This window comes from Centruroides vittatus, unplaced genomic scaffold, assembly GCF_030686945.1.
Source record: "Centruroides vittatus isolate TY-2023 unplaced genomic scaffold, ASM3068694v2 contig_958, whole genome shotgun sequence".
NCBI classification, from domain to species: domain Eukaryota; kingdom Metazoa; phylum Arthropoda; class Arachnida; order Scorpiones; family Buthidae; genus Centruroides; species Centruroides vittatus.
In genome coordinates this window covers 936,642-995,224 of record NW_027122637.1, presented here as the reverse complement: position 1 = coordinate 995,224, position 58,583 = coordinate 936,642, and the positions used below count along the sequence as shown (strand labels likewise).

At 30.8% G+C, this 58,583-nt stretch overlaps 3 protein-coding genes across 6 annotated transcripts; all 3 read right to left on the bottom strand.

The window, feature by feature from the left end:
- Positions 1–269: 269 nt before the first annotated feature.
- Positions 270–695, bottom strand: Rpp20 (ribonuclease P protein subunit p20). The gene has a single exon (XM_067282559.1). The coding sequence runs from the start codon at positions 693–695 to the stop codon at positions 270–272; it is 426 nt and encodes a 141-aa protein (XP_067138660.1).
- Positions 696–4,042: 3,347 nt separating this feature from the next.
- On the bottom strand, positions 4,043–43,702 carry TTLL15 (tubulin tyrosine ligase-like 15). Of its 3 annotated transcripts, none has more exons than XM_067282578.1 (14): positions 43,575–43,702; positions 29,105–29,347; positions 28,592–28,747; positions 27,915–28,034; positions 24,702–24,847; positions 24,539–24,622; positions 23,744–23,828; positions 23,533–23,611; positions 15,778–15,886; positions 14,720–14,786; positions 9,687–9,817; positions 9,456–9,555; positions 9,220–9,333; positions 4,043–4,383 (listed from the first exon to the last, which is right to left on the bottom strand). In XM_067282578.1, exons 2-14 carry the CDS (start codon positions 29,312–29,314, stop codon positions 4,270–4,272), a joined length of 1,515 nt encoding a protein of 504 aa, XP_067138679.1. In that variant the 5' UTR covers positions 29,315–29,347; positions 43,575–43,702; the 3' UTR covers positions 4,043–4,269. The 3 variants fall into 3 exon arrangements, with proteins under 3 accessions (XP_067138679.1, XP_067138677.1, XP_067138678.1); XM_067282576.1 differs by lacking the exon at positions 43,575–43,702 and adding an exon at positions 32,727–33,012; XM_067282577.1 differs by lacking the exon at positions 43,575–43,702 and adding an exon at positions 32,727–33,012 and having other exon boundaries at positions 24,702–24,829.
- Positions 43,703–54,479: 10,777 nt separating this feature from the next.
- LOC136985281 (zinc finger MYM-type protein 1-like) lies at positions 54,480–57,935 on the bottom strand. 2 transcript variants are annotated; one of them, XM_067282527.1, is made up of 2 exons: positions 57,521–57,935; positions 54,480–57,132 (listed from the first exon to the last, which is right to left on the bottom strand). In XM_067282527.1, exon 2 carries the CDS (start codon positions 56,410–56,412, stop codon positions 54,592–54,594), a length of 1,821 nt encoding a protein of 606 aa, XP_067138628.1. In that variant the 5' UTR covers positions 56,413–57,132; positions 57,521–57,935; the 3' UTR covers positions 54,480–54,591. The 2 variants fall into 2 exon arrangements, with proteins under 2 accessions (XP_067138628.1, XP_067138627.1); XM_067282526.1 differs by lacking the exon at positions 57,521–57,935 and adding an exon at positions 57,248–57,359.
- Positions 57,936–58,583: the final 648 nt, after the last annotated feature.

The window sequence follows — 58,583 nt, the reverse complement described above, 5'->3', positions numbered from 1 at the left end:
ATGTTTAAATTATGATTACAAAGTCCTTTATAAGTAGTAATAGAATTATTTTTTTTTCTAAAAGAGAATCTTTAATAATAGAAATGTAAATTTCTATTGAATTTATTAACCATATCATTTCCATTTTATGTAAATCATGTCTCATAGTCCATAATTTACATAAATTGTAATAACTATGAATCTATTTCTGAATGATGGAAAACAATGTATTGTACTATTCAAATACTTAAGCAAGATATTCGAAATTCAGTTGCAAACTTAATCAATTATCACAGATTTATTGGATTTAATCGATACACTTTTATATGTACAGCTGAATTATTTCTAATTTGTGTATGAGATTCCAAATGATCATATTCCGGTTCCCAATCGTCAACTAATTCAACAGTAGACGTGTTGACACTCACTTCGATAATTTCCACGTGGTTACTTTTTAACTGCAAAGCTAGATTAATAGCACGATTGCAAGCATTTCCGAGTCCGTGAATGTACAGTTCATTTTCTCCATTATTTATAAGTTTCTCACAACGATTAAGCTGCGCTTTAAAGTTGGTTTTCATGTTTACATACACATCATTTTTTCGTTTCGGCAATTTCCTCGGAAGCCTCTTCCTCAATGTATATTCTTCCGGATCGAACCATACCTTTTCCTTTTGTCTCTCTTCTGTACCTTCTTTTCCTAGCGATTGTGCCATCTAATAATCAAATTTTACCTTAGAAAAAGTTAAATTTAAACAACATTAAAACATTTAAAAATAGCTATAAAACATCTAATTACAGCACAACACGTTTAAAATCCCATACTTGGCAATATCGTTGACACGCGACTTACACAACTGCTACGCGACGGATTAGTTTTGTAAAATCGCCTTTCTATAGCCCAATTTCCTGCGTTATGTGATTGTTTTATTTCTAAAATTATATAAATTATTTCATTGTATGTTAATATAAAAAAAATAATAATAATAGAAATATAATACAGTCAAACCCCGATTTACAAACTTAAACGGTATTTCACATGTTCTGTCATATCAAAATTTTTATGCTTTAGTCCAGGAGTCACCAAACTACGGCCCGCCGCCGCACTCTGCCACAAATGAGCTAAAATATAATTTATTATTTATCATAGATTGTAGATGAACTTACTATGTAGAAAAAATTAAAATAAGTAAGTAAAAATGCCAAAATTGGTCCAATCTGATTTTTACATCTAACAGTAATATAATTTTTAAGAAAATCAGTGAAATGAAATTTTCGGCTTTTTGCGACTTTGGATATCAGAGCACTTTTTGTGTAAGTACAGTACCTGTAATGAAGTTTCTAAGAAAAGCGATTACGAGCTTGTTGCAGCGATCGTGTTTGTGTATTGGTATATAAATATGTTGGTTGTCTTTACTTTTTGTGTATTCAGTGTGCTGTATTGAACAAAATGGTTATGAGGGCTGCGCTCGTCATTCTCAGTTATCTGGCCCGATGTGAAAAAAGTTTGATAACCCTTGCTTTAGTCTACTGAAAAAATATAATGTGAAAAATATGTCATCCCAAAAAACTGTCCAAAATTTCTGTCAGTCAATAAAAATTCCCAATTTAGAAACGCTGGGCGACATTGCATAAAAACTGCCTTCGGTTCTCAACGTCACTTCCTGTTTTCCAGCCTGAACTTGCTACGTAACGTCGCGACGTCGCTAGGTGTGTTGTGCACAGGAGCTTGACATTCTGCTTTATCCTGAAATGTGCTTTGTAATTTAATTTCACGCTGAACGTCGAAATAAGGAGCTGTTCATAAATTATGTTCGCATTTTTCTTGAAATGTTCACCCTCCTCTCTTAGGACATCTAACAAAACTATCCCCCTTAAAACCTTTTATCACTTTATACCGTAAGTAGAAACGAAACATATAATTTTGAAATAAAAGTGCATAAAATTTAATGAAATAAACGGACAATTCACTGAAGTTCAACCCACCTCCTCCCTCTTTTCCAGCATGGACGTCATTTATGGACAGCCCCTAATAGGACTAGGGTTTTCATCGCCACTTTAATACAAATACTGTCAAGTGACGATTTTGGCTCTATGCAGTACGACCTCTGCTACCAGGTTCTATACGTACAGGTGGGTAGTTGCAAACTGGGAACTACAGTACTAATGCGTTATTCGTTTTATATTTTTACGAATGTGGCTTTTGAACTAAATGAAAATGTTCCAAGAGTTCTAGGAATGATGAAATTAGCTTTGAGTATTTTAAATTCAGAAAGATATAATTTTAAAATTTTTTTTTTTAAATTTTTAAAATGAGTTCTTAATTATTTATTTTTATTAGTAACTAGCATATATGTCTGACATTGCCTGGCCAAAAAGTAAGACGACCAAATGTTAAAATGAAAACCATATTATGAGTTTGGTTATTTTAGTCTATCATTGTTATGTTCATCAGGAAGTGCCAAGGAAATCAAATTGGAAGAAGAGTGGGGAGGCCAGATTTCATGGAAGTCTATACTTTTCTCTGGGTCCCAGAGAATAAATACAAAGAATTTGGTGCAGATTAACAAAAACATCAAGAACAAAGAGAGAAAAATATTCTATATATATCTGACAACAATTCTGACAATAGTTTTGAGGATCCATCTAGTCCAACAGACTAGATGAGGGAAGAACTTGAGAATGCACGCTTTCTTGAATTCTGCTTGACAGATGCTTTTATACCCCGCAAGCTGACATTATGGCAAGCTTTGGCTAAAATGATGATGCCTCATCCACAAATGTGTACAGATTTTCTATTGATGGTGTTAGCTCACCTGCTATCCATTGTTCAAACACTATATCTCTGTTTTTTCATTTTACACAATCCTGAAAAAGTTTCAACAGATTCCTCTCTTTCCACATTCCCAACATCACTGTTAATTCATCAAGCTATTTTATGACCACCCTGCATGTTGATTTTTTAAATTTTGTATTAAAATAAAATAAATTATCATAATGCATACAATTTAAAACATTAATGTAATGCAATAAATTAAAATTGATTACAAAGTTTTTAAAAACTTTTTATTTTGCAATTAAATATAAAAATATTAGTCTTTTCAATATATAACTTTTAACAATTATAACCAAAAATGTTAAATACAGTATGTAAAAATGCAATGAATATATTGTTAACTTAATAACAAACAATTAACAATTAGAGATACACAGTTTGATTATTTATAAAAATACAATTATTAAATTGTCTCTTTTTAATAAAAATTAATTAAAAATACAATATAAAAATAAAATTATTATATAAATATTTCTTATAAAAATATATTTGTATTATATTTACATTTTAAAAGTTCAGCACTTAATTTTAATATAACAAATAAACCAATATTTTCACACCACTGATACTAAATGTTATGCATAATTATTGTATATATTACAATTAGTTCACAGTATCATTTTACATTATTGTACTAATGCATTAGTTTCTGATCACATTCAAATAGTAAATATAAATAAAAAACTGTACATTAATTAGTCATTACTGATAATGACTATATTTTAACAGAAATCCTCAAAAAACTAATTTTCCAAAAATACATTAATAAATATGTCAATATTGACACCATCTCTATAAAACAAAATAATAATTCATTCAAATTCTTCTATCTTTATATATATAAATGGCAAACAATTATAATGAATTTAATATTAACTGAATACATGATAAATTTTTGAATAATTCTTTATATTTATACTTTAAACATGGATCAATAAATAACATCATTTCTTAAAAATAACCACCACAAAATTTTCATTAAATACTTTTTAACCACTTTTTTAATGATGATGAAAATATTAAACTCTAATCATCAAAGAAAAGAAATCAATATCCAAAAGTTTATAATCAGATGAATTAGGTAAAGTATTTCATTGTCCCTATATCAATATAAATAAAAGATGTATGAAATGAATTTTATTTACTCTAAAAGAATAAAAATATGCTTGTAATATAATTATTAAGATAAACTAATTATTTGCAAATTTCAATGTTATTACATTTATATTTATTCTTTATTTTTTTTTTTAAATTTTATATTCTATGAACATTTGCATTTAATTTTAATAACAGAATTAGTAACTCTACTAAAAATCTTAAGGCTTATTTTGTACTGATACTTTTGTGCTTCTTTATTGTACATCTCCATTTATTATTTCAAAAATTTTAAAATTTGAGCTTATTCAATGAATTTTCCTATAATTATAATTATTTATAATTAATTATATATAAACTTAACTGCACCATGTTATATCATTTAAACATTTTCCTTTAAACCAATAAGCCATTAGCTGATTTCTTTCATTCAGATGCTCAAATTCTTTATTCACATTCAATATATTTTGTGTCTGCAATTAAAAATTCAGTGTGTAGTATCTTATTTTATATTAGAATTAAAACACAATAAATTTCAAATAAAAATAGTTTTAAGAACTATGTTTGCTTAATATAAATTTTATTTTAATACCAGATAATTGTAATTGAAATAACTATTCAATGCTGTATAGAGAGGTATTTATCAGTCTAAATGCAACCAAATATGATATGATGTGATGTGATGTGATGAGATTTCATGACATGCAGAAAATAACTTCCATTAAAAATATATACAGCAATGAGTTGCTTAACTTTCGGTACCATTTAAAACTGCGTGTGTGGTGGCGATCTGTTATAATATTTTATTAAAAATTTTATATTTTTAATTATTATAAAATGGCAAAAAGCTTAATTTTGAGAGTAGGGATGAGTTTTACGAAAAGTCGTGTGTATCTGTCTTCGATTGTATTTTTAGTCCATGGTGTGTCACTACTGTGTATTATTATTATGGGTTTAGTGGGTTATACTCAGTTGATACCGGTTGCTGTGTATTATGCCGGACCAAAGTCAAGGCATAGTAACCAAAACAAAATTAAAGAAGTGTATCAGTGTGTATGTGTCTGTATTCAGGAATTTCCTCACAATATGACATGTATTCAATATAGTGGCCTTCTGTAGTGTGATGTATGTGTTTCTATTCAAATGTAATGTTCCCAGGCTTTTGTGTAGTGTGTGTGGTATGACACCTGTAGAGGAGAGAACAACAGGTACAATAAGCACCCTATCCATCCTCCACAGATGCCTTATTTCCTGGGCGATTTCTGTGTACTTGCTGATTATTCAGTGCATGCTTTTCATACATTATGAGTGTTTGGAATGGATATGTCTATAATGTATGTGATTTTATTGTGTTTTGTCAATGAGTGTGATGTCTGGTCTGTTGTGGTAAATTGTTTTATCTGTGATTATGGCTCTGTCGTAGTACATTTTGTGCGATGTTGTTTTCCAATACTGTCTGTGGAATGTATTTGTAGTATGGTTCGTAGATGTCTACTAATTTGTGTTTCCTTGCAAGCTCTTGGTGTATTATATTTGCTACTTGATTATGTCTGTGTAAATAATCTGTCTGTGCCAAGAGCTTGCAACCAGATGATGTGTTGTATAGTTTCTGGCATGATGTGACATTTTCTGCATGTGTCATTTGTGAGTGTTGTATCTTTGAGTATGTGTTTTCTGTAGTTTTTAGTATTTATGACCTGATCCTGTATGGCAATCATGAATCCTTCCGTCTCCCCAAAGAGGCATCTCCGTGCTAACCAGCTGTTTGACGCAGTTTTGTCAACAAAATCCTGGGCCAGATCATAAGGATGCCTGCCATGGAGTGCCTTTCGAGCCCACGATTGCTTAATGGTGTCTGTGCTTTTTATATGTTGCGTTGTGTCCATATGATGTGAATGTAAGTTTACTGGTGTGTTATTTGAGTCTGCTAGAGTTACTGCTTTATGTAATTGTGATGTTTCTTGTTTTTTGTAGAAAAACTCTCGCAGTGACTGTATTTGTTTGTAGTGAAGGTTAACTATGTCAATCAGGCCACGTCCGCCATCTTTACGTGGAAGGGTTAGTCTTTCTGTGGCGGATTTAGGATGATGTTGTTTATGCTTAGTAAGTGTAGTTCTTGTTTTCCTTTGAAGTTGCTCGAGATCTGTGTGAGTCCAATGTATAACTCCAAAAGAATATGTAAGTACTGGAATGACATATGTGTTTATTGCTTTGACTGTGTGTTTTGCATTTAACTGTGTTCTGAGAATAGCATTTAACCTACTTTGGTATTCTTTAATTAATCTTTGCTTTATTTGTGTATGTTCTGTTAGTTTGGCCTGTTGGAATCCTAAATACTTGTAGAACTCGCCCTCTTCCATGGATTCAATAACGTCTCCATTTCCAAGTGCAAAATCTTCTTTCTTCAGGATTCCTTTTTCTATGTGAAGTGTTTTGCATTTATCTAGGCCAAATTCCATTTGTATGTCCTTGGTGTATGAATGTGTGATTTGTAGGAGTTGATGAAGTTGTTTTTGTGTGGATGCATAAAGTTTTATGTCATCCATGTACATGAGATGTGACAGTGTAAACTGTGTTGTTTTTTCATGTCTGATATTGTAACCATATTGCGTGTTGTTTAACATGTTGGATAATGGGTTCAGGGCTAAGCAGAACCAGAGAGGACTCAAGGAATCTCCTTGAAAAATTCCTCGCCTAATAAAAATTTGGTTTGTTTGTATGGAAGTGTTACTGAACCCTGAGATGTAGTGTTGTTCTCCAGTGCTGCATAGTGTTTTGAAAGAATGCAATGAGTGATGGATGTATTTTGTACATATGTAGAATATGTAGCAGCCAACTGTGTGGAACACTGTCGAATGCTTTTCTGTAGTCTATATAAGCCATGTGTATGTTTCTGTGTTGTTTGTGTGCTTGCCGTAGAATGACTGAATCTATGAGTAACTGTTCTTTGCATCCCCTGTGATTTCTACGGCAACCTTTTTGTTGTTCTGTTAGAATGTCGTGTTCTTCAACATGTTTGTATATTTTGTTTGCGATACAGGATGTCAATAATTTGTAGAGTGTTGGAAGACATGTAATTGGTCTGTATTGTGTGGGGTCTGTGGTATTGTTGTTTTTAGGTTTCATGTAGGTGATGCCCTGAGTAAGAAAATTTGGCATGTCCTGTGGATTGATGATAATGTGTGTTAGGTGTTTAGCTAGTTCCTGGTGCAGTGATGTAAACTTTTTGTACCAGAAATTGTGAATGTTGTCTACACCAGGTGTCTTCCAGTTGTGTGTTCTGTTAACAGTGTATTGGAAATCATGTATGTTTATTTCAGCACAGGGCATAGTTGGTATGTTGTGCAAGTTTCTGTTCTCCTCCTCGATCCAGCCTGCATCAGCATTATGCGTGACAGCACTGGACCAAAGAGAAGACCAATATGTTGTGAGTTCTTCTTCTGTTGGTGTGCCACTGTGCTGTGTATCAGTGTTTGCTTTGTTATTAATTTGTCTGTAAAAGAGTTTTTCATTGTTTGTAAATAATTTATTTTGTTGTTTTCGTAGTGTACATGTTTTGTATCGTTTGAGTCTACGTGCTTTGGCAGCAAGTTTTTGTTTTAGTGTATCAATGTATTCTGTAATGCGTGTGTTGTGATGTTCATGTTTTGTGTGTGTTTTTATTTTCTTGAAAATGTTTTTGAGCTGTTTCCTTAATTTGGGTGTTATGTTGCTTTTAGTGTATTGTGTCAGCCTGCCTAATTGCTGTCTAATGTCATTTATTTGTGTTTCTATTCTTCTCTGCCAGGCAGGCTTGTGATAGTATTGTGTTTTCTGTGTATTTGTCTGTGACTGTACTTTCAGTCCATGGTGTGTCACTACTGTGACTGCCCCAGCATAAACTAATGTATGAATGTCTGCGAGTGTAGAAATTGAATGAATGTAGTGTGGTATTAAGTGAGTGTTTACATAATTTAGTGTTTTTCCTACTTCCTTTGACGTGTTGATTTTTGGTATTCGTGGTCGTTGTGTGGGATCTGTGCCTGTATATTTAGTGAGTGTTTCCTGAAATATAAGTGAGAGCGTATTAACTAAATTCATGTCTATGTTATCAGTGATGGACGAGGAAGTGTCTGTAGTATCATTAGTGGTAATTGTTGTATGTGTGTTATTATCAATGCTTGTTGCTGGATTATCCTGACAGGTACATGATCTTCATTAATGTTAGATGTTTCTGTCTGTTGATGTATTTGATCAGCAACCTGTTGTTTGATAAGTTCAAGTGTTGTTTGTGGAATAAGGTTGTTGTGTATAATTGTTCTTTTTTGATCAACAACCCTTTGTTCAGTGACAGTGAGGTGAGGATATTGTTGTGTGAATTTATGGTGTAGTTGTTGTCTGTATGCTGTCATGTTTGTTTCAAGTTTTGTGATTGTGTAATAAGTACGGATGATAAACTCGTTCATTTCTACTGTCCATTTCATCCGTTGGCGTGGTTTTCCAGCCTTTGTGGTCTGCAGATGCATTGCCACAGAAACACCAAGGCTGGGTTGGTTCCGCACATGTGTTGAGGGCATTGCAGTAGCCATGCTTGGGCCGGTGCTGCTTTCGCCACCGGTAACCAGGGGAGACTGTGGCCTATTTTTCGAACGTGAGCCTCTGCCTAACCCACGAACGCGGACCTTGTTAACCCGGGTGACATCCGAGCCGGTATCACACTTTGATCTAGTTATCACCATAATAAATATCTCCACAGAATGTGGGTGTGGTCACTCTTAGCTTCATTTCTCCCCATAGACCTTACTGGCATGGGTGTCCCTACCAGGAGCTTGTGCTCCAGCCTGCATTGCCCTATGGATCAGTAAAATTACTGGGCTCTCCCACCACGACCAGGTGGTGACCAGGGGAGAGTTATTATTATTATTATTATTATACATGATTATATAAATATCATACTAGGTAGTATTTAACAAGATTTTTTTTTAAATTTAATAATATACTATTGTAGAATAAAGAATTTATTTTAGTTTAAAGTAAAAAAGTTACTTTCTAAATATTTTTCTACTTTGAAAATATTTAAAAGGAGGATTGATTTATGTAAAGTGTAATTAACAAGCAATATGTTTGTTTTTATCAATGTTTTTATTAATGTGTGATGTTTAAAACTACAAATATACTGTAATCTAATGAAATTGATTTACTAAATTAACAGTTTTAAATTAACAAGTTTCATCATAAAACAAACATTTCAAAAAGTTATATGTAAACTTAATATTGAGAAATATTATTTATTAAAAAGTAATTATATTGTTTTTATAAATTATACCTACTGTTTGAGGTGGCAGAATTCTAAGACAACTTTTTCTATTAACATGTTCTAGATACGCATCTTTAAAGATTTGTTCTTCTTCAATGCTGAGACAACGTTTACAAAGACGACAAATCTAAAAATTATCCAAATATTTTATAAGAAGAAATGTTTTAAAATTTAAGCAAATTTTGTTTCGGTAAAATAAATTTTTAAAATTGATAATTTATAAATTAAAATAAATTTTCAAAAACTAACATAAGACGAACAAGTTTCTTGGCAAGACTTTGATGCACATAAATCAGAAAATACATAAATATCAGCTGAAGACACTTGCATATCCTTTTCATTTTCAGATCTATAAATATATTGGCAATAAAATATTTTAACAATTAATTTATTCTGAAATTTTTCCATTAATATTAAATGCATTTAATATAACAAACTTTGGCATTAAAATATCCATTCTGATTTTATAGTATTTCTCACCTTGATTTTATATAGCTAGGATTAATAATTCTTGTTAAACCCACCACACTTAATAAATTATAAATCACTTGTTCATATAATAATCTGTTCTGTGAAAAATGAGCAGATGAAAGATTTGGAGACATATTAGCCTATAAAAGAAATTTTTTAAAAAAAGGATTATTTAAATGAATTTCAGTTCTTCAATGCTTTATGTTATAAATTGTTTTAAAAATTATAATCAATTAATTTTAGTTTATATTTATAAATTCATTTATGGAGTTTAAAATACATTTAATATGAACAAAAAGATAAAATTTTTAATAATTATAATATATTAGAAAATAAATATGTATACATTATATTAAAGTTTGAATTATTTCCAGTTTAATTAATTGGATATGTCATTAATATGTAAGTAAAAGCAAATTAAAACAAAAATATAAACAGAATATAATTTATAAGGTCCCAAGTCAAAAACATTTAAAATAATATACATAATAATACATTTGAAATTTCCCTAAATTTTTCTATCATTTTAGAATCATATGTATATATATATGATTCTGAAATGATAGAAAAATTTAGGGAAATTTCAAATGTACTATTATGATTATCAATATCAAATCACATATATATATATATGTTACAGTCAAAACCTGTTTTTAGTTAGAACGCGTTTTAACTAGTTGAAACTAGTTTATAATGGATGTCTTTGTTAAAACTCGTTTTGTCTAGTTAAAACTAGTTTAACTCAAATTCATTTTGACTAGCAGTAAATTCTAGTTTTAACTAGACAAAACGGTTCTTGGTTCTGGAACACTAAAAATGGTGATCGTCTAAAGAATTTTTTGGAACGACTGTCTTTTAATTGTTTATAGAAAAATATTTATTCATCGGACGGAAACAAAAACGAAAATATTGTTAATATTCGTCACTAGAGGGACATTCCGACGTAATCTGCATTTGTCAGCGCTCATTCTTCGCAGATAAAAGGAGTCGAAATCCCGAATAGATACAGATGAATTTTCACAAGATGTCGTAAGATCTACCATTCCGATTTTAAATTTATTTGATTTTAATTGGTTTCCTGTGTATCTTTTAAGGAACTTCTTTTAGAAAGGACAGCTATGTAGCCTAAAAGGGAAGGTCTGGCTGTCTGATTCTTGGTTCTGGAACACTAAAAATGGTGATCGTCTAAAGAATTTTTTGGAACGACTGTCTTTTAATTGTTTATAGAAAAATATTTATTCATCGGACGGAAAAAAAAAAAAAAATAGACAAAACGGGTTTTGTCTAGTTAATTTACTGCTGTACATGTTTTGATTTTAGATAAAACTGGTTTTAACTTTTAACATTAGTTAAAACTAATTTTAGCTAAATATGTTTGGGGGAAATAAATAAAGTTATGTATAGTGATTTGGGGAAGATGCCTAACATTTTGCTTATGAAGGAAATTATAACTATAATTTGGGTTTTGGAGGCCTCTAACGAAAATATCATATTCTTGAGCATGTTTTTCAAATAAAACTTTGGAGTATATGAAAAATAATTGTATATTGTGTTTGCAATGATAAATTTTTTACTGTCTGGCATTTTAGGCATCTCACCCCAAGTATCCGGGTGAGATGCCAAATGCCATTAGGGTAAGATAACAAATATAATTGCATAAAATTAATTTTCGAATATCTTAACCAAATTTAATTTATTGCATATGTAGTAGTACAAAGTACTTCATAGTAAGTATAACAGCGCAGTATAAGTATTGTTAAGTTTCCGGCTGTTCTAACGTGCTCTATAGCTAGCTAAAAGCTCTTTTCAGTTCAAAAACCTTTTTGAGAAGTCCTTATATAATTTCTATGCATATCCTGCAATAAAATGAGAAAACAAAAATTTATTAAAAATAGGCATATTGGAATTCAATGAACAAAAAATAGGCATGTTACCCCAAGAAAAACGTGGCATCTTTCCCATATGTTGGGGTAAGATACCTACCGGAGTCACGTGTTCTAGCGTGTCCAATCGGGATCAGCGGTAGTTCACAATGGAAACTTTAGAACCTTAACTACATCACACATTAATTGTTTTTTGCAATTTTTAATAAATTCTATTTTAACTTTTAGTTTTAAAATGATTCTAGAAACATTTCACAACAAAAACTTCGTTCTTATCTTGCTTTTATTCTTCTCAGATGTAGAAAATGAGGTAACGGTAGCCAACTACAGCTTTCTGCACTCAATATTGGCCCAATGATTCATCATACAAACACATGACAATATCTGACGTCACCGTTTGAAAATATCAAAAAGTAGGCATCTTCCTCCGCTTACCATCTTACCCCGAATCACTCTATATGTTGCAGTCAAAACCAGTTTTTAGTTAGAATGTGTTTTAATTAGTTGAAACTAGTTTATACTGGATGTCTTTGTTATAACTAGAATTTACTGCTAGTCAAAAATGAATTTGAGTTAAAACTAGTTTTAACTAGACAAAACGGGTTTTGACTGTAACATATATATATGATTCTAAAATGATACATATATATATATATATTATCTCACATGTTATTTTCCCAAAGCTATTCATTTTCAGTACTAATATATATCTTTGGCATAATTATTTAATTAATTAATAATAATTCATAAACAGTACAATATCATGTCAAGCTTCATTGTAATAGATGTCAGCTTATTTAAAAGATGGGCCAGGGTACATTTTATATCACATTTTTAATACAAAGATTCTACATTTGATAACACTAATTATATAATTATACACATTCTTGCAAGTAACTTATAATATGTATATAATACTTACTGTAGATTGAATATTTTACCTTATTTTTTCTAATTAGGTAATGCCTATTTCTATAACAATTATATAGAGTAGCCATTCATAAAAACCTGATTCCATATAGACAGTACAATATAATTTATTTTACTTATTTTATAAAATAAATAAATAAATGTATGCAAAGTTTTTCAAAACTCCTTTATAAAACTTTTGATTCAACATAATTATTATTTAGAAGAAATTTTCTAAAGTTGATTAGTAATAGCAATGATTATATACATATATATATATATATAATATAGAAACAAAAACCTTAAAAATTCGGTAAGAAAATTTTCTGTGACAAATGTATTCAGCTGTTATAAATTTGTATTCATGTTAAAATTCTATTGAAAAGTTATAAAATTTACTTTATACCTTCCAATTCCTTTAGAAAAGTTGAAAACATTTCTTACAGAAAATCTTTTATTGGATTTTTAAAGAGTTTTCTGACATATAACCAAATGATCTAGTAGACGTAAAAAAACATTAACATAAAAAGACCACCATTTTATTATGTGCTTTTAGATTAAAACTTTTGGACGACCTGACCTTTCTTTTTAGGCTACTTGGCCGCCTCTAGTTAAAAACATGAACAAAAAGATAAGATTGTGAGATAAGTGGAACAGGATGGAACACTATTAGAAGATGTCGTAAGACCAACCTATTCCAGTTTTTTAGAAAAAATTTTATATTTTTAATTGGATAAATTTTGTGTTTTTTAACTAGAGGCGGCCAAGTAGCCTAAAAAGAAAGGTCAGGTCGTCCAAAAGTTTTAATCTAAAAGCACATAATAAAATGGTGGTCTTTTGAATCGACTGTGTCTTTAATTTACGAAAAATAATTTAGCCACCCAACGAAAGAAACAAAAAATTAACATAAAAATTAAAAATATTAGACTTAGGAACATTTTGGTATTTGGCTATACATCCACAAGAGCCGAATTATCGGGCTAGAGTTGGCTATAATAAATAAATAATTAATAAGACAATTTGGCACTAGAGCTTGGCGTTAGGCACCATCTCTTACTAAACTTAATAATTATAATTAAATTAAATAAATAATTTTAATAATTTGGAACTGGAGGAAAAGAAATCGGCCCGAAGCAGGACTCGAACCCGCAACTTCTGCTATCCGTGCAGACACGTTACCAGTTACGCTACCTGGACCTTCAGTCCGATCACCTCCTCCAGTATATATAAGCTAACACAACGACCATCGACGGTCATTACAATGCCGGCTGGGGACTAAACATTAATAGTTGAAAATATTATTGGGTATTTATTTTTGTGTAAATGATTAACTTAATCAGAACTACACCTAAAAAAAAAAAAAAAAAAAAAAATCTGAACAAATTGAGGTTTTTCATAAGAATAATGATTTAACACTTAACATTAAAAACAATGTAATGACCATCAGACAAAGTGATATACTGTCTGCAAGACATCATTTTTATGACAATTTATTAAATATAAAAGATCAACATGATACATCTATAAATGGGACACTATCAAGCAATGGTTTTTTAAAAATATTGTATGCTAAGATTTTTAATTGATTTGCAAGATTTATTCTTGTCATTTCATATTGTATTAATGCAAAATTCTATCATTTTTGGTATTAGTTAACATTAAATTAATTTTTAATGTTATGAAAAATTATAGAAATCTTATAATCATTCAAAATAAAATAAATATAACATAAATTTTATAAGTTTCTAAGACTTTAGTATAACAAATTGTTATGAAATAACAAGTAAAACGGCAAAGCCATTTTTGGGACGAGACTATGTCTCAGAGAGCACAAGCAACACGTGCAAATCTCACACTCACACCTGTTTGTAGAAATAGTCTCAGCATTTCATATTTTCTTTTTACCTGGTTCTCGATCCCCTGACTACCTACAAGTCTGGTTTATTTTATGTGCGCATAATTTGGGCACCAAATACTCTGTGCCAAATTGCAACTCCTGACATGTACTCATTCATACCTCTAAGGTGTGCAGCTGTGTGTTCAATTACTTTTAATTGACGAGACACAGCCTCGTCAATTAAAAGTAATTGAAGCTTTAAATAATAAAAAATGTATTGTAAATTACATTTAAAGGTTTAAGTAAGTGGAATTTTTGTTATAGTAAATTACATTTAATATGAATTAAGTAATATAAAAATTAAACCATACATATAAAGTTATTAAAACAATAATACTTATATATATACCTACTTCCATTAGAAATGCATTCAGGTTTTCATCCAGAAGAAAATCAAATCTCACCATTTCAAAAAAATTTCTGTAAAAATTAAATAAAACGTTAATCATAGAAAAATGTTTTTATATAATCAATAAATTCCTACAATTACTGTACAAACTTCAAAAGAATATAATTTACAAAGAGTAAGGGGAAATCGAAACATATCTTAAATTTTCCATGATTTAATTTTAGCTAAATGCTCATCTGAGTGTATTGTATGTAAATAGACAAGTTCAATAAATTAACTTGACTACCAGTTCTTTTGATGCACAGGAAATGACATAATAGAGCAAAGATTTACTGAATGATTAGTGCATACTTTCAAAATGTTGGAAAAGCAACACTTATAACATCTCACTATTACTACAAAAAATAATATATCATTTTAATATAACATAACATTCATACTATTTCTAATTGTCTGAAATAATTCTTCATCCAAAAGCAAATAAGATTTGTACACTTTATAAAGAAATTGGTAACATGTGTTTTAAAAAATAAACACACTTTAAAAATTTAGGAAAGTACTTTTAGTATTTGAAAATAGTGAAGAAAATGGAAAAAGAATAAGAGTAAACAAAATGGAAAATAGGAGAATAAATTTATGACTTAAATAAATTTATTTTTTAGGTTTTAAGCATGTATTGAAATTCTTCAAAGAAATTCAATAAAACAACATTTATCAATATTTAGTGTATTTAATAATTTACTAATATTTAATAAAACAAATAAATTTATAGTAATTTACTTCAACTATTTATATTAAAAACCCCCAAAGTGCTAATAAGGCAAGAAAATTTAATCTTTAATTTGTTGTATTTCATTATGTTCATTCAAATTAAATGTATAAGTTTTGAAAAATAAAATATTTTAATAATATGTATGGCACAAAACAACTTTAATACACTGAAGATATAAAACAGTTTATAGGACATAATAAAAAATATCTTTTTATCTATTTTAAATAAATTTTTTAAATTTATAAATTCGTTAAAAAGTAATGACTAAGAGCAAAACTTTTTTATATTACCTTAGTGACTGATATTTTGCACCAGAGTGAATGAGATCATTTTCTTTTTCATAATATACTGTTCGTATTGCTTCATAAATTTGAGACCAAATTTTTTCTGAGTCTTTACCTATTTCAATTAAATTTAATTGATTTTTATATATTAATAAAACAAATTTTAAAAATTTTTTATAGATATAAACATAAATGAATAAATATCTAGAGAAAATTTAAAATATATATATACTTAAGCAATAACAATAAATTTTACATATACAGTCAAACCTGTTTTTATGCGGGGGATAGGGACCGCATTAAAAAAAACGCATAAAAAAAATCTCACGAAACTTCACGAATGGCTGTAAATAATAGTGTTCGCGACACAATTAAAAAATATTTTTTTTATGCGGTCAACAGGACCGCATAAAAAAAGTCTCACATAGAAAATAACTCAAAACCGTACGAAATAGAATTTATTGACAACAGATGTCAGCACTTGACTGCATCGTCTGGTCTATCGTCTGTTTTACATATTTTTGTCCAGGTGGTGTTTTTGTTGACTTAAAAAGTAAATTATTTCATTTTTCGCATATTCATGCAATAATATTACTATAATAAGTGCATTTATGCTATAATAAGTTTATTTAGCTATAATAAGTCAACGTGAGACATGACGAATCGCACGAGACTAGTGCCCAACTATACCGCACAAATTAAAAATTCGCATTAAAAAAATCGCACAAATAAAAATCGCACATAAAAAGAGTGCATAAAAACAGGTTTGACTGTATGGACCCTAGAACACAAGAGGTCTAAGTTCAATTTTTGTAATTTTGAGTAAATCAAAGTTAAAGTTTGAAAAATGATTTTTGTGTGGAATAAAAATATTAACTATGTTTTTGTATTTCAAACTATTATTCAAGTTTTAGACATTCAATATCACTTCAAACCTTTCTTAATTTTCTTGATATTAGGGGTTTTTTAAAAAACGATGTTTGCACTTAGATCCCTTGACTTGTAAAGAAATGGAAAGGAAAATGACTGCAGTAGTTTTATGAAATTCTTTTATTATTATACAAATTTATGAAAACTCACTTTAACTTAAGTTTTAGTGTACATTGAATACTTCTTATGTATAAGACAATCTAATCATCAATTCTGTATCATAAACATTGTCTGGTTCTGATTCTTCTCTCCTTCTTCAACAACTGGTGTGGTTGCTTCCATTGTCGTATTATGGAGTAGCCCAATATAGAATTGATGGTGGATTGGCGGGACAAATTGGAGAAGTTCCATAAGACTGTCATATTTTTTCTTTTTCAGTTTAGATTTCATACCTGCTGGCTGAAGAACTGGAAGCTGTGCAGGAAAGCGAACTGATCTGGGTGGAATCATTGGAAACTCTTTGAATGGCTCAATACTTCCTGATGTTGTCTTGTAAAAGAGAGTGGTTGGACTTGTCTTTTTGAAATGAAGAACTTGCATTCCTCAGATTCCTTTTACTGTTTTTGGAAAGAAAGTGTTGAATTGTAGGATATTAATGAAATCCTCATGTTTCACAAGTATTACAATAAACTTGCGGCTTGAAGATGCAACCAAGTCCACCCAGTCTTTCGAGACATACATGTCTCTTTGGATTTTTTGCTTTTTAATTTCTATGAGTCTGAATTCTTGGTTGCATTCATTGTATAAATGGCCTGACACTAAAAAATGGTCTATCACTGCTTCAATTCGGGTGTTTTTCACTGTGTAAAGCCAAAATTTGGTGATCAAATGGCTTTTGTTCTGCCCTGCACAGTTATCACTAAATGCTACTAAGTGTTTCATACTGGTAGGCAGTCTAGTGATATACTTAAGAAGGCAGGAAGGCTATCTCTTGGCATCCTCTTCCAGCTTGCCCCTCATGCCACATGTACAGTACATATGTCCTGTTTGGGTTTTAAGATCATGAATATCCAGGTTATACATTCATAATTGCTGCATGTAGTAAGCCTTTGAATTCCTTACGTTTGGAGTAGGCATCATCTTTTGAAGGTCAAAACAAATACAAGTTGTATCATTATCATCTGTTTTGCTGTATTTCTTTTTTACATCTTTAGCAGCCTTCTGCTTTTCACAGATGTAATTCTTTTTCTGTTTCTGCAGCTTTTTTTTCCTTCATTGGTACCATTCTCTATCATAACTTGCAGCCTGTCACAGGTTACACAGGTATCAGTTTGGGGCCTGTGAAAACTTAGTTTGAATTCAATGTTGAAAATTTTTCTGTAAAAACTTCCTTTCTCAGGCTCAATGTTTTTTCTTCTTTACAGAACTTTGTGTACAAATCATACATTTTAGATAAATTTAAGTCAGGGTTAAGATATTTCATGTTTGGGGCCTTTTCTTGACTATAATGGCTTTGATAACGAGGGAAGTTTCTGATATGTTCCTTGATTATTTTGATCCTAGGGTAAGAAATTTTATTTGCTGGTTCTTTTTTACCCCTTTGATCCCATAAAGGCACTCCACTGGTTGTTCCTTTTTTTACAATTACATTTCTCACTCTTTTATTTGAACAAACATCTCCAGCAAATAGCTGGTGAATTTATTCGTGGATTCACAGAAAGTACAACAAAATGATACATAGATTCAGGGTTCAGCCCTAAATTAACACAGAACCAACAACAAGACATCAGGCACATAGAAAAAAAAGCACGTTCGCCTGATGAACACTACAACCATTTTTGTAAAAAAAGCGCGTGAAGATACAGAGCACCCCTTTCAGTAGTTTCTAGTTAAAGAAAAATAAATAAAATAAAACAAAATATATTTTGCTGGTTCAAACAATAAGTATTTTGTGTTTAACACTAGGTAACTGTCAAATATTGAAAAAACAATTATATAACATTGTATTGCACTATAAATAAACAATAACAACCACTTGCATTGTTAAGAAATATTTAATCTATATTTTTATGTTTTTTTAATATTAAGTATTTCTTAACAATGTTATATAATTGTTTTTACAATATTTGATAGTTACATAAAGTGTTAAACACAAAATATGTATTTTACGATGTCCCAAAAATATAAATAAGTTTAAACTTAGAGCAATAGTTCATAACATAAATTGATGAAAATTGTTTTAATATGAAACAGAACTGCCATTACGCTTAATGGCTTCAAAAATGCAATTAGACACTGATTTAATTAAATTTTGTAAGATTTCTGGATCTATTTAAAACCAGCACACAATGTTTTCTTGTTTAAGCTCTGAAACCATTGTAAAATGCCTGTTATTAGCATAAATTTTTCAAGCAAGAATGCCCCACAAGTTCTCAATAGGATTAATGTCTGGGCTTCTTGCCAGCCACTTCATAACTTGAATATTATGATCTTCAAACCACTTAATTGTTGAGTGTGAATAATTAATAGTGGCATTGTCCTGTTGGAAAATCCAATCACGTCCTCCCATTTCATCTCCAATAGGTAATAAATTATTTTTTAGGACTTCTTGATAACTTTTAGATGTCTGTCTATCAGTTAAAAACACTAAATTTGATAAACCATTAAATACAAAGCAGCCCCACACCATAACAGAAACACCACCCAGTTGCATGTGGAAAAACTACACTCTTCTTTCCTAATATCATGCTAGTAATTAGGCCATACAAATTAAACTTCTTCTTTTTAAATTTCTTTAAATTTTCATCACTGAAAAGGACTGAGAGTCATTGATCATTCCACAGCATGTGATCTTTAGCCCACTGCTTTTTTGCCAATTTGTGTTATTTTGTTAGTTTTTTCATCAAGGCATCAAATTTCATATGTGGAGCTGCTGAAATCTTTGACAAATAGTGCTTTTTGATATTTTTAATCCACTTTCACACAAAATTTGATGAACTGATTATCCTGTTGTGATGCAAGATGCACATTTCAATTATCATCCCTTGAGATATGATTTTGGACCTTCCTGATTGATGTTTAGAAGGTATTGGTGATGATTTTTCCAAAATTTTATAAATTCCAGATGTAGATCTGTTTGTTAAAACAATAATTTCCTTGAAACTACAGCCTTCTGCTTTTAATTTCCATATTCATGCAATTTCTTCCATACTAAACTCTATGTAGAATTTTGGAAAGTGTTATGTAATGTTATTTCTTTTTATAATTTTAAGTTTCTTTTGCTTTAAATTTTGCAATTCTGTTTTATTATCTATACTTTTGGGACAGCCAAAAATATATTTTTGTTGTTAAATTATTAATATAATAGTCTTTAATTTTAAAATTATCAAAAATCAGTGTAAAGTAATTTGCATATACAAATGAAATTATTTACATTTCACTTAAATTCCTAACAATTCTGAAGCAATAAAATGTTGATTATATATACTTTTGGGACACTGTATATAATAGATACAACCAGATAATTACTTCAAATATCAAATGAACAGATGATTTCCTTTATTAGACTATTAAGGCTAAACAAAAAGGAATTATTTAGCCTTACTAGCCCAATAAAGTAATCCAGCTGTTTGTTTGATATAAATTTATAGAAATACATTAACCAGAATAATTCTGAAATAAATATACCAAATTAATAAGAAAAAACAGTTTTGACTAACACTTAAAAACAAAACTTACCGTAATTTTAATATACAACATAAAAGGTACATTGTCTGGTAAAGCAGCTTTAATATGGCTGGACAAAGCAGACAAATGACAGTTGTTTTGAAATGAAACAGAATATGTCATTGTTTGGTTATCCAGCTGTATTTAAGCCATTTTACCAGATAACATGACCATTTCTTCCATTTCTCATTATAGTTCTTTAAGTAACAACATTATTACATGATAATGTAATGTGTTATTCATGAAACTAATTCTACAATGCATTATCACAGTCATAATATTTTTTACTTAATGTCAATATATAATGTATAATTCAATATTTCTTGACAATGTAGATGTTTTCTATCATAGTACTATAATTTACTTTTTATATTTTCATCCTTCTCCCTAAGATATATTAATAAAAAATTTTTTCATAAGAATAAAAGCTTAACCTAGCTACGATATTGATAAAATAACTTACATAAATGTCTCACTATAAGACAACTAGGTAAGTTATTTTATCAGTATCAAAGCTATGCAGGGACAGAACTGGAAAATTTCCAAAGAGATACTCAAAAAAAAAATTGGAAATTAATTATCCAAAAAACAAATTTATTATACTGGTATTATAAAAAAAAAACAAAAAACACAATTAAATGTTATAATATTACAATATAACTACCTGATCTTTCAAATAAATTTATTATTGACAAAAAGTTCCTTATTTGGATGAGTAAAGCAAAAATTTTAAATAAAACTACAGTAGAGCATCGATTATCCGACCCTCGATTAACCGATCGCGTTCTAGTCGGCAAATTCAAATGTCCGCTAGTGATGTGGCGCTACAATATTTGGTTATGTCTTGCTACATTTAATATTATTTTTGTTAAATTTTTGCATGTTTTAGCTGGCAGCACTGGCTCGACCATGAAAGGGAGGCTAGTATTTAAACCAGGCCTAATACACTATACTAATAATGTATTTTTTCATACTTTTCGGTTATCTGACTTTTCAGTTATCCGACCAACCCCAGTCCCGAATTAAGTCGGATAATCGATGCTCTACTGTATATATAAAAATTAAGCTCCTAAGAGATTGAGTATGACTTTCAAGATCACTATTCCTGTAGATATATTTTTTAGGAACAAAATACTGTATTTGTAAAAATGAGATTTTAAAGAAGACTCTCCCAATAGAAATACAGAGAATAATAACAATAGAGATAGGTTTTCTGATTTACTAAGGAATGATAAGAAGTTTCTAGTAGATCACAAATCAAGATCAAGTCAAAGATGATAAATAAAATATAGATTCTGGAATTCATCTGGATTCCGGAATATCAATGGCTAAAACAAATAAGGATTTCTTGATCTACATTAGCATAAATCTTAGATGAATGCTTTATGAAAATCAATGAGTTTTAAATATTTAGTGCTATTCTAGTTCTTTAATAAAAATATTGAGAATTTTGTAAGCATTTTATGTTATTTTCTTTTGTACTCATATGATAATTTAAATAAGTTTTCATTTTAAAATATTAAGTATGACAAAATAACTTTGAATTATCAGAAAAAATAAATTAAATAAAGAAATTAAAAAATATAAATATTTGTTTTCTATATATTGAAAATTACATTAAAAATGTAGGTTTAGAAAAGAAAGACAAAACTAATCATAACTATTTTCTCTTTTTAAACGTCTAATACTTTATATCCTGATTATGTAGGCACTGACGACAAACTTTTCTCTGAAGGCGAAATTAAATTTGAAATTTGATAATTCTGAATTATGGTTAAATATTTAATTTGAGTAATTAAAAAAATGAAATAAAATTTATAAGCATTTCTTATTACTTTATTTAACTTTTAAATCTACAACAAAAAAAAAATAACTTAATATAAATGAAAATAGTAATGTGATTATAACAAAAACAAATATGGTACTGGACTAAACATCTGGCTTCCAGAAATCCAGAATTATCAGAAAACAGCTATGCTTGAAACTGGCTAGTTTTGAATTTGGCAGGTTGTAGTACAGCTGTAGTTAGCCATATAGCTGCTTTGTTTTGGTTTCCAGAGTATACATATCATACAATGCCAGTTCCAGAGTGACTGCTGACACACACTGTTAAAAACAGTTTCGTTCTTTACTTTCCATTGCTTACTTTATATTTTAAGCATATATTTAGTCTTTGTCCGGAAAACTGAAAAATACAGAAATCTGGAGCACTTCCAGTCCTAAGCTTATTGGATATATGGTCTGGTGATAATTTTTCTTTCCAAGGTTCATAACTAGCAGTCTTTAAGACTTTTCATGATAGCTTTAGGAACACCACAGGTGCAAAGTTTTAAAATCAATCAAAAATTTTTTATAATTTATAAAAACTTAATACTTTCTAAACATTTAATGCAAGTACCTCAAAATCATCATATAGCTTATATCAGATTTGCCATCACTGAAAAAGGCTATAATTTTAGTTCAGTTGTATGCAGTGATGAACAGTACAAGTATGCTTGTTTTATAAATTCTGAAATTCAAAATATGTTTTCTAAAAATGAAATTTAGTTAATAAAAAGTTCTAATTTGAATTAATTTCATAAGTCATTCTTTCATAAGAAGGCAAAATTTTAAATATATTTTTGAATACAAATGAAACAGTATTTTCAATTCTTCTATGAATTACAACAAAGATATTATATACTCACACTATTACACTATAATAAAACATTCATTTTTTTGTGTTCTATTGTAATATGTATTTTAGTATTTTACAGCACTATCACTTTACTAATTCAAAAAGTTCAATATTTCAAATAATTTCTAACATAGTTTGAATTATCTATAGTACAGTTTATAAAAAATTAAATATTAATGTAATAAAATTTTATAACAATTTTTTTTGCAATATATTAATATATATATGAATAAATTGAATTCATATTAATCTATCTTTAAATATTCATGAAAAAATTTTAGCCATTGTCAAAAAGTAAATAAATATTATGTCAAAGTTCAAATTGCATATTGAAATTATTTTAACAATTTTAGAAAAGAATTACAACTGCATCCTCCTTTTGAAATATGCAATAAAGTTTATTTTTAATTTTTTGCAAATATGAATGTTTTTCTTTTTTAAAAAAATATGTCTTTTGCACTTTTTTTTTGCAAAATACTTTAACTTACCTTGTGATCTGATGTGTGCATTCAAGGATTCTTTCATGGAATGTCCTAAATTAACATAATATTTATGCAATGATGGAATCTGAAAAATAGTGGAGGAGGAAAATATATTATTATTTAGAGAACACGAGATACTTAACTATAACCAACGTAAAAATTAATAATTTCAATTTTTTAATCATTTTTTATAACATCTAAAATTGCTTCAACCTACTTTCCAAATTGGGGTGTAATCATCACCAACAACATAAGAATCAAGATTTGCAGCACTAAATGGATAATAATCCTTTGAACAAAATCTAAAAAGAGAAAAAGAAATATATTATTAAAATGAATTCCATAATGTCGAAAAAATTTTCTTTGAACATTCAATTAAAACGTACATTACAATAAATTGTTTAATTTATCTTCTTATTTGTTGGGATGCTGTATCAATATTATTATCTTCAATCACTTTAATCCTGTAATCAGGTTGATTATTTCTCACTGCACACACTATCCAAGTTAACGACGTATAATTTTTATTGTGGCATATTTTAAAATTTACATATGCATTTCAGGCTAATTATTATCTTAACCCCTCTTCAGTGCTGTTCAAAAACAGTATTACAATAAATAATAATATACTACATAATATAAACATAACATAGTTACTTACATATGAAAGTAATTATAAACCAGGACCACTAGTATACAACTTAAGAAATGAAGTATAATTTTAAAGTGTTAGGAGTGGTCTCCTCTCTCAAAAAGCATCTAAGATAATCTATGTCAAGCTTAAGCATTAAAGTGATTGAAGATAATAATAATAATAATACAGCATCCCAACAAATAAGAAAATATTTAAAAAGGAATTGACATGGGTGTAGAATCCAGATTAATAAAGATGACAAAACAAGTGGAAATGCTTAAGAATTTCCACTTGTTTCATCATCCTGCATAATAATTTAATTTAATTATAGTTTAATTTAACGATTTTTAATATATGAAGAAATTTTAAAAGCTTTACCTTAACAGAACATCTCCACTGTAAACATATACTCTCAGTGGATTGATAGATGTTAAAATAGTATAAACACCAATATCAAATTTTCTGAAAAAAAAAAAAAAAAAAAAACATTATATTACAAATAAAACAAAGCTTATATTAAAGTAAAAGTAAAGAATTGTACCTTCCATCAATAAGATAAGGATTGCTAATATATTCCTGCACAAATGTTCCTTCACTTTCCAAATCCAAATTTCCAACTTTATTCACAATAATTCCCCGATGATTATTGCTCTTTTGAACCCACATTTTCTGCATATTGCTCTTAGCCTTAGAATTATTTACATAATTAAACATTAATCATTAACAATATTTATAGTAATTTAATTAATATTTACATATAACTAAAATACTATAAGAACTGGTAGAAACCAACTGTTAATTTAATAAGAAAAGATAAAACTATCTATTAAAACTTTATTTAATTTCCAGCTATATTCACTTTGAACTCTAAAATGAACATTTTTCAATTATATTCAAACACCAGAACACTTGCTGAGCTTACTATTAATTTATTATTCAAACGCTTTCAGCCTATTTTTAATAGGCCATCCTCAGGGGAAATTATTGTTCTACAATCAAACACAAAGCTTTTTGAATACTTGTTAAATTTAAAATCTTTTAAAGCTTTTACATTAAACTGTAAATATTAAATAAACAACAAAATACTAATACATTATATAACTACACAAATGTAAAAATATAAACTAATATAACGAAAATACATTAAACCAGTTTAAGCATAACTACCACAAATTTTTAAGGGTTTTTAATTCCCATTCCTTTTTCTATCGTGTATTTCCAGGCTGTTGGAAGAGCATTAGCATCCTTGGCATTTAAACAATTGTTATTCACTTTACTCTTATATATCTCCATTTTTTCCATACCTAACACAATAGTTGGAGAATGGATCGTCTTAACTATTCTTGCTTCATCCCATTTTACATTCGCTCTTTCTGTTTGTGCCATGACTGCCAAAATGGTGTTATTGTGTCCTCTATTAACGTCGTACTTGTGCTCTCTCTTAGACGTATTGCCAAGTTTTTTCTGGTTATACCCACATAATTCTTTGCCACTCCTAACTTCTGATTTTTAAAAGAATTTTATAAACCCCAGCTTTCTCTTGCATTCTTACTTCATCTTTATCATTCCTTAGTAATCTATAGATGTTTGGCACTCTTTTATTTACCATTTTTGTGTTTTTATATTTACACAATTTGTCCATTACTCCCTCTATATTCCTATTGTATGTGAACTTGTTAATCCTATCTCCCCTATTATCTCGTCTGCTTCCATGCTGTCTGTAACTCTTCAACAAGCCTTCAATTGTGGTTGTTTTGTATCCTAAACCTTTAGCAACTTTTTAAATTCTGCTGACCTCTCTAAGTCTATCTTGAATGTTGGTGCAATATAAGAACGCCCTTTTAATAAGTGCCTTAAACGCTGATATCTTGTACCTAAATGGAGGCTTGGTCAAGAGTTACAGACAGCATGGAAGCAGATGAGATAATAGGGGAGACAGAATTAACAAGTTCACATACAATAGGAATATAGAGGGAGTAATGGACAAATTGTGTAAATATAAAAACGGTATATAAAAGAGCGCCAAGGATTACTAAGGAATAATAAAGACGAAGTAAGAATGCAAGAGAAAGCTGGGGGTTTATAAAATTCCTTTTGAAAATCAGCAGTTAGGAGTGGCAAAGGATTATGTGGGTGTAACCAGAAAAAACTTGGCAATACGTCTAAGAGAGAGCACAAGTACGACGTTAATAGAGGACACAATAACACCATTTTGGCAGTCATGGCACAAACAGAAAGAGCGAATGTAAAATGGGATGAAGCAAGAATAGTTAAGACGATCCATTCTCCAACTATTGTGTTAGGTATGGAAAAAATGGAGATATATAAGAGTAAAGTGAATAACAATTGTTTAAATGCCAAGGATGCTAATGCTCTTCCAACAGCCTGGAAATACACGATAGAAAAAGGAATGGGAATTAAAAACCCTTAAAAATTTGTGGTAGTTATGCTTAAACTGGTTTAATGTATTTTCGTTACATTAGTTTATATTTTTACATTTGTGTAGTTATATAATGTATTAGTATTTTGTTGTTTATTTAATATTTACAGTTTAATGTAAAAGTTTTAAAAGATTTTACATTTTAAATTTAACGAGTATTCAAAAAGCTTTGTGTTTAATTGTAGAACAATAATTTCCCGAGGATGGCCTATTAAAAGTAGGCTGAAAGCGTTTGAGTAATAAATTAATAGTAAGCTCAGCAAGTGTTCTGGTGTTTGAATATAATTGTAAGTAAACTGCTGAGGAAGTGGGGATAGTTTGAAAGATTTTTCATTATTTAGAAAGCTGAAGAAATTTTTAAAAATGAATTTAAATATTTCCCTTTTAATTTTGTAATACATAAGTTAGAATAAACAATGAAACATAATTGAAAATTTGTTTGTTCATATAATTCATACAGTCAAATTTGTTAAAATTTGACTATATGAACCCTATAAATATTATTGAAAATTATCAGAATTTTGTGAAAATATTAAATTTCATAATTTGCAAAATAACAACTATGCAAGAAATACACAATATTTTCATAAAATAGTATGAAATAATAATGATAAAAATATTAAAGAATATTCAGAAATAAAAGTCTGGTTTTAATCTCAATAAAGTTTATATTTATTTAATGTTATTATTGATATTAAATAAACAATAAAATGAAACAGATGAAAATTTTGTGCTGAAAATTATCATTAAAAGAAAGAAAAAATAATAATATTAACTAGTTGTGAAAAAATCAAAAATAATGGTTTCTTATATTTTCATCTTACTAAAAAGACTCTCAACAGTATTAGAAACATTCAAGTCTTTTGGTGAGATGAAAACATAAGAAATCATTCATTTATTTTTGAATATTATTCATAACAGGTTAACTGTGAAGTTTACTTGACAATTAACTAGTTATTAACCAGCTATAATTAATCCATTTTGAAGAGCATGTAATGAAATTCAAATAAATGTTACTAATGTTATTATGAGTCTTTGTGAAATGAAAACATATGCCAACATTTTTTATTATTCTTCGTAACTGGTTAACTACTCAAATAGTTTGGTAATTTGCAAATCAGTAAATTTAAGTTACTTGAATTACTTGAATATCTCAAAAAAACTTTCAATTATTGAAATAGTCTATTGAAAAATCTACAATTAAAGCTTAGCTTTAAAATATGAATTATGCAACTAAAAACTATAAACTATATATATTATATAATAAGTTTTCTATTTATTGAATGAATAAATGTATAAATATATAATACTTACATATTGTAAAAACTTTTCCTTATCATCTGGTATTTGAAAAGCAGCAGGAATGTGCTTCAAATTTGATGTTGCTAGACTTACTTTATTAGTAACATATCCAGATCCAGGAAAATGATTTACCTATGACAGAAAATTAATCTGATTTTATATATATTATAATTCCTTGATTCTAAGATGCACCACAAATTTAAAATTGAATTTTAACATTATTTTTTCATGGAAGGCAAAATTTTAAAATAAATCAATTTTAAAGTTTTGTTAAGTAACAAGTTAGAAAAACAACACAAATGCCATAAACAGGTAAGTTTGATAGCTCTATTTCTACACTCTTCTGTATATAGAATTACTGTTCAATTTGATATTGTACCATAATTTTACCTAGAAGGCATTTTATACACTTAAAAAGAGTTAAAATTAAATGCTTATTACCAGAAAAACACATTTAAACAAACATGACCATATAGCTGAAAACATTTATTATTAGTGCATAATACATCACATGGTGAACTTTAATGATTTCTAATTGTTGTTAAGTACTACAAATTTAAGACAATATTATTCTAAGACATATCTATTTTGGACAAGCAAGAATTTATAAAAACAAAAAATGCTTCTTAGAATCAGGCAAATATAGAATTATCAAATTAAGTTTAAAGAATGGTATTAAAAAAACTTACTTTTTGATAATGTTTTAAATGCAACATTGTAGAGGATAATTCTGAAAAAGGATAATCGTGTGCCCAAAGAACATCCCAATCAGAACTGCTGTTATTAATTTCATAACCAAGTCTTTCAAAAACAATAAATACATGCTTGAGATAGCCACTTTCAAGCTGAGAATAAAATATAAATGAATGAACTAAAAACATTAATTATAAACTTTAATCTTCTAATAAATAGAATAAGAACTTGATAATTGGGCTACAGTTTTCAAATCACAGACCTAAACATTCCCACTATTGTCTGTCCACCGTCATTCATTAATCTCGAGAATGGAGTTAAATAGAAGAAAATTGAAACTAGATATGGAAAGCTTAGGTGTCAGAAGCCCCAATTAACTATATATGAATTTCTGGTCTGCAACAGAAGTCACATGATTTTGAAATTAAAATATGATTAAAAATTATAGCCCAACATTGTGACAATATCGCAATAATTTTTAGTGATTTTTATATGTATTAAAATCTTACATTTCTTCCATGGATCCATGCAATTGGTTTAGTGCATTGAAAAGTTTCAGTTTTAACATTAGCAACTGGTAAATTATGATGCAATGAATAATGTTCTTTTTGCATCCTATGCAATTCATATATATTGATAGTTGTTATAATAATACCAATTATTAATGTTAAAATAACAATATTCAAAATAATTGGAAGGCGACCACAAATTCTATTCATGTTGTTACTGGGAAGACTATACTTTGGTTTATCCTAAAAAAAACAGACATGTTCTAATGATTTTAAATTAATAAATAAATTTTTAAATTTTTAAATTCCTTATTCCTAACACATTTTTTAGATTTTTTTCTAAGGAACTAAATCTATAAAATATCAAAAATATTTAAATATAAAAAATTAAATTTAAAGTTATATCATTAATTTATAACATAAAATTTTATTTTAAAAAATTATCATCTTAGTTTTACAGTTTAACATTACTATAAATTTTAGCTGTCACTAAAATTTATTTCATTTATCTTTGTACATCAAAAACTATAGTGCTGTTTACTATCAAAAATCAATGTTAATATACAGAAATATATTATATTTCTGTATATTTTAATATTCAATATATTATATTGAATATTAAAACTCAAAATAAATATATAAAATACTTATATATTATATATAAGCTAAAATATTTATAAATTAATAATTTACACAGTAAAACAAGAATTAAAATTGTAAATCAATATTTTTGCAGTTAAAAAACTGGAAATAAATAAATAATTCTGAATAACAATTTCATGTAGGAATAGCAAAGCCAATTCCTATATTTTTAACACAGACTTACATGCTATATGAATACCAAAAGCATTTGAAAAAGTAAAAGGTTGATTTATCAAAACATTTTTATATAAATCATAATTTATTATTGCTGAAGACTGAAGTAATAACATTGACTGTGTAACCATTATCTGAAGTGATTCATCATCAAAACTTAAGAATTTAATGTAAATATGTAATATGTTCACCTAAAAATAATATTACCTGCAAGAAGCATAGTTCATTCATTAAGTTTAATGTCAGTTTTAAATATTACATACTGCAGTGGAGCTACACACTCAACTTTGTTTCTACAGCTGTCTCATACAAATAGGATTCTTTTGCAGACAAATTAAACATCAAAAATCCTTAAAATAACTTCAGACGATAATATTTTTATATTTAACTTCCATATATTAAAAACTTTTATAACATATAGTTTAAAACAAAATATTTGTAAACATTTCACACAATGCTTGTGCAAATATACACAATGTGATATCTATATTTATTTCGCTATTCAATTTTCATATATGATTAACATTTCTTATTACAATTTAATTCTAATTTCCAAAATAACAATGTGATCAGGACTAGCTCTAGGCATCAACAAAGTTGGCATCAAGATTAGAACTTTCCTAATTTGCTATTAGCATTATATTAGAACAACTTATTTAATTTTTAAATTTACCATTAAAAAATTTATTACAATTAAAATGTGGCATCATTAAATTTTTATTTTAATATAACATTGTGTTTAAAATAAACAGAAAAAATATAATTAAGGAATTTTGTAATTGAAGATTTTATCTAAAAATCAATATTTTCAATCTGATTTTAATTATTTAGGAACCAAGTGCAATATTATTTATACTACAACTAAACTTCTAAATATCTTTATTTTTCCAATTTTGGCTAGGATGAGTCGACTAGTAAATGACTACCACAATCATTCACTGGAATTTTAAGTTAATGTGTCAAATCATGGCCACAATCATGCCAGCAAAAGAACACAAGTAATTTTTGACATCTCATATCAGTAAATAACCATATACAGCTTCCTATCAGTGGCCAATTGGGTAGTGGGATTTTCTGTCTTTGAAAATCATCCTCTGCAGTACGCTGTCAATATCTGGCTCAATATCAATATCCGTTTGGGCTTAAATTAAAGTTAGACCAACAGGATGATAAGATGGCCCATTTCCTTGACCTCAATATTTACCTGAATCATTGTTGTATAGCCACAAAGGTGTACCATAAGCCTAATCTTCAACCTTTCTTCATCCCCTCGACCTCAAACGACCTGTTTACTTATAAAATATCTGCTTACAGGGCTCTAATCCATAGAGCTTTTACCCATTGCTCCAGTATTAATGACACACTTCATGAAATCCAACACATCAAACACATCGCCATAGCTCACGGTTACAACGGAAAATTAATAGATAGGCTAGCTCAAAAAATACATAGTTGCTTAGAAAATGAAGCAATTAATTCCAGACCTCTTAAACAGCAATGTAAATGAATTGTAGTGGAGTTTGACCCTAGAATGAGCCAAGTGTTTAAAATCATAACCAAGAAGGCCAAAGCTGATCTTACATACAAACACAACCCTACGATATATAAACTTCTCGCTAATATCAAGGATAAATGCAGTGAAGCCAGAAAACCGGAGATTTACGCGGTTCTACTTGAGGACAATAGATTTAAGCCGAAAAAATTAACATACATAGATTCAACCAACAGATCTCTTACAAAAAGGATAGCAGAGCATAAATACGACACATACAACAGAAAGTTTAATTCCACCCTAGCCCAATTTGCAAGTGAACCGAATATAACAGCCAAATGGGAAGAGGCTAAGATTATTATACCTATGCTTGATTATAACAAGCTTAGAACAATTGAAACAATAGAAATCTTTACAAAATCCCTCAAGAAGAACTGTATTAACAACAAAGACGCAGACTCGCTCTCCACTGCATGGCAATCACTCCTCGATAACCCCTTAAATTAAATAGGCCAATCCACCCTCATCGAGCCGGTTGCAATCTTTCAAGCGTTTTCTAAATTTATCTCATTTTTTATTTTCCAATTTTAACAATTATCTTATCATCAATAGTCACTTGCACATCTTGGTTAAAATCAAAAGATAATTAACAGTGTCGATATCATTTAAACTTCGTAATCAGCAACGACGTCACTAGTAAGAAGAAACCTTTGTAAACAGTGACATCATTTAAATATCTGCTAATCGACGTTCCAACTGGCCTTATTGTACCTGAAGAAGGCCATTCAAAACGGCCGAAAACGTTTGTACTTAGTGATTAAACTGCTAGAAACAAAGTGTGAAAGGTAATCGAAGATTTTACTTAAATTTATCTTACTTAATCTTACTTAAATTTAATAAAATTTCATTCATTCATTCATAATTCATCTAATCATTACTCTTATATGATTATAAAACCATTAATACTTTTGCAGATTTTGTAATATTCTCTAATTATTTCAAATATTATTATTATTTTCAATACTTTCTTTTCTATCTTATACAGGCTATATTTTTATCAAAATATAGCCTGTATAAGATAGAAAAACCAATCTGTGTACTTATTTTATTTTTTCTGTTTGGTATCACAGAATAACTAATAAAATAATTAGAAAAAGATCCAAAAAAAAACCATAATATCCTTTACTGAAATTTAATTTTTTACTCAGATATGATTTTTAATTTTATCTGAAATTCTCCATTCATCCAGATTCATGTTTCATTATTGTTATTGTGAAATAAACAAATATCCGATTTGAAAATTAGATAGTTTACCTTAAAATTATCATCATATTGTAGTGATGAATACGATCGTCTAGATTTTAGCCATGACTGCATTTCTGAATAAGCTATTTATTTAAAAATCTCATTTATGTGTATTCTAGCACCAATTACAAAAGAAAAACTAAAAATTCTCAATTTTAAACTCTCGCCTCTCAAAGCTCTCAAATGTCATTATCGTTTTAAATAATATAAATCGGAACGATGTAAGTATTGCAATATTCGAGTGAACTGCTGAATTCATTGGACATCACATGTTTATTGTTGCCCTAAATCCACGTGGCCGCAGTACAGTACAAAATCAAACGTGTCAAAAAGTTAAAAAATAAAAATATAAAAATAAAATATAAAATAAAATGAAAATCAATACAAAATTAATTTCTTTTGTATTTTTATAAATATTTTTATAAACAATTAAAAATGTTTTACAACGAATTTAAGATACTCATGTATATCAAATTACACTCGTTAATTACAAAATTGAGGAAAAGTGCACGAATTACGATAAAACAATGACAAATCCTTAAATTGTGAATTTTGTTAGGAAATAATCCGTAAAACAGAAATCTTAATTAAGCTTTTAATTTTTTTTTTTTAAATTCAGTTGTCGATTCTAACTTTTTATAACAAAAACAAATAACTTTTAAATTTAGTCAAGTTAATTATTATTTTTTAATTCGATGATAATTTAATAATAATAATAACGAAAATCTAAATGAAACTTAATTTAAATGAAAATGTCTAACTACAACTTCTCTTTTCGTGCGGTATATATGTCGCCAACATTCTGTCGTGAAAACCCCCTAAACGGTGGTGCGAACATAACTGGCACCCCTCTCCCCCTCTAGAAACACATAGTTTGTCTTGGAGACCATTTGGGCGCCCCTCTGCGAGTGGCGCTCGGTGCATGATACACCCCTTGCACCCCCTCGCTACGCCACTGCCCCTAAACAAGTGCAATGTATATTTTTAAAAATATTAGTCCTTTGACAATTCAGAGAAATGAATTTTTACGTTAGAGCTCTGGCAGTGTGAGCACAATTGAACAAAAGCATAATGTGATGAAGCAATCTGCTCCTGATTTGGCAGCGTGCACAGACTCGTAATTTGTGGCCGTGAGAAGTCATGAGTCATGTAACTTTTGGAAGCTCCTATTTACTCCTGAAACTCCACTAAGGATTGTCCATAAATTACGTCCACATTTTTCTTGAAATCCCTCCCGTCTTCGGAGATGTCCAACAAAACTGAACCCCTCAAAACTATTTATGAACAGATAACATAAGTAGAAAAGAAACGTACAAGAAATTTTGAAATAAATATAATAAAAATGCATAAACTGTATAAAATTTAATGAAATAAATGGACGTCTACTGAAGCTCAACCCTCCAACTTATCGTAACCCTTTCCTCCCAGTGTGGATGTCATAATGGCAGACTTTACATTTTCCCCCTAAATTTAAGGGCATCCCAAGTTGTCATCACTGGATGTTAATGAAAAGACTGTAATATAAAATTTGATCATTAATTAGAGTTTTTGAAGAAAAGTATATGATGAAAGAAGTTTGCATTCTTGTTATGATTCGAAATCATTGACTTTTGGTTGTGGGGATATCTGAAAGATTGTGTCTATAGAGGAAGCATATGGACTCTGCCTGAATTGAAAGCAAGCATAACATCCATGTTGCGACAATTCCTCAAGAAACCTATCACCTAAGGTGACCAACTTTTTTACAATGAAAAGGAAGACACACATAAATTGAAGGAAAAATATTGTAAATAAAAGAAACATTTTATTCATTGCAACAACAATACACTATAATGATCTCTACTGCATGCGTATGTGCTGTGTTGTGTTTCGGTAAGAAGTAAATAAAGCTACTTGCATGCAGCGCACTCTCTCAAGGTCTCCTGTGCAGAGCGCATGTGTTTCATAATCGTGCTTTGCTGCACTGTACCAAGCCTTGATGAACCGTCATGTCAAATACAAACACATCACATCACATCACACTCCACGGATCGGCTCGGCATCGATCACACATGGAGATTTACAGATTAGTCTTCAAATATCAAAAAAGGAGGACATGTAGGAGGACACTTTTCAAGGGAGGGCAGAACTTACAAAAGAAAGACTGTCCTCCCTAAAGGAGGACGGTTGGTCACCTTACTATCGGACTACTGTTGAACACACTGTAAGACACTTTGAACATGTGATTGATGCAAAAAGATTGCACATTGAACAAATGTTCCAAATAAAAACCTTTTGCGTGTTTTCATTTTGTGTTTCTTGTTCATGCACCATTTTTTCACCTAGTGGTAGAAATTTGAACTAAATACTTTTTGCATTTGCTTTTCCCCATGGTCCATATAACGTATAAACCAAGTTTCATCAAAATACATCAAAGAGAATGGGCTCAGGTCTGAGTAGGGCAACTTTAATTATAACCATCCTGTATTTTAATTTCATAATTAGTGTTACCACCCATCCAGCTTTCACTCAGACAGTCCGAGAATTGACTCACTGTCCGGGTGAACTATTAATTTTGTCCAGGAATTTCGTAGAAATTGTGAAATTATGATGAAAGAAAGTTCTTGCAAATATTGTTATAAATTTACACCATTTGAACGAGACCTCACACTCACTGAAACTCATTTGCCATCCCGCCATGTTACTCTGTTTATGCTGACGTGTGAAGTGCAACCTGCCTCTTGATGTTTTCTTTTTTGCTTGTATGTTACTCCTACGCAAGTCCCTAATCCCTAACTGTAACTGATTTAGAACTAGCATGCACATTATTTTTCGCATTGTAAAATGACATTGCGCTGTGCGTCAAAAACTTCTGTTCAAACAAACCTGTCCTGCCGTCCAGGTCAGCGATTTTGTAAAGGTGGCAACATATTCATAATTGATTTAAAATTCTTAAAGTAGGATTACAATTTAGTCAAAGTACTTTTTGTATATTTAATGCATTTAGGAATAGGTTCAGTTTAATGCAATCAAGGAAATAAAATTGTTTGATTTTATCATATAAAGTTATCATCTCTAATTTTGACTATAAAATCATGTATTTTAGTAGTAAATTTCTGTAGTCTGGATTTACTTATCCTGTTCCATGGTTATTTAAACCTGTAACTTTTCTTAATTAAATAGAACTGTTTTATACTAAAGATTAATTAAATTACAATGTTTCTTGTAAAATATAGTAACAATGTCATGTTTTGCTATTCATTTGTCTTCTCGTACCAATCATCAATGCATTTATCCAACATATCTTTTTTCTATTTTTGATAATGCTTAAGACCAGGGCCAGATTTACATAGGGACATTTGGGGTCAGTGCCCAGGGCCCCCACAAAACTATGTTTAAACATAATTTTTTTTCCTATTACTACGACAGCCTAGTGTGGCCTAATCATGAGGGCCATAGGCAAAGAAAACCAAACCTGGGAAAATCCTATAAAACATTGGAAAATTTTGAGAAAAAAATTTTACAAGGTATTTTTCAATTAAATTAAAATAATTAGTTTTACACAATAAAATATATGTATGTTTACAATAACCTTATTTTTAAATGAAATTTACAACTTCCTAGTTGAAATCTAATTGAAAGTACAGTATTTTGTGTAAATTTTCTAAATCATCAAATTTCCCTACTCTTAAAGGGGGGGCTCCCACCGAATTTGTGCCCATGGCCCCTGAATTTCTAAATCCGACCCTGCTTAAGACTGATACACGAAATAGAACAAGAGTGGAACTTACAGAATCAGAAATTTGCATAAAATTAAATTTTCACACAAGTTGTTCAGAATTTCTTAAATTTATCAATAAATCATAAAACAGCAAAGAATAGTAATCATCATGGCACACAGGTAGTCAAATAATATTGGATTTATTCAATCAACAATGGCTGAAAACAAACAGGCCTACAGAACTCATCAAATATAGAATATACACATTATGTTAAATGATTTTCCAGCATTTAATGAATGAAATTTGGCTGAAACAGATAATTCATTCAATACTCAGAAACTTTAATTAATTAAATAATATGGTTTTATTTACTAAAAGCTACTCATAAATTGGAAAAATATTTCTAGAAGACACAAAGACAACTGTAATAAATTTCAGCAAGAAGTTAATGGAAATTGATGAATGTTTTTGGCCTTGTTTATAGGCCTGCTTCAGGTCATAATCCAATACTCCAGCCAATATGTGATTGTGATGCCAACTATATGGGCATCACAATCATGTATCAATGCAATCCCACGTTCTACCAAATATTGTATTATGTATTGGTAAAGACAACACTGACCCAAAAAGAGCACTTGGTGTGTACATCATACCAGTCACTGATGAAAGATTTAAACAAAAGCTAATATACATTGGCTCCATAAACAGGTTGTTAAAAAAAATTGGAAGAAAATAAATATGACATTGAGAATTACAAACAGCACTACCCTATCCATATATGCCTCTGAGCATGCGGTAAAAGCTAACCTAAAGCAAGTCAAACTTGTGCAATGCCTTTCACAATAACCAAATTAGAACTTTGGAATGCCTAAGAGTATTCAAAGCAACCAATGAGAATGCCTTACTTTTAAATGTTGTCAAACTCTATTGGCAGCATGGCAAACCTTTGACAACCTAAACAAGGTTCAGAAATAAATGGAATAATTTTTGTTACATTATTATTATTATTATTTTGTTAATTTTTAAAATTTTTGTAATATGTTAATTGTATTTATTTAACTTGCTATAACACAATAAATGTCTTCTACTATTAACACTGTAGTGAGTAACCCAAAGTCACAGACTAAAACCTTTTACAGTGTTGTATACGACAGAGACCCAACTAATGTTTTCAGCCTTCTTCAGGTTGAGAACTAAATGTCATCCCCCTCTAGACCGCCAGAACGATGTGCCCAAGAAATAAACATAGTACGTGTCGCGTCTCACCCCTCTGCCTGGCTCTGTTCGAATTCTTCGAACAGGCACCTCCACAGATTTCTTATAACATCTCGATGTAAAATTTAAATTTTATTCAATGTTCTGTTGCTAGAATGCCTTCACATTCTAGAAATAGAATGTCAAATTCAGTTGAAAGAAAAGAAGACAGCAGCCACAAATCTATTATTTTCACTACCTACAATATCAGCTGGACAGTATGTTTGATCATAAGGACAACATATCCTTTTGTCAAGCAGATCACTGACTAAAAATGTAAGCAACATATTGGAGGCAAAGTGTGCCATCATTCCTGATTGCAATAAAAGCTCCTACATACACAACAGAGCAAGAAACCATTACTGAAATGCAGTGTCAAGTGTTTATCTGCAGTTTTCAAGTGTTGAGTGCCACTGTCAACAATTATTGATACTCATCCTGTGTCACTGAAACTCCAATGTAAAATATCAAGCAAAAACTAAGTTTCTAATGTGTAGTCTTGTAATTTTACAGACAGGTATAAAGATTTAAAATCCAAGACAGTTAGATTTCCTCCATTAGAACTGTCTGAGAATTTGCAAACAGGTGGAGGTAAAGTTGCCAACTCTCCTGGAAAAAGACCCTTAGTTTTTAAAATCTCCTGACTCCAGGAACTCTGTTAAAATCTCCCGGATTTTTTCGTACTGCCCACACTGAAAAAAATTCAGAGCTGCTACTGCTCCTCAATCCTCAAAACATACAGAATGACATAGCAGCTAGAATTTAACGACTCTACAAGTATTTACAAGAAAATGATCATTTTGACAATGGACAAAGAAATTGACTGGAATGAACTAAAAGATCCGAGTTCTTTTCTGAATGTGCCTATAAATGAGAATAAATTGTATGAAGATTACTGTTTACTAAGAGAAATTCGTGAAGTCATGGCAAGCAAAACAAAGAGAGTAGACATGCGTTGGATCAATTTTTTTGAAAAGTGTGGGTGAATCTGGCAAAGAAATAAAAAGAAACTTGTTGCATTCACTCTATCAATCCCTATCACAAACGCCGCTGCTGAACATGTTTTCGGCATGGTAAATGAACTTTGGTCAAAAAGTCATAATCGACTGAATGAAACACATGTAAAAACTGAAATACAAGTGTGCACAAATTTCAAATACACCTGTAAAGAATTTTATGATTTTATCATCTCCAATCAAAACACATTGCAAACTGCTTGCAATGTAAAAAATATTACCGTATATTCCGGTGTATAAGACAACCCCCGACTTTTACAGTTAAAATAGAGTTTGGGATATACTCACCCTATAAGACGACACCCAGCGTACAAGACGACCCGACTTTTGAGAAGATTTTCCTGGGTTAAAAAGTCATCTTATATGCCAGAATATACAGTAGATTTTCATTGTTTTTTTATTTCACCTCCTGGATAGTGCTTTCAAATGCAGCACCCTATCTGATGGAAAATTCAAAAGTACAAAAACCATATATATTAAACCCAAGAATTCCATATTTTAACCTTATAATTCCATAACCTAAGTGTTTTAAACCCCACAGTTAGTTTATTTATTGTTTATGAAAAAATATTTTTATGGATTCCGAAAAGATATTTTGCAATTTATTTTACATAAACAATAAATTAATTAATTACATTATTAACTGTCCCCTGAGTTATGGGTTTAAAAGCTTAGATTATCAGTTATGGGGTTTAAATAGCTTGGGTTTGATCTACATGGTTTTCATATTTTTGAATTTCCTGCCAGGTAGGTTGCTGCATTCGAGAGTACTCCTGGATTTCTGACCCACTGAGTTGGCAACCCTAGGTGGAGGAGACCTGTGTGGACTCTATACAAGCTAGAGTTACTAGATTTTTCCGATCAAAACTTGCTAAAGTCTGGGCCTTGAGACGATGGTGGGAGATCACTCACGATATCCCTAAACTCTTTTGCTAAGATGCACAAGATAGGTCAACAACTGAGACCAGTGGCTGATAAGACTAAATTGCTTACTCGTATCTTAGATTCCATAACTTAATATCCCCACACTTGGAAGGATACCTCTTTAACATCACCAACTCTCAGGAACTTGTAAAAATTCTCGGACATAAAGTAGTTCTGACAGAGGATATGTAACCATCTTGGATTTTAAATCTTTATACCATCTGTAAAATTACAACACTGCTTTTGTGCTCTGAGAAACTTTTTTATTCACAATAGCAATCTTAAGGGCCAGGAATTCTAGTCTTAACTACAGATTGTTTTACATACCTTGGCCAGGCAATGCATGATTACTTGCTCTGGAAGTTTTAAAGTTCAAAACTTCTGGACTATACAGAGGATGTTGCAGGACTGCCCAATTCCAACCACAGTTTGGTTTGATTTGATGTGTGGAGTATAGTGCAGATTTTCATTTATTCGGACCTTTAAAGAAATTTTTGGTGGGGAAATGCTTTGCAGATCAGGAGGAATTGGAAGACACTGTTTTGGACTACTTCAAGTAACAGTACCGTGAGGGGATGTTCAAACTAGTCATGCTGAGATAAATGTCTCAACGTTTACGGCAATTATGTTGAGAAATAAACAAAAGTATGTCATTTTGGTGGAATGTGTTAAATATTTTCTTTAATTATAAATGTTATTGTAATTTTGGCTTGTACCTTTAATATCGGACTCCCCTCGTATTTAGTATTAATTTTTTTCTTACACCTGTTATTTATATATGTAATGAATTTTTTTATTTGTGTGATCCTCTTTCTAATTTCCTGAATGTTCTCAGGATTTAGTGAACTGGAAGGTGTAACTCTACCTGCAAATATAGTTATGTAGAGTAGGTAATTTGATGAAAATGTTTAATAACTATAAAGTATAATTCATTAAAACTATATTAAACTTTCCATCAAATGAAACAGCATTCATATGTAAGCTATATAATAATAATGACACCTTTTAAGCTACAAAATAAAATTTATTTAATATATTAATACTTCATATTAGAATACTTCATTATATACACATTACAACAATGAATGAAATAGTAACATGTTACTATATTTAGAAAATAGTTGGACATTTGAACTCTTCATCAGCAACCTATTACTACTGTTTGCTAAAGTTTCAACAGATATATTATTAAATAATATTAACAGCAAATATATTAAGCACAAAAAATTTTTAAATAAAACTGAAATATTTGGTTTATTAATTTCATTAAATAATAAAGTTCATTATAAATATATAATAAAATTTAAATATTTTTCTGCAAATAACTTTAACATAATTTTTTTTAAAAATATTTCCTTATAGAATAATAATACAATGATTTTTATAACATTGCTTACAAAATCTTACATATGCTACACTATACTTTTTAAAATATAGTATAATGTAAACACACTGAAAATGTATTTTATAATTGGACTTGTTTAATGACAATTATTCAATCTGAAGCAATGTTTCTTAAATGTGTCCAAAACTTAATTAAATATAATTGTTACAAAATATACAGGAAATCTTTTAAAAACATCAAAAAAGTTACTTAATTATGTATTATTTGCTATTGCTTGAAATTTAAAAAATTATATATATATAATGATTAAAAAATTAAAAAAATTTAACCTTAAAGTAACATGGGCTGATTTGAGACTACTAAGGAATTTAATTTTTCTATAAAAGATATAGAACCTTCTGTTAGCAGACAAAAATTGTCCCTCTTTTTATCTTTGAATTTACTTTCTGCCAGTTTAAAAGCAATATGTATGATATTCTGTAGTATTTTTTTAAAATATCATAGAACAACATTAAATTAAGATTGTGTTCATTTTATTCCAGTTTGTCTCCACAAATGGTCTTGGAGACTGCTGCATGTAAGTGACATTACTAGATTTTTCACGTTAAGTTGTTAAGTAATAACATTGTTACTAACATATAAGTATGCCTTAGCTAGGCCAAAAAATATATGCAGACTGTCAGACTGTGCTGAGACAGTTAAGGCACAAAAATAATTTATTTTGTATAAACAATACATATTCATGAAGGAAAAAGAATTAATGATTCCGACATTATTAGAGAAAAATTCAGTTTAATCAATAACAAAAGAAATAAAACTCATTTCTTAATTTACTAATGTATATTCTCATCTTTTAAATTGTAATCTCTTTTAATTAATAACCCTTTTAATTACAAATGTTGTAATCCTAAATGCAAATTAAAATAAACAGTCTGTGAGTCCACACCATGTTACTTAAAAGAAAAAAACATTACCATATTAGTTAAGGTGAACTTAAAACATATTTTAAATATAAAGTTGAAGTTAGATATACAGCTGGAAAACTTTGCACATAGTTATTGAACATCTGTTCATTTCAGTCATTGTTATTTAAGCAGATAAGTTCAGGAATTTATGCTTTAATTTAACCTATCGTTATATTGTTCCTACTATTAAGTATGAAATCAAAAGGCCATTTTAGATTATTTTCTTGGTATTTGCCCTGATGCAACATTTGTTTTTGGTACATACACATTAAGGCAGCATTATATCTCACTACTTTTCATTATTTAATAAAATATTCAATTTATCTTATTAAATATTTGAAAGTTTATTGATAAAAAGCACTTAAATGTTTTCTATTAATAGATACATATTACTCAGTGCTAACTTCATTTTTTATTCCATGGAGCTTGTTCAACTGAACAGAATCTCCTGATGTAGGTTTTTGTCAAATATCATATCTTATTAATTTGAATTCTTTCAAAACTGCTTTTTCAGTTTGTATCTTTATCAGCATAGCACTTTTAGGTTCTGATAAAAGTGCTAAAATAATGAAAATGCAAATTCTGGAAATGCAGTCTTTAAGTGAATAAGTTGATACAAGAGTTGTCATGTCATTAATATTCAAATTTTATAATATAAAACTTTTTTAAAATAATGATGAATTAATCTAAATATTCTATTTCCTATTCAAAATAAATTCTCCCTATTAACTCTTATTTCATATTTCAATATATAAAGGATTTGGTGTAAAAAATGGCAATGCCATTTCCATTAGAATGCTGTAATTCATGTTAATAGCTAAATAGCAATGTACTTCAATTTAAATATTTTATGTGGTTTTTAGCTATAACCTGCACTTTATTCTGATTAAAGTAACCAAATCAGAAATCTTAAGGGATTTAATTTATTAATTTTCTCTAAACTTCTATTTTGGTGCTTACCATCTTTTACACCCAAACCCTACATATACTATAGATGTACAGTACATCAACTATTTCATGAAAATCATTTTGAGATTTTTTTAAAAATATCATATTTCAAAATTGCATAATTTACTGATTTATTTGTATGCACTAGATTGCATTTTTAGGAAACCTTTTAGTAACACTGCATCCAAATTCACATTCTTTACTTAGAATTTCATAACAAGCTTCTTCTGTTTTATCTGGTGATGATGCATCAATTTTAAATCCACAAACTCTTGTATAAAAATTATATGCCAATTTATTATGTTTCAGAACAGTTAGGACAACTTTTTTCATTTCAGTCATAGCTCCAATTTTGCATAATAAATTTATTAAATGTTTTCCAACACCTTTTCTTTGTATGTCTGTTTCTATTTGTATTTCGTAACAATATACTACAGGATCACCAAAATCCATATCAAACCGAAAATGAACAAAAGCTTTTGGATGGTTATTTTCATCTTTGACAATTAAAAATCTAGCTGTGTGATGTTTCAGCTGAGATAGTTTATCATTATCGTCCCAGCCCCATTCACAAGTTTCATATAAAGTTTTCATGTTAGTCTTCGTTAACTGAAAAGCCCACTGAATTGTGGTTTCATCTAAATAAGAAGAAGGCATACTAACAATATTTAAATTAAGATTATTTTCTGTGTATTTAGATTCACAACAAAGTTCTTGTAATGGATCTTTTAATCTATTAGCAATTTTAACTAATGTCTTATTCGGATCGGGCTCCAATTTTCTCTTCGTTCTTGACTTACTTTTTCTGGCTGATTTTCTCATCTTCTGTAAAGCATTTCTTTATTACTATCCGGCTTGCGGATAATGAAGATTTACGTAAATATATTGAAAATAATATGCATATTAGCAAAATTTAGAAACCTTAAAATGTAATAAATATTTATTACTATATTCCATAAACTGTCACGGCTATTCTAAGTAGAAAAATAATATTTATCACTTTCCGTATTGAAAATAATGCAAAAATTACGAAGCGTTTGAAGCATCGAATGAAACGATTTCATGTTACAAGCGCCACCACACAATTCTAGATGTCTGTCATGAAATTAAAAATATATCAAGTAAAAAATAACATGGAAATAGAAAAAATATATATTCGATATTTATTTGTATTATAATTTGTTTTACATAAAAGTTATACATTTTTTTATTGTTATTATTTAAAGGATTAAATCCTATTTAACCATTTTGCAAAGGCCGGACAGCCGAGCGGTCTTAATTGTAGGCTGTGGTGATAGGACCCGGGATCGAATCCGGACGGGTTGAAAAATCCCCAGGAATTTCTCGGGGGTGGTCCGTCCGGATATGTCGGGCCCCGTTCCCACTACCCGGCCGCCCCATTATGGGCCTGGCCTAACCCATAGTGGGCTTGCTAAAAGAGGCTCTCTTAGTGCCCACAGGGCGGAAAGAGTTAAAAAAAAAAAAAAAAAAGAGAGAGAATCTACGTTTCATGCGAGAAAGGGACTCCTTCGGTGGTGGTGGAATCATAGTATGGGCTAGCAACAGCATTGGTGGTCGTACTGACCTCCACGTCATCAGAAACGGATCGCTAACTGCTGTCAGATATTGAGATGAGGTCCTGCACCGTACAGTGGTACCCTATGCTGGAACAGTTGGAAACAACTTTTTTCCATGGACAATAATTCAAGGCCCCACCGTGCGCATCTCGTCAACATGTTTCAGGAGGCAGGAATCGAACGCATGGACTGGCCTTCACGTTCTTTAGATCTGAATCACATTGAACATGCTTGGGATGCGCTGGAAAGACGTCTGGCAAACTGTCCAATGCCTCCCACAACAGTTCTTAAACTGGAAGTTTCCCTGAGTAAAAGTAGCAGAGGATCCCACAAGAACTGCTGGACAATCTGATCCTGTCCATACCCCATCGCTGTCAGTGTGTTTTGATAGTCTTGGGTGACCATACACCCTACTGAACAGTCAATATGTCAGTCACTTCCACCAATATTTCGCTACTCAATCACGATAATTGAGTTTGCATAATCGAACAACTTTCTTTGACTTGTCGTTTGCTTTTCTGATGTTCTTGTTGAATAAGAAAAATCAAATGCTTCTTGTTTTATCGCTTCATATTCATTTTGAAATATCCCCTAATTTTTGTGAGCAGTGTATTATAAAAATAGCCCATCAGGTACTGGACTTTTATGTACTTTTCTGAGATAAAAGCAAATTTAATGTCTGTGATAGTATTGCTAAAAGTGTGTGTGCAGGCCATGTAGGAAAAAGATTCTTCCCAAGAATATGCAAAGAACAGTTAAATATTGAGGTAGAAATGTGTTCATTTGGGGCTGCATCTCAGCAGCTGATCACGAAGATTGGAAGCAATCAGACAAATAATGGATAAACGTGTTTACTTCAATTTATTAAAAAATAATCTACAATAAATTATAGATAAACCGAATCTGCCCAGGGATTATTACTTTCAGCAATGTAATGACCCCAAACATTGTGCTTATGTTATGCATCAATGGATTGCTTATAATATTCTTCATTTTCTACTGACTTCTCCACGATCATCTGACATCAACTCCATAGAACATCTATAAGCAAAATTTAACAGAAAAATTTATCGCAAAGCGATTATTGATGCTAATGTCTGAAATTCTATTTAATCCATGCAAGATGTGTGATACCAGAGCTCCTTCGGCCGCCAATTTAAAGTCTTCTAATCTTTGGATTTGTGAGAAGCGAGTGTTCGGGTTGTTTCATTGTGTCGAATTACACAGAACGTGGCGCTTGACGTGTAAGTGCGTGAGTGCGAGAATTCGAGTAAAGGTTAAACGGTGTATATCTTCGTGTACAGTGATGTTGTGTCCGTGTGTGTGGTGTGTGTGTGTGTGATCGAAGAACGTCTTCGGCATGTCTATAAACAGAAAAACAGTAAAATTACGATACGAGAATAAGATGTGTTAAAAAATGAAACGAAAGAGTTCTTACCATCGGAGATTTCGGAAGATATTCACATGTCCACTTGGTCCTCTTCGTGGTAAAGTTGGGGAGGGAGATTCTTCTCCCTCCCAAATGTTCCTACAAAACACAAAGACAGTGAGAAAAGGAGAAGTCGATTCATTTATTACCTAAGGTGAAGATTATTACCTTTATCAGACAGCCTTTCTTTCCGAACAGTGTTATGAGAAGAGCGAAGGACCTGACCTAGCCTAGCCTAACCTAACCTACCCTAACCGGAAGCTCAATCCTCATAACAGCTTTTTGGGAAGAAAGGTCGGCCGAATGTCGCGTCCGGTGAAGAAACGTGTAACGTCCGGGTGGTCACAATCGGGAGTCAAATCCATTGTCGTCGACCGAGTGTCACGTTCGGGAGACAAGTCCGTGGGTCACGTCCGGGAAAAGGTGTCGAGTCCGGGTGAAAAGTGTCGAATCCGGTGAAAATGTCGCATCCGGGTGGAGAAGAGGAAATCGAAGATGATCACCGCCTAGGCCAAGAGAACCGCAGCCGTCCGCAGCAACAAAACCACGGTCCCTCAACTTCGGCGGCTCTCTCCTCCGATTCCTCCCCGTTCCGACTTCCGCAAGACAGTGGCGTCGCCGCGGCAGACGAACGGGAAGAACACGACCGAGCAGAAAGTGTCACCTCGGACGAGCTGTCACTTTCGACATCCTTCACAGCAAAGTCTGTGGCCGGATGACCCCCGAAGACCTTGGCCAAGTGCACTGGACCCAGGGTGTAGCGTCGCATCATCCCGTTTCCGGGAGGATGCCACGCCACGCGCACTTGGGGAAGGTCTTCTTCACCCGCTTCCTCTCGCTCGTCCAGCCCTCGCTCCTCCACGTCCGAGGAACCCCCTCCCTCTCGCGCCACTGCCTGCCTCCGCCGGAACCGCCTCCAAAGCCGCACCAACGTAGTCATCCTGTAAAAAAGAAAATTTGCAATTAGTCCAGTGAAAACAAAAGCTTAAATTAATGCTTAAAAATTCTTCCGAGAAAGCAAAATGCTAACCGCAGTCGCCTTTTTTAAATCTAAAAGATTCGAAGCCGACCATCGAACGACGTGCCGAGACGTTCTGGGACCGATTCTCCAAGTAATATAGAATCGTCTGGACGTACGATTTCCGCCTTTTCATGTTTTTTTTTTTTTTTAAATTTTATTTTCAAATTAGTCGACGCTGCAGAAGTCGGTTGGAAAACGACCAGTAGTTTTGAATCCACGATCGCTGATTGGCCGCGGATCATTGTACCATAGCCGGACCTACGACAGAGCTAGGTAGCGCTGATGAACGGATCAAACTTAACTTCAATCCGCATAAAGATGAGAGTTTGGCGGGAAAAGGGGAGTTGGCCAAACGGACTTGTTGAAAAGGTTATATTCGTCTGGCTGTTTCTTTAACGAACACCGGAAGGAATATTGTGGTGATTTCTTGTAACGGTGAACGAATCAAAAGGCGTCGAAGGCGAAAAAAATGTATGGATGGAGAGAGTGCGTCGGACGCAGGGTTGACCCAAGGTCCCAGAATATAAGGTTAGCTCATAGAGAAGAAACGCTTCTCATTGGTTGCTTATTTGACGTCACTCCTAGTCGAAAACGAAATATCTTACTATTCCCTTATGGTAAAAACATTGCCGATCAGAGGTTCGTAGCTTTAATTACACGCTAATATTTCATTAATTACGATTTATATTTTATTAAATGTAAATAAAAATGGATTATAAATAAGAAAAATCCGGAATATTGAGCAAATCTTGGTAATTTTTACGTGTAAAGTTGAAATTAAAATGCGTTTTTCTAATTTGTAAACGAAATCGATTTTATCTATTTTATGATATTATAACAACAGTAGTTTCTTAAAAGATTAATTTTGGTAAATTCTACGTAGGTGATTTATATATAAATGAATTAATTTAATTTATATCGTCAAACGACTTCTTTTTTAAAACTAAAAATTATATTGGTCTATTTTTTTAAGTTTTAATATTCATGTACCAAAAACGATATTATATACTGATACATATACAAAAATACCTTTGTCAAAATAACAATTTTTTATGTTATAAAAATATTATTGATACCAATATATACAAATTAAGTGTTATGTAAAAAAATTAAATCAGGTACAAACTTTTTTAATTTCCTATTGTTATTACAATTTACTTTTCTTTTCGCAGCAGAACGATCATATTTAATTAAATTGTTCAAAAATTTCAGTCTAATCCATATACGTTGCTTTACGTAAGTGTATATAATGTGTTCTGGCAAGTTAATTGTTTGTTTAATTAATGATGTAATAGATGAAACCGTTTTACATTTGAAATGCTGTTTCACAGTTTTTGTAAAAATTGATTCCATTTTTTTAACTAAATTAAAGAAATCTTCTGATGGTTGATAGCCCACCAGAAGATAAATCCTGAACAAGGGACATTATTGTATAATTATGTTCATATTTATTTTGGTGACTGACACTTCCTAAATTTGGATATTTTTTTTTTATTTTCTCACAATCCATCCTGCTAAATATTGTAATCCATCATTTTTTAATTCATCTAATTCATCATTTTTTAATTCTACATTTTCCTGAGATATCTCACATAAATCATCATCATTTACATTGCATGAATTTTCAGATAATCCTTGTTCTTTAGAACTAGACACATCTGAAACTTCTTGCAGTAAATCTGCCTCTTCAAACATTTCATTTATTAAATAATTTTCAACTATCTGATCTTCTGTGTTTAATTTATTTTGCAATATTCCTGGTGATTTGCCTAAAATTATCATTCTTACTCTATATATTACTTCGAGTGGACTAGGATGATCATATAAACCACCTCTAGTTCGAATCTGTGAAAATAGATTTTCTAAAGAATCCTGATTTACTTTACATGTTAAGATATAATGGTATTTAGGAAATTTTGAACTAAGGTCGAAAAATAAATCTTTAATAGATTTAATAGATATAAGCATTCGTTTTTGAAATGTTTGAAGTGATTGTTTAGATACAGAATAATTGAAAGTATGAGATGTGTAAGTATTATCAAGTATATTATTTTGTTCAGTTATGTTAATGCCATAAGCACATTTGGAGGGATAATCAATTTTGTAATGAAAATTGGGTGTTGAACTATTCATAACATCAAACCATGCATTAACTGATGATATAAATTCATAAGCTGCTAAGGCATTTTCAGTTTTAATATATCTTTAATAGCAATAGCTGTAGAGTTAGAAAATAGTATATATTATTTCCATTAGATGGATGTATAAATTTAGTATTGAATATATTTACCCCTAATTCCTTCCATAATCCTATATTTTGTCCACCACAGTCACTAACAACAGCAACAACAGTATATCCTGCATCAAAAAGTTTTGAAATAACAGTAAATAACAGTTTTTTTTTTTTTTTTTCATTTTAACATCAAAATCCAAGTAAACTGGTTGTTTCCACGATGCAAATAGTCCTCTTGCCATCATTACTAAAACTTGATTATTGGGTCCAACAACTTTATCCCTCACTTTATCATATTCATATATACGCTTTACCTGAAATATCAGTAAAATGTTAAAACAGAAACTTAAAATAATTATTGAATTATGTGGTTTTATCAATATGAGTACAGTATATACAGTATTTACCTTCATCTCATCAAACTGAAGAACTGTAAGTTTTTCCTCTTCTGAAAGTTCAAAGCCTTTAATTTTCATGATGTTTATAACATCATTTAATATGCCTTGACAAAGATTTATTTTTGAAGCCCATCGTCGAAGTGTCGAAACTGCAGGTAACGGGATATTCATTTGATTTCTTAAGTATAAATATGATCTTATGCTTAAATATCTCAAAGTAAATGCCAAATTCATATCTTCTTTCTTCCATTTAATTTTCTTTTTTCTCTCCAGCAGATTATATATTTGTGTTTCTGTAAAGGTACCTTTCAATATTGATATAACAAAATCTTTTTTATTTTTTTCAATTTTTCATGTTCTTTTTGAATGATGACAGTTTTACTTTTCAACAATTTCAGATTTCTTTGGAATTCTTGCGTTCTTATCTCAATATGTTTAATCTTCATTTTAAAAATAGAATTTTCATGTTTAAATTTAAAATTAAGATCTAAAGTTTTACAATTGTTACATTTGTTAAGAGATTCTTCTGGTTTATCCTGTTTATTTACATCTAAAAGTTTTTCTATCAGGTTTTTTTCTATTTCTTTTTAATAAACGATTCTTTCTTTCATTTGACTGCTTAATATTTTCATTTTCTGTATTTCCTAAATTTACTGTCGGTAATGAAGTTTTCTTTAGTTTAGGTCTTGCCAATAAACCTAATAATTCGGTTTTTAAATTTCTCTCAAAATCATTTTCTGTGAAATGATCAGAGCAAACATGACAAGAATCAGGATTAAATTTATCTTTTCTTTTACAATTATGGATCCATTTTCTCCTTATTATTGGATCTTTAGGAAATGTAAAATAACTAACTTTCCTGTTTAATAACTTTGTTTTACAATAGCTGTTATTACAAGTTGCAACAGCACATGTTGCTCCTGGCATCTAAAAAAATAATAATAAAATTAGGTATTTTTTATTTTTCGAAATAAGTCTAATCAAGATATAATATTCTGAAGTGGTAAAAAGTAGTATTAACATTGCTTACATAAAAATTATTATACAAATAAATAACACTACAATAAATTTATACTAAATATATAAAACATTTCTATGCATTTTACGTAAATATGCGTATTTTAAAAAGTTATATTAATTAATAATAAACTGTTAAATTTATCACTGTTGCAAGTTATGTGTTCGCAGATAGTGAGCAGGATACCTTACAAATAAGTTTAAAAAATCGTACACGACTACGTTGGTCCGTTGCAAAGTTATACCAAACCGAACAGTGGCGGGCTCCATAGAGGCGCCACATCATGGCCGTTTATTTATATAAGAAAAAATAATACAAAGGTTACATAATACAAATCATTGCTACACGCACAGGTAATGACAGGAAAGAAATTTAACACTCCCCTCAATGATTTGTCCCATTTTGCTTACAGTCATCGAGTCCAAGTTGTCTAGCACATTTAACGTGTTTTCCAGTACACACTGGTTTTGTTAAAATGTCTGCTACCATTTCCTTGGTAGGGCAGTACATAATACATACATTCCCATTCTTCACTTCATTTCTTACAAAATGATATTTGACATCAATATGCTTCGTACGTTGACTCACACGATCATTCTCTGCCACTTTCATACAACTTTGGTTATCCTCGTACATAGTTACTTTCTTATCGACGGCTTCCCCAAGGTCCAGAAACACTCGCTTCAGCCAAGTAGCCTCCTGAGCGGCTTCACAAAGTGCAACATACTCAGCTTCAGTCGAGGACAGTGTCACATTACTTTGCTTTTTACTGTACCAGGATACAGGACTGTCTTGATATTTAAAGACATACCCTGTATGCGACTTTCGATCTGTGTTATCACCTGCCCAGTCTGAGTCGACGAAACATTCTAGTGTGGTTCTAGTGTTGCTCTTCTCACCCAATTTCAGTTTCCAATCAGCTGTTCCCTTCAGATATCGAAACACCCTCTTCACCTCATTCCAGTCAGCTGCTCTTGGTTCCTTAGTACACTGGGCGAGGATGGAAACTGCTGCCAATATATCTGGGCGTGTGTTAGTTGCAAGGTACAGTAAACTACCTATACCCTTGAGGTACAGTTTGTTACTTTCCATCCTTGGTCCCCTCTCTTTAATTTTGAAATATCCAGGATCAAGGGGAATCTTGCTGGTTTTTGCATCTTGGAGTCCAAATTCTACTAGTTTGTCAGTTATAAAATGTTTTTGATTTAGATGGAATATTCCATCACCATCTCGATCAAATTTGATTCCGAGGTAATGATCGATATTTCCGAGGTTTTTCATGTGGAAATATTTGTTAGTTTCCACTTCAAGCCAATCTAACGCTTCTTTGGAGGTTGATGCTGCAATTACATCATCAACATGTACAATGATGTACATTGTTGCATAGCATCTTTTTCCGGTGTACAGACAGGGGTCATTTATGCTCTGCGCAAAACCGCATTCAGTCAGTACTTCATGCAATTTTCTGTTCCACTCAGTAGCTCCCTGTTTCAATCCATAAAGGTTTTTCACAAGCTTGCAAACTTTGCTCGGTTCCTCTGTGTCATAGCCTTTAGGTTGCTGCATGTATACTGTATGGTGTAGGTCGCCATTCAAGAAAGCTGTCTCAATGTCATAGTGATTCACATGCATTTTACGTTTAGCTGCTAAAGTGAGCAAGATCCTAAGGGTTGTTGGCTTTGCCACTGGAGCAAATACCTGGTCATAATCTTCCCCGTATTTTTGACTGAAGCCTTGTGCCACCAGACGGGCTTTGTATCTTGTCGGTTTACCATGTGGATCACGTTTAATTTTATATATCCATTTGCTTCCAACAACATTTGCTTCTGGTGGTGGATTGGCCAACAACCATGTTCCATTTTTCTCGAGTGCACAAATTTCCGCATCCATTGCCTTTATCCACTCATTCGCATCTTTTCCGTTGACGGCTTCATCGTAGGTTTTCGGTTCAGAAACAACCGTACTTGGCATTGCTTCAATCAATCTGTCTGGGTGACGACCTTTGTTGTTTCTCGTAGAGCGACGGAGTGGCAGATTGTCCTCAGATTGCTTGTTAAAGATGGCTTTTTCATTTAGGTTAACTTCCACTTCGCTTTTGCTGTCATCTTCACTGTGGTAATGTGGGAGGGATGAATTGTTGGTCGAGCCCATGTTGTCATGTGGATCTCCTTCTATGAAGACAACGTCACGACTTATCTTAATTTTCTTGGTTACGATATCCAGCAATCGATAAGCTTTGCTGCCACTTTCATATCCCACAAATCTTGTTTCAGTTGCCTTTACATCCAGTTTCTTTCTTACTCCAAAAGGAACTCTTGTGTAAGCAATACATCCAAAACGGCGGAAGTACTCAATATTTGGCTTCTTACCTTGCCATTTCTCATATGGTGTGATTGGATCCTTTTTTGATGGTAATCTGTTCTGGATATGATTTGCCGTCATTAATGCCTCACCCCAGTAGCATTTTCCTAATTCTGCATCATGCAGCATTGTTCTTACCATCTCACAAAGAGAGCGATTTTTCCGTTCTGCCTTGCCATTCTGTTGAGGGCAATCTGGTGCTGTGGTCTGAATTTTAATACCATGTTCTTTGAAAAATTTACGCAGGTCTTCATTCATGTACTCAGTTCCTCTATCAGATCGGAACTTTTTCACCTTGCATCCCATTTGTGTTTCAACATAATTTACATATTCCTTTATTTTTACATTAGCCTCGGTCTTGTGCTTCAACAGATAAACTTTGGTATAACCAGTATAATCATCTATAATCGTTATGTAATATCTATTTCCACCAGGGGTTCTCACTTGCATGGGTCCACACAAGTCACTGTGCAAGAGCTCAAGCTTTGTACTACTTCTATTCATCGATTCTTTTGGAAATGGTTTCCGCGGCGTTTTATTTTTCATGCAACTTTCGCATCCCACAGTGCACCCGCACTCATTAATTTTCATACCCTCGACACTTTCGGCAGCCATATAACGCATTACAGATGGATCACGGTGGCCACACCTCAAGTGCCACAGATGTACGCACTGTTTCTTGGGCATGGATAATACTTGTAAAGCATTGTGTTGGCTCAACACAAATAGTGATCCCCGAAGCTCAGCCTTTGCATGTGTCTTGCCATCTCGTTTTATGTAGCACTGCATTGTTTTGCTGTCGAAATACACATCATAACCTCTTTGCATCATTTTTAAGACCGACAATAAATTCCCATTTAATTGTGGTACATATAACACATTATCTAATTTTAACTTGCCATTTGAACTATCTTCATTACAAATTAGTTCACCATGTCCAACTCCGCTTGCAGGCACTTCTCTTCCATCAGCCACACGAACAATTTCACGGTTGTTGTTGTTCAACTTTCTGAAGAAGTTCCTGTTGTTTGTCATGTCAGCTGTTGCTGCTGAATCAACATACCAATCCCTTGTAGTCTTCACAGCAAGACATTGTTTCATACCTAATGGCATATTTTGTGCGCTCACACATGCAGAGTGGCATTCGTATGTTTCATCATTGTCCAACGGATCATACTCTTCCTGGACTTCAGTTAATTTTACTTTGTATTCTTTCTTTTTCTTTCCTCTGCCCAATTCAGGACAATCTCTTTTCAAATGGGAACCTCCACAATAGTAACATCCGGTTTTCTGTTTACAGACCATTGTTTTCAAAGCCGTGGCTTCATCCGTATTCATGGTATGTCCAATCGATCCTCTTGATTGCTTCTCATACTCTTCCATGATCTTAATCTTTACGAATCCAAGAGTGAGGTCCGTATCTGCTCTTGCCTCAAGAGCAGTCGTTAATAGGGTATCTGCCGCCCGGGTGCGAGAATAATTTTGCCGCCCCTTCCCCAAAGTTGTTAAAAATTTACAAATAAAAAAGATAAAGTAAATTTAAGTTAAAAAAATTGTACAAATATACACAGTTTATTTAATAGAATATAATGTTACAACTTATTTGTAATGTAATAAAGAAATAAATACATAATTCATACATACAGGCAAGGATGCTAACATATCTACTATTTCTACTAATAAGTTATACAGTAAAGTTTGCTTTTCTAGCCTTTTTTAATGCAAATGTCTTAACAATGTTAGACACATCTATATTTTCTGACAGCTCTTTTTCAATACTAATAATGGATAAGTCTGAAAGCCTTTCTTGCCCCATTGTGGATCGTAGATAATTTTTTATTATTTTAAGTTTGGAAAAGCTTCTTTCCCCACTAGCTACTGTGACAGGTAATGTTAAGAAAATTCGTATAGAAATTACTAAATTTGGAAATAGATAGATGAGGTTATTTGTGAATAGGTAGTTAATAACATTCAATGCGTTCATTTCAGAGGAAATATAGGGTGCAACATTGTCAATTTCATCATATAAATCTTGAGCTAAAATATCTTTTTGATTTTTACATGGATCACATAAACTATTCTCTAGAGCTTTACATTTTGCAAATCTAATTGATTTATCCATTTGAAGGAAATTATATAGGTTGTTAAGAAAATTAAACAATGTATCATGCTGCTTTATTTGCTCGAACCTTTCTTCCAATTTTGATAATGCGGTGTCCAATATTACAAAGTAAAAATTAATTTTGAATTGGTCAGCCGGGTCTTTAGGTGCCTCGTCTTCACACTCGTAATCAAATAATCGCTTTTTTGTTCGGGGTCTCACAATATTAATCGGAGGAAACGAAGGGTCACAGTCGATATCATCGGCAATTTTTTTGGCCTCTTCTAAAATATCATTAAAACCTTCATTTGATCTAATATTAGATAAATAAGTTTTCGTCTGCTCCAAGATTAAAACGATATTAGGTAGTGTAGAATCTGACTCCTGCATCACTTTACTTGCAATATTAATTTTTGTTAACACAATATTCCATGTAATAATAGAACAAATAAATTTAAACGACTTGATTTTTAAGAGTAATGAATTTGCCATATTTCTGGTTTCAGGGTCTCTGCTATTATCAGAATAAAGTGCAAATAAAGCGTCATATATTTTTGCCAAATTGTATCTAAGAACTTTCAAAGCATCTATTCTACTTTCCCATCTAGTACTAGAAAAAGGTTTTAATGATAAAGTTGGGATTTCATCTTTTAAAACTTGCCAACGTTTAGTCGATGCAGAAAAGAAAACGTAAAGTTCCTGCACAATAGCAAAGAAATTTGTAATTTCTAAAGACGCTTTTGCAGCGTCATTAACAACTAAATTTAAGCTATGGGCCGCACAAGGCACGTAAAAAGCTCTAGGGTTTAATTCAAGAATTTTTTTTTGTAAACCATTATTGCGACCCTTCATATTCGCACCATTATCGTAACCCTGCCCCCTTAAATCTCCTAAACAAATGTTGTGAGTCTCCAAAAAATCCAATAAAACATTGGTTAAGCCTTGTCCTGTCGAATCTGATATTGAAATGAATCCCAAAAAATGCTCCCTAATTTCTATTTGCTTTGATTTATTATTTAATAAAACAAACCTTACTACAACAGTAAGTTGGTCTTTGTGACTTACATCAGGAGTCGAATCTAAAATAATAGAAAAATATTTACTAGCTTTTAACATAGATATAATTTCATGTCTTATTTTCTCTCCCAGAAGGGAAATTAGTTCGTTTTGAATATGAACACCTAAATAATGAGGCATATTTGATGGAGTTTTTCTAATCCTGTTAATATGATCGGATATCGTATCATTAAAGTTTGCAATTGTTTCAATTAATTTTAAAAAGTTTCCATTTTGTTGCTCATATATCTTGTTATTTTCACCCCTAAAACTCAAATTTTGACCGGCTAAAAATTTAACAACATAAATTATAATTTTTAAAACAGAAACCCATCTATCTTTTTCCATGTTTATTAATTTCTCATTTAGTGAATCAGTTGTCGTTTTAGAAGAAATTGATTGTTTTAGATCAATCCAAGATTTTGTATTACAAATGTGACCTTTTGATTTTTCATGTCGTTCTATAACCTGACTTAAATGTCTCCAATCATTATAACCCTCAACTAAACCACTAGAAAAAGTTTTAAATATTTTGCAAGGAAAACAATATACACAGTCTTTTGATTTAGAATACACCAGCCAAACTCTTGGAATTATTTCCCCATTACACAGTTTTTTTTAATAATAAATAGACGAGAAACCTCTATTGTATTTATTTAAAGGAAACGTTATATCAGCTTCTGTCAGTTGGGTAGGCCCTAACTCTATCAGAGTTAATTTAATTTTATCCAATAAAACACCAGGCCAATAGTTAGGATCCTCATGAACATGAAGATTTTCATTTTCAAAACTTACTTCTTCAGGACTTTGTTCTTTTAATAAAACACCTGCTTCCATTGTAGTTTTGGTATTCGACGAGTCCTCCTTTTTTTCCCCGCTACTGACCACTATGAATTCGGTCTCCGTCACATTTACATCTCGAGCTTGGGAACTTGATGGTGCCTCCTGTGATGTTGTTGAGATTAAAAACGTTTCGAGTGAACCACTAGCCTTTTTAACTAATTCTTCCTTTTCACGCTTTCTTTTTCTGTACTGTGCGCCAGAAAGCCTTTTTCGATTATCAGACATCTACCAAAAAAAAAAAAAAAAATGAATCCAAGTTATGATTCGTCGAAAAAATTTTGTTTTCGAAGATTTAAAGAAGCATAAATTAATTAAGCTTTGTTTTTCGAAAAATACCAACTTTTGAAAGGAAACTTTACAAAATTTTTTATTTTGTCTGAAAATTTCAACATTTTTAATCAAAACAAAAAAATATTAAGATTATGCTAATCTTTAATTAAACTATATTTTACTAATAAAAAAAAGAAAAATGTTTTACTATTGTTATTATGTTGGTATTATTATTTAAGTTATAAATTTGTTACACAATATAAATTTAATTTAACAAAATATTATTTAAATTTTATTTAACCGCGCAAAAGCAAAATATAATCAAATTAATGTATGTACTCACCTTTAATTTTTACTGTCTCTCTAACCACGATATCAAACAAAAACTTTTTAAGCTGTTGCGATTTACACGATTACACGTTTAAAATTAAAATAAAAGAAATTATCCCGGTGCGTGCATTTCTATGCTTTGACCACAGACGAGTATTTTCCTGTAAAATCTTCCTCGCGACCGACGTGAAAAATAGCTTAAGACGAGTTAAAACAAGAAACTGTTATACTTGCCACTTGTTGTGGCCTGAATAAGTTGTGTATATAAAATTTGAATTTGAAATATAATTAATAATATTTAGAATAGTACATATATTCAAATAATATTAGAATAGTAGTATTTTAATGATAATATTTAGAATAATATTTATGTATTATATTAATTTAATGATAAATTAATTTTTCCCTTTTTTTTAAGGCGGCTCGCGCCGCCCCCTAGGCTTGCCGCCCGGGTGCCCCGCACCCTCTGCACCCCCGGGTCGGAACGGCCCTGCCGGTCAATGTCAAATGCCTCTTTTGTCGCATCACTAGTATATATCAAAGGACGCGACAGTCTTGTTGTAGATTTTAAATGTTTCTCACCATAGCTGTAAAAATCTAAATATGTTAAACTTAACAGATTGTCCGTCGTTCGTTATCTAACTAATTCGTTTTAGGACCAAATGTTCACGGAAATTTCCAAAATTTACAACTTTTCGGTCACTCTCATTGAACTGGAAAAATTTCTGTCTTTATTACATCTAATATTATGAATAGATCAGTCCCCACTGTACTCGACAAGAGATTGGTTTGGTTAAGCTTCTGTTTAAGTAAAATTTCGGCTCTTTCATCGGGGTTTTATTTAGGTTTCTAATTCCCTAATCGCTTAATTATTTAACTAAACTATTTATCTAACTTAAGTAGAAATAAGTCGAAACCGGTTACTTTGTACTTGAATATCTGTAGTCTTGGGAAAGAAGTGGAAAGAAATTTTTATGACAACCGATACATAAATCGTAAATTTAAAGAAAATAAATTCTAGAGCTTTTTTTGTACCATTGTACATTCATTAAATTTGGTTGTAAATGATGCTGCCA

Coding starts and splice junctions, on each gene's coding strand:
- Rpp20 (XM_067282559.1), bottom strand. CDS start 695: ATGGCACAATCGCTAGGAAAAGAAGGTACAGAAGAGAGACAAAAGGAA.
- LOC136985281 (XM_067282527.1), bottom strand. CDS start 56,412: ATGGAAAAAGATAGATGGGTTTCTGTTTTAAAAATTATAATTTATGTT.
- TTLL15 (XM_067282576.1), bottom strand. CDS start 32,789: ATGCAGTCATGGCTAAAATCTAGACGATCGTATTCATCACTACAATAT. Junction 23,829..24,538: donor AGTGGAGATGTTCTGTTAAG/GTAAAGCTTTTA, acceptor TTCTCTTTTTAG/ATTTTGTTCAAAGGATTATT. Junction 4,384..9,219: donor GAATTCTGCCACCTCAAACA/GTAGGTATAATT, acceptor TTTTAATTGCAG/ACACAAAATATATTGAATGT.